This window comes from Heterocephalus glaber, unplaced genomic scaffold, assembly GCF_053883595.1.
Source record: "Heterocephalus glaber isolate CG9 unplaced genomic scaffold, H.glaber_assembly_v1.0 deba00000546, whole genome shotgun sequence".
NCBI classification, from domain to species: domain Eukaryota; kingdom Metazoa; phylum Chordata; class Mammalia; order Rodentia; family Bathyergidae; genus Heterocephalus; species Heterocephalus glaber.
Window position 1 is genome coordinate 6,057,546 of NW_028258147.1, and position 71,464 is coordinate 6,129,009.

General features: G+C 41.2%; 2 protein-coding genes across 5 annotated transcripts; one reads left to right on the forward strand and one right to left on the reverse strand.

The window, feature by feature from the left end:
- Positions 1–1,317: 1,317 nt before the first annotated feature.
- On the reverse strand, positions 1,318–24,971 carry Ssmem1 (serine rich single-pass membrane protein 1). 2 transcript variants are annotated; one of them, XR_015448690.1, is made up of 4 exons: positions 23,296–24,971; positions 18,082–18,136; positions 14,856–15,398; positions 1,318–1,411 (listed from the first exon to the last, which is right to left on the reverse strand). XR_015448690.1 is itself a non-coding variant. In XM_004856334.3 (3 exons), exons 1-3 carry the CDS (start codon positions 23,476–23,478, stop codon positions 14,932–14,934), a joined length of 705 nt encoding a protein of 234 aa, XP_004856391.1. In that variant the 5' UTR covers positions 23,479–24,971; the 3' UTR covers positions 12,712–14,931. The 2 variants fall into 2 exon arrangements, 1 of the variants encoding a protein (XP_004856391.1); XM_004856334.3 differs by lacking the exon at positions 1,318–1,411 and having other exon boundaries at positions 12,712–15,398.
- A 1,043-nt stretch (positions 24,972–26,014) lies between these two features.
- Positions 26,015–55,141, forward strand: Tmem209 (transmembrane protein 209). 3 transcript variants are annotated; one of them, XM_021237602.2, is made up of 15 exons: positions 26,015–26,186; positions 27,058–27,194; positions 27,300–27,358; positions 28,455–28,586; positions 29,349–29,590; positions 32,514–32,715; positions 37,634–37,809; positions 38,375–38,446; positions 41,710–41,806; positions 43,611–43,790; positions 45,886–45,983; positions 48,755–48,869; positions 48,961–49,058; positions 50,709–50,782; positions 53,876–55,141. In XM_021237602.2, the coding sequence occupies exons 1-15, from the start codon at positions 26,184–26,186 to the stop codon at positions 53,928–53,930; spliced, it is 1,740 nt and encodes a 579-aa protein (XP_021093261.1). In that variant the 5' UTR covers positions 26,015–26,183; the 3' UTR covers positions 53,931–55,141. The 3 variants fall into 3 exon arrangements, with proteins under 3 accessions (XP_021093261.1, XP_004856392.1, XP_087060660.1); XM_004856335.3 differs by having other exon boundaries at positions 43,611–43,736; XM_087204534.1 differs by lacking the exon at positions 26,015–26,186.
- The last annotated feature ends 16,323 nt before the right edge of the window (positions 55,142–71,464 follow it).

Sequence of the window (71,464 nt, forward strand, 5' to 3'; positions counted from 1 at the left end):
AGATGACTGAATCTCTAGGGGAAAAAAAAATCAGAAATAATTACTCAGATAACTAAAGAGATGATGACCATAATGACAGACATGGTTAGTGAATATAAAGTAGATACAGATAAAAAAAAATAGAGGAGCATAGGAAAGTGATGGAAATCATGAATGCCCAAAGTAGGAAAGAACTGGACTCCATAAAACAGATTCAAACAGATATCCAGGAGATTAAAAATTATATTGAAAGTATATGCAGCAAAATCAACCAATGTGAGGATAAAATATCAGATCTAGAAGACAGGTTTGTGGATAGCAATCATCAAACAAAAGACTTCTTAAAAATAGCAAGAGATCATGAAAAATTAATCCAACAGTTGCTAGATAATGCAAAGAAGAATAATATAAGATTGATCAGAATCAATGAAAAAATCAAAAGATAGCACAAAGGACATAAAAAACCTGTTCACAGAAGTAATGGCAGAAAATTTACCAACATGAAAAAAGAATTTGACACACAGATAAATAAGGCATACAGAACTCAAATTAACCATGATCAGGAAAAAAAAACTACACCAATGTATATAATAGTCAAGATGCCAGAAATTCAACACAAGAACAGAATATTAAATGCTGTTAGAGGAAGAAAATGAGTCACCTATAAGGGAAAGGCCATCAGAATCACAGCAAACTTCTCAACCCAAACTCTTTTTTTAAAATTAATTTTATTTGTATATTTAAGGTATATAATATAATGACATTCATCATTGGAAATTTGCACCTTTACATAATCCATCTTGGTTCTTATTTCTTCCTCATTCCCTGCCTCCCTTCAATCCCTCCACTCCCCCATCTACAAAGACTTTGTTTCCATTTTTTCTTTTTCTCATATTAATTCCACTCCCTTCTTTCTTTTCCCCTACCCTTTCCACTTCCCCTTTCCCTTTGCACTTTTCTTCCTATTTCACATTCTCTATTATACCTTTTAGTCCTTATTTACACTTTAAGTTTCTCACGCTAGAGAAAATATTTGGTATTTATACGTGTGTCCTATTTATTTCACTTAGGAATATTGCCTCAATGTGCATCCATTTAGCTATAACTGTCTCTAGTTTCTTGTTATTTATGGCTAATACTCCATTTTATAAACAAAAAAACAAAAAAACACATTTTCTTTATCCAGTCTCCAGCTGATGGGCAATTGGATTGCTTCCAAGTTTTAGCTATCACAAATTGTGCTGCTATGAACCCAAACTCTTTTTTTTTTTCAGTTGTTAAGAGTCACATTTATTATAGAAAACTTCAGAAATCTGAAATAAAGCAAAAAAAAAATCCTACCTGTAGTCCAGAGGATATCCACAGTAAACATTTTGACATAATCTTTCTCTCTGTACATGTGAAAGTTTGGTGGAAAATACATGTCATGTGCCTGTTGAAAAAATAAATTTTTGTTTTCAGAAAAACTGAAAATTTGTTAATTTTACTTGAATTTTAAATCTCTGGCAGCACTGCTTTATTTTCTTCTAAACAGGAAGAAAGCCTATTTCATTTGCAAAGCTGCCTTTTTTTAGATTCCCCTTTATATAACATTAAGTAGCATAATACTTAAGATAAATCACTGTATTTGGGAGGACTAGGTAGAATATATCATCTAGGTTGGCACTTTAGATTTTGCTTTGTACTCTTCTGTGATTATTGGCTTTCTTAAGTGTTGATCTAGACCACTGCACTAATACTGTAGCTGTGAACCCCCACTACAGTTGCTCAAAACCTATATTGCTAGTTATGAACCCAAACTCTTGAGGGAGAGGTTGTACTGAAATGTTTCAAGCCCTAAAAAAATCAACCTCCAACCCACATTGGTGTACTCTGAAAAATTATCTTTCAAAATTGAGGGAGAAATTAGATACTTCCACAATAAAGGACACCTGAAGAAATTAATGAAAAATATTCCAGAAAAAGACAATGAAGACAACAATTCCATAAATCCCAATACAATGAATCTGCTGGTTAGGCAAGCATTTAAACAGAGGGGAAAGAAAGGAAACCAACAAGAGGAAAATAATATGACAAGGATAAGTCAATACATGTCAATTATAACTATCAATGTAAATGGTCTCAATTCACCAATCAAAAGAAACAGATTAGCAGAATGGATCAAGAAACAAGATCTAACAATATGATGCACATAAGACAGCTGGATCATATGGAATTTCTAATTTCAGTTCTTTGAGAAATCTCCATACTGATTTCCATAATGGTTGTACTAGTTTGTATTCCCATCAACAATGTAGGAGAGTTCCTTTCCCACCACAGCCATGATGGCAATTCTTATTGTTTGATTTCCTAATGATCGCCATTCTTCCTGGAGTAAGATGGAAACTTAGTGTTGTTTTTATTTGCATTTCTCTAATGGCCAGAGATGTTGAACATTTTTTCACATACTTGTTGATCATCTGTATTTCTTCCTCTGTGAAGTGTCTGTTCATTTCTCTTTCCCATTTCTTGAGAGGGTCTTTAATTTTAGGTGATTTTAATTTTTCTGAGTTCTTTGTATATTCTAATTATTAATTCTATGAGGAATAGGTGGCAAGTTTTTTCCATTCTGTAGGTTGTCTCTTCACTCTACAGATTGATTCTTTTGCTGTACAGAAGCTTTTTGGTCTGATATAATTTCATTTGTTGACTCTTGTTGCTATTTCTTGTTTGAGTGAGGTTCTATTTATGAAATCCTTTCCTGTACCTATGTCTTCAAATGTTGTGGGGTTTTTGCTTTTTTTGTCTTGTTTTGCTTTGTTTTGTTTTTGGTACCCTAGATCGAACTCAGGACCTTATCCTTTCAAGGCAGGCAGCGGAACCACTGAGTTAAATCCCTGGCCCTTCAAGTGTTTTATCTATTTTATCTTCCAGAAAGTCTAATATTTTTGTGTTAACATTTAGATGTTTGATCCATTTTTATTTTAATTTAGAATATTGTGAGAGATAAGGGCCTAGTTTCATTCTTCTGCAAAGACATAACCAGTTTTCCCAACACCATTTGTTGAATAGGCTATCCTTATTCCAACATATGCTTTTGGCCCCTGTGTCAAAGATCAAATAGTTGAATATGTCTGAGGAGGTATCTGTAACCTCAGTTCTGTTCCATTGAACATGTGTCTATTTTTGTTCCAGTACCATGCCATTTTTAATCACTATGGCTTTGTATTATAGGTTGAAGTCAATTACTGAGACGTGTTAGTTATTGCCTTCTTTATCTGTTGGTGTGTTGTTTCTTTTTCTTTTCCTCATGTTTTTTGTTGCTGTTTATTTATCCACTAACCTCACTAGTTTCCTATGTTTTTGTGTCCAACTCATTGCTTCTGCTGAGAATATTCTTGAGTATTTTCTTTAGAGCTGGTTTAGCACTTATTTATCTTCTGAGCTGGTCCTCTTCTCCACTACTTCTCCTCCTCCTCCTCCTCCTCCTCCTCCTCTTCCTCCTCTCCTTCTCCTCCTCCTCCTCCATCTCCGTCTGCTTCTCCTCCTCCTCCTTCTCCTTCTCCTTCTTCTTCTTCATGGAAATGTCTTACTTCTCCATCTATTTTGAAAGATAGTTGGTGGGTAAATTAATCTGGATTGGAAGTTGTCAGGAGAAATTCTACATAATTTTGGGGAAAAATCATTTCACAATTATGATTAGGCCTAGTTATCCTGCCTATAGGCCGGCTATGGCATGTTGAGACATAACTCCATTTTTGCCTCCAGTCACAGCTAAAACCTCAATGGTCCAGTGATACTGTGATGCTCCGGGACAGGATTACACCAGCTGAAGACATCCTGGGGAGGAACAAAATCTTCATCTACGTAGTTCCTCATAGTTCTAGGATTATCACCTATGCCACCCTGAGTCATCTGTTACATTTATTACTCCAGACTACAAAATAGAGGTGTGGCAAGATCAGGGTCTTTCATCTTTGCTGCCCAGAGCAGCATTGATCAGGCCCAAAGGTCAGCTTCTTCTCTAAGTCTCATTTCTGTCTTTATTAATTAATTCGCCTTGTGCTGTCATGGCTCACAGGAGACTAAGACTCAGTGTAAGAGTTCTAGTAATGTCCCCTTTCCCTGTTCCCTACAGGAAGTTACTTGCTCTTAGAACTTAAAATAACTCACTCAAAGCTCTTCTGCCCTTCAAGGTTTGTGCTGAGAAGTCAGCTGTGATTCTAACTGATTGATCTTTATGTGTGATTTTTTGTTTTTCTTTGGCTCCCTTTATTTTATTTATTTATTTATTTATTTTTGGTACCGGGGATCGAACTCAGGTCCTTGCGCTTGCACAGCAGGCGATGAAACCACTGAGCTAAATCCCTGGCCCGGGCTGCCTTTAAATTCTGGTTTTTGGGAGCCAGGGATATACCTCAGTGGTACCACCACCTGCCTTGTAAGCATAAGGTCCTGAGTTCAATCCCCTGTACCAAAAAAATAAATAAATAAAATAAAATTCTGGTTTTTGTTTGTTTTCTTTTGTTTTGTATTTTGCTGAATATATGTGAATTTAACAAGGATATGCCTTGGTGAGCTTCTCCTTTCATCAGAATTGCTTGGTGTACTATATTTCTATTTTAAACTCTTTTCTTATGTTTGGGAAATTTGCTTCCGTATATTCTATAAGCATTTCAGTGAACCCATCTGTGCTATCATCTAGTTTTTCTCTAACTCTAATTAACCTTTGGTTGGTCTTCTTGTTGTCATCTAGCAGTTGCTGGATAGTCTTTCTTGTTCTTTTTTTTTTTTGGCTCGAGTTCTTTATCATAATTCACTATTTTGTCCTCAGTATCACACACTGCCTTCTCATTGTGATTTCTTTTTTTTTTTTTTTTTTTTGAGAGTGGGTGAATCACTTTTAATGTTAGCATAGAAGTAAAAAAGACACAATTATTTAAATAACTGTATAAAATATATTAAAAGGTATACATCTAAATTACACTGTTAACAAAATGAGGGAGTAAAAGTGTAGATTTTTTGTGTACAGTTGAAGTTATTATTAGCTTAAAGTAAACTGTTACAAGATATTTTCTATTTTCAAAATAAATTTTATTTTATTTTATCCCATTTTCCCCTTCAATCCCCCTCCCCTCCCTATGTACAAAAGCTTTGTTTCTATTTTTTCCTTCTATTTTCACTTTTTTTCTTGTCCCTTCCTTCCTTTCTCCCTCCCTCCCTCCTCCCTTGTTCCCCTTCCCATTTGAACACTTTCTTCCCATTTCCCAACATCCCATTATACATCTCAGTCCTTATTTCCACATTCAGTTTCTCACACCAGAGAAGCAATGGAGTATTTAAACATGTGCATCTGATTTATTTCACTTAAGAGTATAGTCTCAAGGTCCATCCATTTAGTTATAAATGTCTGAAACTCATTCTTATTTATGGCAGAGTAGTACTCCATTGTATAAAAAAAACCAAAACTATATCTTCTTTATCCACTAGTCAGTTGATAGACATTTGGGCTGTTTCCAAGATTTAGCTACTACAAACTGCTGCTATAAACATGGGTGCACATATATTGCTGTGATATGATCTTTTTAATTCTTTCAGGAAGATACCAAGAAGAGGTCAAATGGAACTTCTAGTTTTTTGAGAAATCTCCACGCTGATTTCCATAGTGGTTGCACCAGTCTACACTCCCACCAGGAGTGGAGGAGGGTCATTTTTCCCCAGAGGCCCCCCAGCATTTGTTATTGGTTGATTTCTTTTTTCTTTTCTTTTTTTGGTACCGGTGATAGAACTCGGGTCCTTGCGCCTGCGCAGCAGGTGCCAAAACCACTGAGCTAAATCCCCGGCCCCTGGTTGATTTCTTGAGAGCAGCCATTCTTTCAGGAGTGAGATGAAATCTCAGCATTGTTTTAATTTGCATCTCTCAAATGGCCAGTGATGTTGAACATTTTTTCATATATTTATTTGCCATTTCTAATTCTTTATCTGAGAAGTGTCTTTTATTTCAGATGCCCATTTTTGCAATGGATCTTTAAATTTGAGGGATCTGAATTTTTTTTTTTACTTCTTTATATATTCTAGATAATAGTCCTTTATCTGAATAGCTAGTAAAAAAATTTTTCCCTTTCTGTGGGTTATCTCTTCACTCTGTTGGTGCTTTCACCTGCTGTGCAAAAGCTTTTTAATAAGATGAGGTCAAACACTGTGACTTCTGCAATGTATGACTTCTATATTGTTTTTTATTTTAGGCATTTTTGCTTGACATCTTTTCTATTCCATATCTTTGTTGATTCTGTCATTCAAATTTTGATCTGTTTTGGCTATCTCATCCAGTTTTTTATCTATTTCCCCAAAATTCACCACGGGCATATTGACTGTAATTGGTGTGAACTTTTGGTTCATTTCCTCTTTGAATTCATCTATTTTCTTCATCCTCTCTAAGAACTTTTCATAGATTTCTGCTACCTGGTATTTCTTTTTTTCTCCCTTTATGATCCCTTACTCTGCCTTAAGAGAGCTGGAGTGTGTTCAGAAAGCTATTTCCTTGTTTCCCATTCTCTTACATGTATCTGTGTATCTTACTTGTATCCTTTTTAAAAATTATATATGACCCCCTCTTTGTTTCTCTTCCCTTTTTTGTGGGGGAATGTTTCTGCAGGTTGGGGTCTAGAGAAGCGAGGAGAGTTTGTGGCTTATATGGAGATCTTTTAGGAGGATATTGCCTCCCTGTAAATAATTTTCAGCTTTGTACGTCCAGTTCTAGTTCAGTTTTAAATGATTTAAATGCCAAAAGAATTGCTTGTATTTATAACAGCATCCACAGATTCAGTGTTATAGCACTTCTATGTGGTAGTCCTTGTAGTTATTCTTTCCCCCTTTGTCTATTTTCTTTGCATATTATGACAGTTTATTATTTCTGGTTGCTCCTCAGTGAGGTAGGTGAGGTGGGGAGGGGAGAATAGGAGGTGGTTGGAGTAGATGTTTGAAGGGGAGAATAGTGGTGGATGAGAAGAAAAATTGATGAGGTTCTGATTTTGAGTACTTTTAGTTGAGTTGAAGGTTTAGTTTTGAGGGTTTTCGGAGGCTATTTTGTGGGAGCAAGGGCAAGATATGGGAGAAAGGGGGTTTATTTTGTGGTTAAGGAAAGCTATGTGGTTATCAGAACTTGTTTATTGGGAGGACAGTAAGATAAGTAAGATATGGAAGGGTCAAAGACTTAGGGCAGGGAGGATTGAGCTATTATACTAGTGAAGATAGGAGTGATTGTGAGACAGGTAAGTATGGGGAATTTTAAAACTTGGGAGAAGGAGTTTAAATTTATGGGTTTGGAAAAAGAATAAAGAAATATGTTAATAATATTGCTTCAAGGGTATGAGGAGAGGAAACTTGATAAAGAGCTGAGTTGAGAGAACCTAGACACCTGTCAAATCAGACAAATATACAAGAAAAACAACCTAGTAAACACATAAAATCATAAAAGAACATAGCATAACCCCACATAACTAAATAAACCAAGAAATATACAAAAATTTAAACCAATAAGATGTCCGATGGGAACACAGGTTAGATATTCCAATGAGACAATGCATCTATGATTCCCAAGTGGCTTCTTTGCCAGAAAGACTGAGTGCTCACACTCCAGGAACTCCTAAGATTCCTCCACTGCAATACTGAAGTAAACTCAAGACTCTGGACCTCTTTCTGGCTGGTTGCAGTATCCTTGAAAAGTCTGATCAAGTCCGAGTTCTTGGGTTAGGAACTCTTGCTGCCACTCTCCTTGGGTGTGATGGTGGATTTGGCAGGGAAGTTCACTGGCAAAAACTTGTTCACTGAGTCAGGATTTTTCCTATGGAATCTGTGATGGTTGATTGGTCATGTCAATAAATAATGTCCAACTAAATTGGCAGAGCCCTAGGGAGGATTGTTACCAAAATGCTATAAAAGGGAAACGAAGAAGAAGGAAGGATTGCTGCTGTTTCCTTCAGCTCCAGTTTTCGCTTTCTCCTTCGACATCATCTTCTTGCTTTCAGTGCAGACTCCAGCTTCCAAGCATCAATCCTTCAGCCTTCCAGCACAGGCCCTTCCGCCTCCTGATTTAGCTCCCTGACACTACAGGGAGCTCCAGAACTTGGACTGGATCCTTCAGATCCCCAGTGTGCAGACTCACCTTTTGCACTCTTCCACACCCAACTCTGTGGACAGCCATCGTAAGCCAATCTGTACATTCTTATGTATTTGTATACCCTGTGTTGTATCTGTTTCTTTAGTAAATACAGAATCAGTTCAACTATAGCAGTAACAGGCTAATCCATTGCAGTAGAACCTTTCCGGGCTAGTTGAGAAATAACATACCATAAGACCCTGTTTGGGGTCTCCACTCATCGTACAGAAGAAATCCACAGCTATAGTGCAAATATTATAATAACCCAAGTCTTGACCCACAGTTAGTGTACATGAAATGCAATGGCTGTGTCTCCCCTACTGGTGAAAAACAGCATTCAACAGTAACTTTATAGAATCAGTTATCTGAAGCCTTGGGGACTGGGAAATGCCAGAGGGAGGAAGAGAAGAGAAAAGGAATAAAAGGGAGAAAAATGTTAAGTTCTCTGCTCTGTGGTATAGGAAGGAGGAAATAGGAGGGGGGAAAGGGTCTTATTGCTGTTAAGGGGATGTTGTTATATATGTAGAAAGGGGTAACAGGGGAAACTCTATACAAAATTGGTAGTGGGAAAAGAGGATGGGAAAAAAGTTCTATGATTGATATAAATATTAGAGAAAAACTTTAAAGGAGGCAAGTGAAAAGGTAGAGAGGAGAGAAAAGCAAAATTGAAAATGAATAAAACACAGGAGAAAGAGGTCAGGAGAAGAGATATGGGTAAAAGTAGGAAGGGATATAAATGAACTAGAGAGAATACCCTTTCCCTCTATGAACTGTATTGGGTGGGGAGCAAGAGTAGCCAAAGCACACATACACAGACATGTTCATAAAAGAAAAAAAACTGTAAAGCTATGGGATAAAAGTGTGGGAGGAATGTACAGAAGGAGGAAAACAGCAAAGAGTAAAAAAAAATTAAAACAAAATAAAATAAAAATGTAATAAAATCAAATAAAGAGCAGTAAGAATTTTTTTTCTATTATTTTGGATATATGGCTCCTTTCCTCAGGCTCATATTAAAGATCAGAGCTCAAGGCAGGACTTGTCTTTATTCACCCTGGAAGTCTAAGGTGGCAGTCTGAGCCCAGAACAGTGAGTGGGGGGGAGATCTGCTTACAGTGAGAACACGGTGCCAATGTGAGCTTCCAGTCTTGTGCAACTCAGGCTGAAACAGGCTTCTGACCACAGGAGCCTGGCCTGTGAACCCCAGCCCTTCTGCTCAGTGGCTCTCTCAGTCTGCTCTCTAACTGCCGGCAGTTCCCCGTGACTGTCCTTCTCTCACTGTTCTGGGACCCAGGTTCAAACACCCAGCCCTTCTATACAACAGTGTCCCTGCCAGCCTCTGCTCTGCACGACTGTATCCTCGGGCGCTTGTACTGCAGTCACTCACCAATTGTTGACTCTGGAGAGCCACTCTGGAAGCAGTGTCTTACGTTCTTACTGCCATCTCCATCTGCATAAGATTGCCCTGGTTCCAGTGCAGGTCTCCATTCCTCCATCTCTGTCAGTTCCCCTGTGGTTCCCATGTACCCTCCACTCACTTCACTTCCTCTCCAAAGTGTTGTTTGTTTTCCAGACTCTAGACACTTTGTCCTGGAGAACCTGAGTTGCTGGCACTCACTGCTCAGCCATTTTTCCCTCCATAGCTAAATCTTGGAAACAGCCAACATATTTATCAATGGATGAACGGATAAAGAAAATGTGGTTTTTATATACAATGGAGTATTATGCTACCATAAAGAAGGATAAAATTGAGACATTTTTAGGTAAATGGATGCACCTTGAGAACATAATTTTAAGTGAAATAAATTGGACACACGTGTTTAAATATCACATTGTTTCTCTTGTATGAGAAACCAAAAGGGTAAATAAGGACCCAAATGGATGATGGATATTGGGAAGTGGGATGAAAATGTTCAAATGGGAAAAAGAACAGGGAGGGGAGGAAAAAAAGAGAACAGAAGGGGAAAAATGGAAACAAAGCTTTTGTAAATGGGGAGGGGAAGAAGGGTTGAAGGAAGGGGAGTGGAATAAAGGGGAAAAAAGATATATTATATACAAGTTCATACTCCGTATGATGAATGTAACCATTATATATATAGAGAGAGAGAGAGAGAGATAGATAGAGATAGAGATATATATATCTCAATACCGAGGACCCCAACTGAGAGTCTCAATCTCCTGCTAGGCAATATAACACAAGATGAAAGGAAAGACACAGAAACAAGACTTAAACAGAAAGCGGGGAACTGGGATGGGCCATGCCAAGCATGTGTCAAGGACCCCAAGCATCCAGGACTACCAGTATTTATTGATTACACAGGCATGGGTAAGAATAGGGTAGGGGGATACTTATGGCATCCTGTGATATCAGCTGACACAGGCAAGGCTTGTAGAAAGGAGAGGCATTCTTCCAAAAGGAGCAGGACAGACAAAGATAGGTTGTGGTTAACTACTAAGTTACTGAAACGAGAGAGGTAGCTCTAGGAATGGAATGTGGTCTGGAACCATAAAGTCCTCAGACACAGTTATCTCACTTAGGAGCCCTGCAGCTTCACAGATCAGGACTTAGATCTCCTGGGCAGCCATTGACAAGGAAACTATTCTAGCCTGTGGCATATCTGACATGCTCCTATGAGTCACGTAGGCTTCTGTCTGGCTCTGAGTGCAATGTGGCCAATTATAAGGAAAGAATGCCTCCTCCTTATTACAGCCTGCTCTAAGCCTGGCCAGGGGGGTCTGCCACATATCAAATTGTACCAATAAAATTAATTTCAAAAAGATAACAGCCAGCCATCACCAGTATTTGCAGCCCTGGTTTCCTGAGCCATCTCCTACCCCACTGGTTCTGTACCTCACTCATTCATCCAGTCCCAACCTACCTGCCCATGCTTCTGCTTTGCATCTTACCATGTCTTTGTCTCTCTTTTTTTTTTTTTTGGTTCGATGCAATTCTCTTCTTGGCTTGAGTATTCTCCCACCTATTTTTAGCCTCTGTGTGCTTGCTTTGGCAGCACATACACTAAAAATATTTTTAGCCTCTGTTTTTAGTTCATTGTTTTCACAGCTTTCCTCATTAATTCTTTCATATTAATGAGGTTAATGGTCCCACCCATACTGAACCAACCTTAATTTCTTCGCTCTGTAGACAGCCATCTCCTGCCCCCTGGCTATGGTCTCTTCTAGCCCCATGAATGAAACCAGAAAAAGTAACAGCTTTTGATATAAATGATTTGTTAATAGTGTCATTGGTGCATATTCTAGATCTGTTATCTGGGAAATAGTCATTGTCTTCCTTTTCCAAAAGACCCTGGTGAAGTTTTATTTGCTTGGGGATCATTAATGACTGTGTGGGAAGTGATGATTAACTTACCTGGAAATCAATATCTTCATCTTCAGAGAATAATGATTAAGATCACTATAATTAAGACCCTGAATTCTGAAGCCAGATGTCCTGGGTCTAAATCCTGCCTGTGCAATTTTCTACTATATTTTGAACTTGGTCCTTTTGTATGTTTGTTGGGGGAGTGCTACATAGATAAAGAAAATTAAGCTTTTTATCATATCAAACTGGAAATACAGTATTAACATTATTCATTTATTAGTCAATAATCATCATTATTGTGGATATTGGCCCCTGCCTCAATTCATCTGTTTCCCCAGATCCTCCCCTTTCATTCATGAATCCTCTTGTGTATTGTTTCAACTACATTATTTGTCTACCATATGGTCTATCACTGTGCTACAAAGATGACAAATCCTGGATTCTATGTTTAAGGATGGATATATAGATATATGCAGATATATAGATATAAATATAGATAGATAGATAACAGAGACATGCAATCAATACATTGATCAAAATATTAAAGCCACTGGAAGAATTTCCAGGGCACACTGGCACATAAGGGAAGTCATGGTGAGTTCTGCCTGGGGGAACCAGAGGAGACAGACAGAGAGGGACAAGGAGTAGGGAAAGTCACTGTGGAAAAGGCTGGTGCTTGAGCTGAATCTTAAGGTACCCTGCTTCCCACCTGTGCCTTCAGAGCCAATCCAAGACCATCTCCATAAAATAAAGACTCCACAAATGGTCTCAGAAACATCATCCACATCCTAGATTCAAGTGGCCTAGTGAATGATTTGGGTTCTCACATTGCTGCCAAGTTCTCACTATCACCATCAGTTAAGGAATCTGTCTTGTCAGGAACGACTCCTGTGCCCAGAGTCACAGCTCTCTGGTCTCTATGCCTGTCCTGTTCCTGCCCTGACCCCCACCAAAGGCTCAGTTCATAGAATTAGGCGGTATTCTTGACTATATACCACACCCAAATCCTTCCTTAAGACTTAAAGTATTTTTGAACTCTAACCCCATGGCCTTAGTCCCTGCCTTATTATAGTATTTTGCTCTTGCCAGCCCCTTCCTCTGGGACCTGGGTTTTACTTTATATGCCAGCTGGGGTTCCTGCCATCCAAATGGAGAATGATCTCCAGAATGGCCACACATTTATCTAGGCCCACTTAAATTCCTCGCAGCAAGGGTCCCATATAATGGAAAACTTGGCCCCAACCATATCTGAATGCCAGCCAGTTTGTGATCAAAGTTCTTTGACCACCTTTTATTTTATTATGTTTTGGTTTTTCTTCCTTTTTTTTGGTTTTGTTTTGTTGTTGTTGTTGTTGTTGTTGCTGTTGTTTTGGTACTGGGGATTGAACTTGGGTCCTTGCACTTGCGCAGCAGGTGGCGAAACCACTGAGCTAAATCCCTGGCCCACCTTCCTTTTTTTTGGTGCTGGGGATCGAACCTGGGTCCTTGCGCTTGCGCAGCAGGTGGCGAAACCACTGAGCTAAATCCCTGGCCCACCTTCCTTTTTTTTGGTACTGGGGATTGAACTTGGGTCCTTGCACTTGCGCAGCAGGTGGCAGAATCACTGAGCTAAATCCCCGGCCCTGTTTTGTTTTGTTTTTTGAGACAGTGCCTCACTGTGAAGTTCAGGGGAGCCTTGTACTCACTAGTAGCCTGAACTGACCTTGAACTTGCAGCAATCTTCCTACCTCAGCTTCCCAAGGGATGCGATTATAGATAGACATGCACTACCACACTTGGCTTGACTAAATTTTTTTTTGGACCAAATTTTAATCAGAATCCTCTGAGCCATCTTCTAGGCCTCAACTGTACTGAATGCTTCTTCTTCTTCTTCTTCTTTTTTTTTAAATAAGATGATATTTATTGATAGGAAAGCTCCTGAGAGCCAGGAGGGGTCCCAAGTGGGTAGCCAAAGACCCCACTTTACAGAGAAGTTTTACAGGGTGAAACCCACATGGGTACAACGTGGGCCACAGCTATGAACATCCAATAAAGTTACAAGTATAGCCACTTAGGTAATGGTGGTTCAATTGGGAAGCAAGTCACGTAGCAAGTGTACAAGGACTTTCAGTAAGGGTGGGAGTCAGGGATATTTCCTGGAGAGGCTGGGTTAAGATCTTGACCCCCCAGCCAGGTGACTGATACCTATTTAGAATATCAATCACTGCTATTTATCTCCAGGGGAAGCACAAGGGTGTGCAGTTTCTCTCCTTTTACAATTCTGGCCTTCAGTGAATGTGCCTTGGGCCACGGCTGTCCTCCGTGGGGAAGGCCCAGCCCTGTATAACTGGCTGTAATATTTATAACTTAGCTATCTACAATACCAGGAGCACCCAGCAAATCCCCTTGGCTTTGGTTGGTCTGTCCCTTTCTGTGCGTACAGTCAGGAAGTCTAATTGATGTGGTGCTGTCGTGTTCTGAATGCTTCTAAGAACTAAGTTTAGCAAGAGTCCCCCAACCTTTGATACCTGAAAATCCTTGCTATCTGATCTACTCTGTCATCTCCCACCTTTGTTGTAAAAGTCTTTGACCTGCCTTTAGCAAGAGTCTTGTTAGTCAATTTAGCAGGAATTTATTCCTACTTTTAGTAATTTTCCATCCCCCTTCTCATCCTCCTCTTTGGCTATAAATCTCCACTTGTCTTTGTTGTATTAGGAGTTGAGCTCAACTTATCTCCCCTATTGACCTTCATTACAACAGTCTTCAAAGAAGTCTTCTTTACCATTTTAACAAGTATCAGAAAATATTTTTCTTTAGTATTTTCCATGCCTCTGAGACAAGAACTGTGGACAGTCTATGGTCCAGCTGTCCTTTTGGGTCATGCTGCCTCCACTGCTTGTAAGAGTCAGGTCTTATTCTAGGCCCTTAAACCCCTCTTCAATAGTCCCATGTAGGACATAGGTAGCAACATAGCTCTGGTAGAATCACCTGAAATTATAACCCTAGTTCATTCAAATAATCAAATTCAGTCAAACAATCAAATCGTATGAATAAACATAAATAATTTCTAGGACTGGGGATTTAGCTCAGTGGTTCTGCTGCCTGCCTCGCAAGCACAAGGTCCCAAGTTCTATCCCCAGTACCAAAAAAACCAAAACAAAACCCATAAATGATTTCTCAACATAAAGATGTTCTCATAGAACTCTCTCATTGAATTATAGACTTAAATAAAATACATACACTCAAGACCTGATGTAGCTGTCCTGTGCTCTTTTGAGTAAAAAAAAAAAATCATAATGGATCCAGAGCTTCAGTGTTCCCATGGTGCCATGCACATATTCACTGGCCTTTTTTGGAACAAAGAATTGTCTGAAATTTTACCTCTTGGATTCCAAGTATGTTTTTGTTAGTAGAGAGATTTTATTATGAAAGTCTCCTCACCTAGGACTCTGGTGATTTTTCATATTTTATTCATCTCTTCCATTTGGCTTCAAATAAGGTAAAGGCTCGACAAAATTCAAATTTTACTGAACTTTGTGTTGATCTCAGGTATGGAACTTTCCTCTTGAGTACCTTCTTTTGTGGGAACCCTTCCAGAAGCTCTTTGTAGGAAATGACGTGTCAACCATTCATTGGTTCTCATGGCTTTGCAGTGGAGGCAAGACTTTTCTCGGGCTTGGTGACTTCCCAGAGTCTGGTGCCTCTGAGCTACTTTTCTCTTCTGAATGCTGACTGGTGAGGGGTGGTATTCACTTTCACTCTCCTTCCACGAAGAGGCTCCCGAGTTGGATTCTTCACTGTCACCCTCGGTGGTTTCACTGTCTTGAATCTGATTCGCCTTGTGGCCTTCAAAATGGCACCTGACCAAAGCTACTTCTGAGTCAGTGATGGGGGCAAGTTGACTCTGCTTTTGTTTCTTCATCACTTGTGAAGAGTCCCAGCAACCACCTTTGCTTTGCCGCTGATAGGAATTTTCTCTGCTTGCTAACCAACAAAGGAAATCAACAAGTTAGGTTCACTGTTTGTTACTAGAATTATACATCACCCATGAAGCCTGACACAAGTGGGCTCACTCTTACTGATTGGTTGTCAAGTCATTTGCAAATACCAGACACTGACTACATTTCTGGTATCATACTCCAATCTCGTAAAGGCCAGAAGGGTCAGGCAGTCAGAAGGATCAGATAGATGCTTGACATATCAGATGTTTGTTTGTTTGTTTGTTTGTTTGTTTGTTGAGACAGGGTCTCTCTATGTAGTACAAAAGCTGGGCTTGAACTCACTATATAGCCAAGGCTGGCTCCAAACTTGCAGTGATCCTCTTACCTAGCCTCCCAAGTGCTGGGATGACAGGCGTGAGCCACCACACACAATTTAACTTTTGAAATTTTGTGACACTAAAATATAAACTCAAAGAGAAAGACCTCCAAACTTTTCCAAAGAAGGGACTTTTTTTTCCTTTGCCTTGAGGTCTCAAAAATTCAAGGGCATACATGAATGTGATTTGAGTAGCAATCCTAAGAAGGATTTTTTTTTTCTTTAAGCAATGGTATGTTGGAGTTGGCTCAGACAAACTCAGAAGAACTGATCAATTTTCAGGAATTTTGTGAGATGTTTAAAACAGTAATAACTAAAATTTAGCCAGGTTTGGTGGAGGATGCCTGTAATCCCAGCACTCAAGAGGCTGAGGCAGGAGGACTGCTGCCAGTTTGATAGAGGTGAGTTCAAGGCCAGCCTGAACTACACAGTGAGATGCTGTCTCAAAAAACAAAAACAAACAAGAAAAAGTGATAGTGAATATGTCATGCCTCTAACTACTACATTGTGAATAGCCCCCCAAAATGAAAGATACTCTTCCAGTACTATAAAGCTATTATCTCTTTCTGCAAAGACAACCAAGTTAAGTTCTAACATACATCTTCTGTTTCACTGTCATCTTATTCCTCAACTTTAAGGAAGATAACATTTGTGCTGGAACTACATCTTTTCATCAGATGCAGACATGGGATGGCTGAGGGTGTGAGGGCCTGCCAAAACTCAAGGAGAACATCTTGTGTGTCTCAGCTGTCTACGTGGAATTTATCATAAGGAGTACTGTAAGGTCCTGGGACTCAGCTGTGGCTCTGCTGCCTGCCTCACAAGCACAAGGTCCCAAGTTCCATCCCAGGTACCAAAAGAAAGAAAAAAGATTTTGGGCAGGGGATTTAGCTCAGTGGTGCCACCACCTGCCTTGAAAGCGCTAGGTCCTGAGTTCAATCCCCGGTACAAAAAAAGAGTACTGCATATTTTATTACTTATAAATTCTGTGATATATATCCTTTATGTCACTAAAAACATTTTTTTTGTTTTGTTTTGTTTTGGTACCAGGGATCAAACTTGGGTCCTTGAGCTTGCGAGGCAGGTGGCGGAACCACTGAGCTAAATCCTTGGCCCACTAAAAACATTATTTTATTTTATTTATTTTTGGGGGGGTACCGGGGATCAAACTCGGTTCTTGCGCTTGCAAGGCAAGCGGTAGAACCACTGAGCTAAATCCCTGACCCCATAAAAACATTTTTTAAAAAAAAAATTTTTTTCAAGATAAGGTCTTGCTATGAAGTTCAGGCTGGATTTGAACTCACTACTTAGCTCAGGTTGCCCTCAAATTGGTTGTAATACTACTGACTCTGCCTCCTGCATGCTGGAATTACAGGAATGTGCCACCATGCCCAGTGCATATATCAGTAATTTAAAAAATAAATACATGTATCCATACAAATATTTTGAAGAGTCAAATGTTAAACATTCACCAGCACAGTGTACTTTATAAGTTATTTTTAAAAGATATTGGGCCGGGGATTTAGCTCAGTGGTTCTGCCACTTGCCTCGCAAGCACAAGGACCCGAGTTTGATCCCCAGTACCAAAAAAAAAAAAAAAGTTATCAAGTGATACATACATAACCATGCTTATAGCAGCACAATTCATTAATAGCTAAAACAGATGAAAGGATAAAGAAAATGTGATATTTACACACAATGGAGTACTACTCTGCCATGAAGAAGGATAAATCTGAGACATTTTTAGGAAAATGGATGCAACTTGAGACTACAATGTTAAGTAAAATATATCAGACATACAAGCTTAAATATTTCATGGTTTCTCTTTTATGAGAAATTCAGTGTATAAAAAATTAAAGAGCAAAATAAAAGATAGATAATGGGAAATAGGAAGATAGATATTTTGTAAATGGGAAAAGGACAAAGAGGGAAGGGGGGGGACAAGGGAGAGGAAGTAAAAAGAATTAAGATGTGTTATGTACATGACCACAAGAATGTGATCATTATGAACTGTAAGTAGTACTAATAAAAATTTTAAAATAAATAGCATGTCAGAACAAAAAAAGATGTCATATGCAGTTCATTCTCTTTAATAGCACCAAAAATGAAAACGTGTGAAGGGAATGTGCTGAGGAATGGCAGGCAAGCCTGGGCTCTATAACTCAGCTTGTGGTGCTCTCCAGAAGCAGCTCCCTTCTGCACTGGGAAGGAGAGAAACGAGGGCTCACACTGGGCCTCACTGCTGGGCAGAGGCCTCCCAGCACACCTGGCTTCCCCACTGCTGCCTGCTGTCCACACTCAGCACATCGTTCTCTCGTCAAACCCCATCCCAAGCATGGATGGCTCTCACCTTTACTCACTGATGCACTCGTCCCAATGTCTCCATCCAGTTTATTCTCAGATATCTGTTTCAGAAATGTCAGTTAGTAAGTGTGGCCTCAGTTTGTTTTCCATTTATATTTACTTGTTATGGAGCAGTATTGCTTGAGGCCTTTTGATAATGACTAATTTAAACATTCAGTGCTGTTATAGATAAGTACTTGCTATCTAGATAAGTTCCTGTGTTGCTGAGATCCTGCTTCTGTCTGTTCAGGAGACCATACTTTGATAGCAGAATCTCCCAAACTCTTGAACCAAGCAAAAGGGCACAAAGGCAAGAGGGGAAATAATATTGATGAAGAGTTATAGGTTATAAAGTTTTCCTGTACCCATTTCCATACAAGGAGTTTTTATTTAAAAGCAGATTTGAGCCTGAAGTGATGGCACACACCAATACCAGTACCCTCGGAAGTTGAGGCACAAAGATTGCAAGTTTGAGCCCAGTGTGGACAATTTAACAAATGAGTGAGTTGCTGTCTCAAAATGAAAACTAAAAAAGAACTGGAGATGTAGCTCAATGCAAAGGCCCTGGGTTCAATTTCCACTGCCACACACAGACACACACAAAAAAAAATAGAAAAAGAGAGAAAAAATAGATTTGACAGTACACACATTAGTTTACAAAAAATTTTAAGACCATTTTATCAGCCCATGCTGTTGATGGTTCTTTTTTTTTTTCTTTTTTTTCTTGGTTGCAGGGGCAGGGGGCAGGGATCAAACTCAGGTCCTTGTGCTTTTGAGGCAGGCAGCAGAACCACTGAGCTAAATCACCCAGTGTTGATGGTTCTTGGGCTGGGGATTTAGCTCAGTGGTTCCACCGCCTGCCTCACAAGCGCAAAGTCCTGAGTTCAATCCCCAGTACAAAACAAAAAGAATCACCAATGTTGATGGTTCTTTAAATAAGATGTCTGATATGGGACATCTATATATACAGAGCTCTTTACTGGAATTAATAGACTTATTATCTCCTTACTCTTTCAGATATTTTCCTCCAAATGCTGTCCACACTCAGCACATCGTTCTCTCATCAAACTGCATCCCAAGCATGGATGGCTTCAGAAATCAGAAGAAATAGATTTCCTTGAATAGATCCAATTTCAAACATTCTGCCCAATGCTCCATTAGTATATTTGTCCCATTTTTCAAATTAATATCCCTCTTTGATGCTGAAAATGATTGTGCCAAAAGATACAAATATAAGGCAACTCTTTCAGACTGTATCAAAAAGTTTAGAAATATTCATTAATACCTTTGACCTATAATTCTTTCTCTGGGAATCTGTCATCAGAAATAATACCCACACACACAAAGACAAAGTTTGTATACAGAAATAGTCATCAGTATAATTAGGATGATATAAAACCCAAAAGTCCAAAACTTAAAATAGACCATATTTAAAGCTAATTATGACAATCACATAAGATATAGCTAAAAAAAATTATAATAAAAGTAGGCTATAACATAAGGAAGTATGTTCCAATATTGAGCTAAAAATGAAGATGCAAAATTTTTTTTTAGTTTTATTTTTTTATTAGCACCAGGGATCGAACTTGGGTTCTTGTGCTTGCACAGCAGGCAGCGAAACCACTGAGCTAAATCCCTGGCCCAAAGATGCAAATTTGTATATAACAGTATGATCATGAGTTAGCTAAAAATATTTTAAAAAGACTTTAAGGAATACATGTATACAAGTGGTCCAATGGTTGGCTTTACACTGTGAAACAGTGACTTTTTCCCTTCTATTTATTTCAATTGTCTACAATTAGGAAAAATGAATTCATATAGACGGTCAAATTTCCTTTGGGTTGAAAAGTAGCATTGGATATTTGTAACACCAATCCAAGATCCTTGGCCCATTGCTTTATTTGTATCTCTAATGAGAAACTATTTTACTTTTTGGATTATAATAACCATTTTTTGAAAATCTTACAGTTGAAGTCCTCTTTTAAAATCTTTTGTTGTTGTTGTTGTTGTTGTTGTTATCTTGGTGGTAGTGGTTGTTTGACACTGGGTCTCTATGCAGTTCAGGCTGGCCTTGAACTCACTCACTATGTAGTTCAGATTGGCCTTGAACTCACAGTGATCCTCCTGCCTCAGCCTCCTGAGTACAGAAGGATTGCCACGAGTTAGAGGCCAGCCTGAATTACAGACTGAGATCCTGTCACAAAAACAGAAAGATATCTTTTTTGTCTCCATCCCAAAAGATCTTTTTTAAAAAAATGTTTTGAGCCTCCGTAGATAGGAAGTTTAGGAACCTAAAAGTTATACTTGTTTATTTCTACATCATTAGGAGGGCTTTTTGTTTCATTTTGTGTGTTTTTCTATAATCTCCACATTTTCTGTAATGCGTACTTTTGTAATGAAGGGGAAAGATGTTTAATAAATTTTATTTTATTTTATCCCATTCCCTCCCTCAAGTTGCTCCCCTCTGTGTACAAAAACTTTGTTTCCATTTTTTCCTTCTATTTTCATTTTTTTTCTTGTCCCTTCCTTGAGGCAAAGGTGTTTTAAAACACTTATTGGGCTTATATCATTTCCACAGAAAGCTTCCTTATTTGATGTCAAGTCAAAAAAAACCCCATAAAATCAAAAGAAAGATTTTGCATTAAGTTAAGTGGAATCATATGAATTGTGGTTACGAAAAGCATTTTATAAGCTGTCTCTGTGTGTGACTTAGTGAGTGAAAACAGCAGCCATCCCTGCCGGAGGGGCTGGGCAGAAAATGTGGGCTGTGCTCTGTCTCCCTACCAGGACTCAACTCTGCGATCTTACCAAGCCACTTAACACCTCTCAGCTCCATTTCCACACAAGCAAAATACAGATTTTGGACTAACACTGCCCAGAAAAATAATAGCACAGCAATCTGAAGAAATATTAAACAAATCTATAAACTAAACAGAGTATTTGTGGTCTCTGAAAGCAAAAGGATAAATGCATCTTCAAAAGTGGCAAATCCAGAGGAAAGCAGCCCACTTCATGTTGGAGGATAATTACCACCACATTTCCATTGTGCTTCCACCATTACCTCAAGGTTTGTAAATAAAGGCTCATAATTTAACAGAAAAAATGAAGAAGTTCAAAGAGAAGGAAAAATTCCATCCTCTTTGACTAACTCTCCTATAGTTCTCAGATTTCCAATCTGGGACCCTTCAGAAGAAGCAGTCCAACCAATTGTAGCTGCCACAAGGGTACAAAATGAAAGAGGAAACCCCTAAAATAATTAAGGTTTTAATCAGCACTGAATAGATTTAATTCAACATTTAAAACTGTGCTTTGAAGTTAACAAATAACATGACAGGAAATCTAGGTCTATTCCCCCTTCATCATTCTGTCACTAACCACTTGTGTGACAGGACAAGTCACTTAATTTCCTTGGGCTTTATCAAACTTAACAATTTAACAAAACCTTATGAATTTAACAAAAGTTGCTGGGTGTGGTAGCACATGCCTCAGGAGGCTGAGGCAAGAGGATGTCATGAGTTCAAGGGCAATCTGGGCTACATAGTGAGTTCAAGGCCATCCTGAACTACACAGCAAGACTGTCTCAAAAAAAAAAAAAAGCAAATAATATCTTACTTGCCTACAGAGGGCTGGACCAATGGTGCTCAGGACCTGATGACCATAAAGAGTTGACCCAAGCAAGAGAGCAAGGGAACAGCTTAGACCTCTGAAGTAGTCTTCATAATAAAATGGCCAGTGAGCAATTTCAATTTTTCCTTAATTTTCTAAAGTAGCTTTTCTTGCCAGGCCAGACTTCAATATACTCAGCTAGGAAGTCTAAGATACATATGGCTGGAGATTTACCTCTGGTTCTGCCGCCTACCTCTCAAGCGCAAGGTCCCAAGCTCGATCCCCAGTACCAAAAAATAAAAAAGAACTTTCATCTAAATGCTTCTTAAGGTAAACACTTCTCCAAAAGGAGATTTAGAATAGTGGTAGTTTATATGTATCTTACTTTTTTTTTTTGGTACCGGGGATCAAACTCGGGACCTTGGGCTTGAGAGGTAGCCAGCAGAACCACTGAGCTAAATCTCCTAGATGAAAACTTGTGGCTCAGAGGGGCAGGGGGTTTTTGGTGATTATAACGGAGCCCAGCTGACAAAGACACAACACACCTTCTCCTCTCCGCCCAGAGCTGATATAGCACTCAGTCTAGCCGACCCTTGCCAATCCAGACCTCTGGCTATACTGTGAAATGATGGTGGCTTGATTAATAATCACCAACCTGGTATTAATGGCCAGCAAGGATTCCATGTCAGCAATATATGTTGGGGGACTGCTGTCCTATAAAATGGGCTATATCATTCCCATGATGTCATTTTCTTCTGCTAATAGGTAATCAAAAATGGTGATTCTATGCTGGGTGTGATGGCTCACACCTGCCACCACGCCTGTAATTCCAGCACTTTGGAGGCTGAGGCAGGAAGATTGTCGTGAGTTCAATGCCAGCCTGAACTATATAGTGAGACCCTGTCTCAAAAAAAAAAAACCCAAAAAAACAGAGAATGGTGACTTCAGTTCTGTTTATCATATCCTCTGCAGAAAGAATGTATTGCCTTACTCTAAAAACCCCAAATCCTACAATATGTGTCCTTTTGATAATGACAAACTTTTGTAACTTTCATTAGCATTATATGGCTACAAAGGAGGTTAGAAGTCCTTAACCTGTAGAAAATTTTATCCCTGGATCATATGGCATATGAACAATTTGCAAACAACCTAAATGTCTCAAAATTGCAGCGTTTTTATTGTGCAAGCATAAGACTAAAAAATTAAGCAATCATTAAAAATGCGACTGAGTGACTATAACTTTGGTGAAGTGTTTACAATATATTATTAAGCTTAAAAAGCAGGTATGAAAATATATGCAATATAATGCCAACCATGTAAAAGCAAAGATGGAGAGACAGATATACTGGGATAGAAAAGAAGGAGCTGGGGATTTAGCTCAGTGGTTCTGCTGCCTGCCTTGCAAGCACAAGGATCCGAGTTTGACCCCTGGTACCAAAACAAAACAAAAAAAACTTTTAAAGAATAGTTTCATGAACAAAGTCAAGTGAATTTATTTAGTGAAAAAATCCCCTAGTATATACTAATATATATATTTTGGTACCGGGGATCGAACTTGGGTCCTTGCGCAGCCGGCCCTCTAATATATTATTTAAAATGAAAAAAGATATCCTACCCAGACAGAAGCCCGACAGAGGAACACCAGGACTGATAAAATGATAAAGTACCAAAGCAGGAAGCTCCCAATCACCCAGCAAGAGTCATCCTTCTGGCATTCATAATCTTGAATTGGGTTATAATGACTTAAAGGTACAGGGGGAGGATCCACCTCCCAAAATAAGGACAAAAGGGCTCCCATGATGGCTTCTTGCTTAGAAAAGAAAACATGCTCAAAGGTGAATGGGAACTATTTCACTCTGTAACATACAACAGCTTCCATGGCAACTGATTATGACATATACTTAAGTAACCGTTACCGGAACTGACTTCTTGGATTTCCAAGATTTGGGAAGATTTCTCCAAATTACTTCTATAAAACTTTATGGTATCTTTCCTCCATGCCTCAATATCATTCATTCTGTTTCAATCCTTTTTTTTCTGGTAGTCAGGGCCTCACACATGGTAGGCAAGGGCTTTATCATTGAGCTACAACCCCAGCCCTACTTCAATCTATTTTTCCCATAAAGTTGTACATATGCCACATGAAAACATGAGATCAGGTGGCTACTTGTAAACTAAAGAGACAGGTCTCAGAAAAAGCTAACCCTGGTGACAATGATGTGTTAGTCTTGGGCTCCCAGCCTCCCACATTGTGAAAAAATAAATATCTGTTGTTTAGAATACCCTGTCTGTGGTTTGTGGGGGGAGATGCACCTCATAGTCTGTGATATTTTGTTATGTGGCCTTAATATATAACAGCAAATGTCTATCAAATTTGTTTAGTAGTATTCTTTTTTATTTTATTATTTATTTATGCATTTCTTTACTTATTGTGGTACTGTGGATTGAACCCAGGACCTTCACACTGAGCTCCCAGTCCTTTTTAAATTTTTTATTTTGAGACATTGTCTTGCTAAATTGTCCTGGCTGGGCTGATACAATCCTCCTTCCTCAGCCCCCCAGAATGCTGGGATTACAGGTATGTGCCATCATGCCTGATCAGTAGTGTTCTTTCTTTAAGCCCTGAATAAATACACAATAGCTCATAGGGTACATTAGGAAAATATGTATGGGTGTCTTAGTTACTCTCTCTTTGTTGGGACAAAATACTCAACACTTACAACTTAAGAAAGGAAAGGTTTATTTTAGCTCACAGTTTGTAGAGGTTTCAGTCCATAGTCAGTTGGCTCCATGGCAGGGCGGCATGGCAGAGAGGTATGGTGGAGGAGAAATAGTCCATGGCATGGCAGGCAGAAAGCAGAGAGAGATCAAGGAGGAGGAAGGATATATACTGTTCTAGGCCATGCCCACAGTGACCCATCTCCTCCCATCAGGCTTCACCGGGCTACAAAATCAGTATAATCCACTGCTGAGTACCATACCCCCATGAGTTAATCACCTCCTCAAAGTCCCACCAATGAGCGCATGAAACTTTGGGGTGACATCTAAATACAATACATAACAATGGGCCTGTTGCTGAATTACATCAAATGTATACAATTTTTTCTTATGAAAGAGTCAGATATGGGGTAGGTGAGAACCTGACATTTTAATTTTGATTTGTACACTGAATTGAATCCTTTCGGTTTGTTCGAAAAATTTTCAAGTTAGTTCATCTTTAAATATACAACTAAAGCCAAACAACATTGCTGCTAAGGCAATATAAAACTGATAAAAAGCTCACTTAATCTGTTAGATCTTTAAGAACTTACCATACCTGCAGATTTATGTATGCAATACAACAATGAAAATTTCCCTTTTTCCTATTTAACCTTGGGCTCAATTTAGGAAAAAATTAGTCATTGAACATAAGTGATGCAACAATCCATTGGTCTACTGTGAAATGGCTTAATTTACTATGGAGCACACTTCTCCATATTTGGAATGAGTCCCTGCGCTGGCGGGTGGTCATTGGCCCCCTCTACCTCAGGCTGCCATCAACACCTCCAGGAAACTCATAGGGACCCGGGCTGAGCTGGCTGCATCTTCCAGGGGCTCGCTGTATCCACCTCACTTATTCTCTATGGCACCTGAGAGTCTACACGGGCTGAGTTCTTGGTCCTGTACCCAGGAAGCCAGTGTGCCTGCCTCAGTGGCACACTGCAGGTGCATTTGTTAAATAAAACCAAACAACTCCCTGATAAAACCTTTCCTCAAAATTGGAAGTCCTGCTGGGCATGGTGGGGTGGCACACGCTGGGAAGCAGAGGCAGGAGGAGCTTTCAAATTTGGCAACTTACTAAGACCTTATCCAAAGTAAAATTTAAAGGGCTGGAGATGTAGTTCAGTGGGAAGGTTGTGTGTTCAATCCCCACTACGGGGCGGGGAGGGGGCCCTTTCAAAGAGTTTTCAGAGGGAAAAAGAGTTTTGTTTTTAATGTCAAAATTACTACTTCAATAAAATAAATTTTGGTTTTTCTTGTTACTGCTGCACCCTCATCCCATGGATATTTAAGAATTTACACCGAGTCAGAACAATTGGAGGGAAGTACATATTTTAAGAACAGCAAGAAATGCTTTGTCTGGACACATTGCCATGAATGCTGCAGCTATCCCTCAAATCAACCACCCTGCTAAATAAACTCTGCTTTAAAATGTGAGTCCATAAGGATCCTAAGGAAGCTAAAATTATATTAACATAAACAAAATTCGGTTTATTTTTAATAATTTTTACTGAGGGCTCAAAATCTGGCCCAAATACTGAGTTTCATGTTTCTCCTGGCAGCTGAGGAGGAGGCACAAATCCAAAAGCTGTTTCTCTAGTAACGCTCCTAGCCCCCGCCCCTGTGCGCACCTCATTCTCGCGAGAAGAGACCGCCCAGTTCTTCCGGTACCTGTGGCCCTACCAGCTAGCTTTCGCGCACGTGCAGTAGGGAGTGGCGCGAGTCTGCTTCCGGCCAAAGATCATGGTGGGTTTTGGGGGATCGTCTTTGTGTTTCTTGGACGTGGATTCCACGCGGGCCTTGAGATTGCCTCGCATGCTAATTTACCTGGGGTTCAGCCAAAGGCGAATGTGGCTTGTGACCCGTCACTTGTAGTGGAAGGGAGGAAAGAAGCCGTAGGGTGACAGTTTGTACTGAGGAACCCAGGAGGGAATCCCTCAGGACTTGGGCTGGGTGGCGGGATGGGAATGCCTTTGTGCTCTGGCTGCAATTCCGGGTAGCTAGAACAGGTTTCCTAGTTGTCCGTAAGTTAGGTCTGGCGAAAGAACGAAAAATATGAATCTCAATGTAGTACCAGGCGGAAAGCAACTTTCCCCACTCTTAACTCTGTTCCTTCACACCATGGGTACCCGCCTGTCTTTTTTTTCATCAACACACAAAATGGAACTCCCGGGCTGGGACAGCCCGAGTGAAGAGTTATGAGGGTCAGGCACAGTAACGGCTTCTGCGTGGGGCTGTCAGAACAACTTGTATCTTTTATAGAATATAGCAGATATTTCCCCTAAAACAGTACTTTGAGTTTTATAAATCAATCCTCTATCTAGCCGTTATACTCCAAAGACTCCAAAACAGTATTTACAGACATAATAACCCTTAAATTACAAAATATGACATTTTAATTTATTGTTAGTATTAAATTGCCTGAAATATGACTAGCTGGTTCTCTGAGAAGTGTAACTTGGTTCCTTTTTCATATACTGTTAAATAAGGGGGGCGGGCCTGATAGGACGTTTAAAGATGAGGGAAAGTATATGCAGTTTTTCTTTATAAAGGAAACACGTTTTCTTAAGTGGAGTAGTTTCTTTTGATTAATTCCTGTGCTTTTACTTTTGAATAGTTGCAAGGCGAGGCAAGCCCTAATGATTCCCTTATTGACAGAACCATCAAGATGAGAAAAGAAACAGAAGCTAGGAAAGTGGTTTTAGCCTGGGGCCTCTTAAATGTATCCATGGCTGGAATGATATATACTGAAATGTAAGTTCATCAGCCCAAAAAGGGAAAATCTAAGTAGCCTGTGGCTAGTTCCAGAATTTTTTGTTTTGATTTAAGTTAATTGAAAAGCCTTTCTTGTTTTTTCAGGACTGGAAAATTGATTAGTTCATATTATAATGTGACATACTGGCCCCTTTGGTATATTGGTAAGTAATTTACTAAAATTTAGATTTTTTTTTAAATTTAGATTTATTACCAACAGAGAAACTTGCTGGCAGGTTTAATTCAGCTTAATATTCATCCCTACATTCAACAAACCCTGATTACCTAACCATGTTCCCAATCTGGGAGTTCAGTAGGAAGAAAACAAATGGAAACCCTCTTGTGGAAGAAACATTCTAGTAGAGGAGACAATCAAATTAAAAATATAATTACAGATAATTATGAGTTCTGTGAAAAATAACATATGAGGGTAATAAGATTTATATTTGTTACTCTCCTGAAGTACTCTCTCCATGTTTTCACCTTTCAAAACCAGCCCAGTTTTCTACTCCATGGGTGCCTTCCTCAGTGTACTCATTCCTTCCACTTCTCCATCTGCTCTTCCATAATCCTTGGGTATGAAAAGTTCTTAAGGATGTTGAATTTCATAGTCTGTACACATTAATGCAAACTCTGTTGTGGGAACTAGCGTGGCAAGTGGTAGGGATTTGGAATCTGCAGACCTGAGTCAGAATCATGTCTTACTACCTAGCTGTATACCTGTAAAAAGTCATTTAAAGCCAGATGTGATGCACATCTATAAACTTAGCACTCTGGGAGGCTAAGTCAGGTGCATTGCGAGTTTGACCCTCACCTGGACAACTCAGCAATTTAATGAGGCCCTGTTTTGAAAAAAGGGGGTAGGGGTTGGGACTATAGCTCAGTGCCCAATCCCCAGTTCCAAAAAAAGATCACTTGGCTTCTCCCTGACTGTTGATTCATTATTAAAATGAAGTTGAAAATAAGGTGGTACGGGTTAGTGATAGTTGGAAACTTATTAGTAAATGCCCTGCACCTAATATACATTTATTAAATGTTAGCTGTTAAGAGGAATAAGAAGGTAGTTTTCAATTTTGTTAATTTTCTAAAGCACGGAGAGTTTTTGTTTCACCACCAGTACATGCCCCTCACCACCACCTTTTTAAAAATAAATTGTTCTAGGGCCGGGGATTTAGCTCAATGGTTCCAGTGCCTGCCTCGAAAGCACAAGGTCCTGAGTTCGATCCCCGGTACAAAAAAAAAAAAATTGTTCTCTTCCAGAGCTTGCCCTTGCCTCTCTCTTCAGCCTTAATGCCTTGTTTGATTTTTGGAGATATTTCAAATATACTATGGCACCAACAAGTCTCGTTGTTAGCCCTGGACAACAAATACTTTTAGGGTTGAAAACAACTGGTAAGTGTTTTATATACTGTAACTCTTGCAAAGGTAAGGAGAAGGTTGGCAATAAATAGTTTTTAATTTAGTTTTCCCTTTTCATAGACTCAGAGCTGGAAGGGATTTCTTTTTAATTTTATCCCGTTCCTCCCCTCCCTATGTACAAAAGCTTTGTTTCCATTTTTTCCTTCTATTTTCATTTTTTCTTGTCTGGAAGGGATTTCTAACACTGGTTCAACTATATTAAACAGATCGATAGTAAATTTTTTTAAGACCAGTGATTATCTTTCTTATTGGTATAAACTGAATGAAACTTAACATTCAGTAAACTAATGGAAGTTTATTCCATTGGTTCCTTAAAATTAAATGAGTAACTCTTGCTGCATTGAAGCCAGTTTCTTATTTTGAACCCTGTGGAAATGGTAAATGACTAATTATTGTCCTTTAGTAATATATTAATTTGAAAATCAAATCTTTCTGTTACTTTGTTTTTTTCCTGAGGGGAAAAAAAAACAGTTCCAGCTGAGTGTGGCAGCACAAGCCTGTAATTCCAGCACTTTGAGAGGCTGAGATAGGAGGATTGCAAGTTCAAGCCAGTGTGGGCAACTCAGCAGACTCTGTTTCAAAGAAAGTCCCGGAATGTAGCTCAGTGCAAAGGTCCTAGGTTCAGTTTCCAGTACAAACAACAAAAAAAGACTGTTCCTTAAATCTGTTTGCATGGAAGTTTATTTAAACATATATGTGTGTGTATAGTTATTTTCTTTTCTCTTTTCCTTCTAGTTGTACAGACTACCCCTCCACTTGATCTAACAGCCACCCAGATCCCTCCCTCTCCACCTTCCCCTTCAATTCAGGGGCAGAGCGTGTTGAGTTACAGTCCATCTCGCTCACCAAGTGCCAGTCCCAAGTTCACCACCAGCTGTATGACTGGATACAGCCCTCAGCTGCAAAGCATGTCCTCAGGTGGCAGTAGTTCTTTCAGCCCTGGAGTAACCTACTCACCAGTCGGTGGTTATAATAAGGTAACAACTCTTTTAGCCAATCACATTAATTTAGACTTGAGAGGTGCACTGAAAATCATCAAGTGAGTTGGAACTTATTTTATTGCCATATGGTGGTGTACATCTGTAATTCCAGCACTGTGGAGGCTGAGACAGGAGGATCACTGTGAGTTTCAGGCTAGCCTGAACTACATAGTGAGAGACCCTTTCCAAAAAAAAAAAAACTTCATTTTATTCATGAGGAAACTGTAACAGTGGGTAATTAACTTACCTGAGTCACCCAGGTAAGAGCCAAGAATAGAACCCCAAATTTCCTGACACCTAGTCAGAAGTTCTTTAAATAGCATCTTAAAATGAAAGAAACATTAGCTTTTGCTAAGATAATAAAATGTGAGGTTCACCATCTAGAATCTTTCAGCAGTTTTGAAAACATTAAAATAATTTTTTTACTCTAGTTTCCTTTACTCATGTTTTTCCCTCTTTGCTACTCGATGTGAAACCTGTGTTTACTCTTAGAGAATTGCAATGCTTTTTATCATGTTGGAGATTATCTGCCTAGGGAAAACCTGGGTTGTCATATATATATAGTTTGACACTAGACTATGGACCCTTTCCATTGATGAATAGAAACCTTTTCAAATCCCAAGGAAGTATGGAGTTTTGCCTTCCTGAGGGGTTTTTTTTTTTTTTTGGTACTGGGGATTGAACTCAGGACCTTGTCCTTGGAAGGCAGGAGGCAGAACCACTGAGCTAAATCCCCAGCCCAGTATGGAGTTTTGCTCTGACTTTTAGGGTTATTAAAGCAGAATTTATAGATTGAAGTTTTGGCTTCTTCCTGAGGCATAAGACTCTAAGAGAGTATGAGGTCGCATCATTTCAGATGTTTTCATTATTGTGCATCTCCTCTTACCCTTTTTTTCTTTTTGGTTTTTTGATACAGGGTCTCACTATGTAGTTTAGGCTGGCCTTGAACTCACTTGTGTAGTCCAGGCTGCCCTCAAACTCACAGCAGTCCTCTCAGCCTCCCAAGTGTTGGGTTTACAGGCATGCACCATCATCACCCCAGTTTCTTTTGAAGCATAATATCTCTTTGTAAAGAAATTCCATGCTCCTGGTTATCCATTTTCGCATGTAATAGAATTTAAACTTTTTGGTGGTTTTTTGGGGGAGTTTTTTGTTTGTTTGTTTTTTTGAGACAAGGTCTCAACGTGTACTTCAGACTGGCCTTGAACTCACTATACAGTCCAGGCTGGTCTCAAACTCACTGGGATCCTCCTGCCTCAGCCTCCAGAGAGCTGGGATTAGAGGGTGTACCACCACACAGGGATTGGTTTAATAGAATTTAGAAAACTTTACCTGGTGCTCGCCTGTTAATTCCAGCATTAAGACCTGCCTAGGCAATTTAGCAAGACCTTGCCTCAAAATAAAAAATAAAAGAGCTGGGACCTGGGGATTTAGCTCAGTGGTTCTGCCGCCTGCCTTGCAAACACAAGGTTCTGAGTTCGATCTCCGGTACCAAAAAAATAAAAGAGCTGGGGATGTAGCTCAGTTGCAAAGACCCTAGGTTCAATCTTCATTACCACAAAAAAAAAAATGAATTTAGAAAAGTTTGTGTAAGTTAAATGTTATGAGAAAGTTTGTGTATACAGTGATAATTACTAACCCAAAGGTGAATATGACTTTTTAAAATAATATTTTTATAAGAAAAGCACTTTATGATCATTATAGAAAATTAGAAAAATAAAATAGAAGGAAAACTATTCAAAGTTCTACCATCCTAAAATCTGTTCAAGATACCATAGTTTACTCTTGAGTATTTTATTTTTAAAAAACTGTTGCTAATTCGCACTGAATAGCTCAATACATAGTTTTTGATAATTTGGAGGAGACAGGTAACTACCCAAAAGAATTTTTCCAGTTCACATTATCACAGAAATGTCTGAGAGTATTTATTGAGCTTTAGAAATTATATACAGTGAATGGTTGAATGAATGAATAATCCTAAGAAGTACAAAAGATGCTAAGTGAAGAGAGAACGTTTTCTTGGGTTAAAAGATACTATTATAAATCAAAATTTAGAAGAAAATACAGAGATTTCCCATAATCCCCTGATCCACACATATACAGCCTCCTCCATTATCAATATATCCCATCAGAGTGGTACATTTATTATAATTGATGAACCTGCATTGACGCATTATTACACCCAAAGTCCAAATTTACATTGGAGTTCACTCTGGGTCTGTGCAGTCTGTGAGCCTGAACAGATGTATAATAACATATATCCACCATCACACCATTGGAAAAAAATCCCCTGTGCTTCATTTATTCATCCCTTTTTTTCCCCTCCAGATTCCTTGCAGACAACTGATTTTTTTTAATTCCTCCATATTTTTGCCTCATTCATAATATATACTTGGGAGTCATACATGTGTAGCCTTTCACATTGGGTTCTTCCACTGAGCGATATGCATTTAAGGTTCCTCCACGTCTTTTCATAGCTTGATAGCTTGTTTCTTTTTAGCACTGAATAATACTCCATTGTCTGAATGTATCAGGTTTTTTTTTTAATCCAGTTATCTTCTGAAGGACATCGTGGTTTCAAGTTTTAGAAATTAGGAATAAAGCTATTAAAACATCCATGTCCAAGTTTTTGTGTTTTCAGCACCCTTTGGGTAAATAACAAAGCACAATTGCTAGATGGTATGGTGAGAGGTTTCACTTTGTAAGGAACCATCCGACTGTTACAAAATAGCAGTACCATTATTCATTTCCACCAGGAATGAATGACAGTTCCCATTGTTCTGCAGCCTCACCGGCATTTGGTGTTGTAGGTTTTCTTAGATTTGACCATTATAGTAGGTTGTTGATTTTTAAAATTCAAAAAATCAAAAATAAAATTCAATTAAAGAAAACTAAAATCAAGTTCTCTTGTCTTGTGTAGTTGGCAAGCTTTAGCTCCTCTCCTCCTTCTCCGTACACTACCACCGTTGGCCCAGTGGAGAGCAGTGGGTTGAGATCCCGCTACCGTTCTTCACCCACCGTCTATAACTCACCTACTGATAAGGAGGACTACATGACAGACCTGCGCACTCTGGACACTTTTCTCCGAAGTGAGGAAGAGAAACAGCACAGAGTTAATCTGGGTACACATTTTATTTATATCTAATCCATTTGACATAATTCTTTTTTTGTTTCCTTTTTTTTGGTATTGGGGATCGAACTCAGGACCTTATGCTTGCAAAGCAGGCAGTGGAACCACTGAGCTAAATCCCCAGCCCGATTTGACATAATTCTTAACCTGTCATTTTGATCATATTGATACCTGTGCATAAATTTGTATGTCCCTTCTACCAGTATACCTTAGGAGACAAACACATTTTGTATTACTTTAATAATTTTAGCGGTTAGAATTGACTATCAAATCTAAGAAGTAAAATATGGCTGAACTGAAAAATCTTCACCCCTTCATCCACAGTAAGATTAAAAGCTTTTTCATATAAAAGAAGTTATAATTACTGTTTCAAGTTGAGGCTGTAAAATGCTTTTGAAGTGGCACATAGCAAATCTCATTCAGATGATAGCTGTCTTTTTAGATGGTCTTTTGGGAGGCTGGTGTGCAGGATAGGGTGAGGAGAAAGCAGTATTTACCCTGAAAGTGCTGCTCTTTTTCAGAACATTTTTTAATTTGCCTTTAGTATTTTCTTTAAGCCCATAGTTTACCATAGGAAACAATGTTAGCAAATTGTAATCTGTTGGTGGATCTGATTATTACGAAGTCAATTATTTGAAACCAAATTAGGTTATTGAACCAAGTAATGATTTTTTCCCCTCAGGAATTTTCATAGAAAACACTTTAGGTGCTAAAGCTTGGCCGTGTTGAGAAAGCCAAGTTATTGGACCATGGCTCTTTGTGTTGCTTGAACTCTCTAGGGATTTTTAATTTAATTCTGCCTGAAAGTGCCACAGATGTCAAAGAAACAAATCAATATTATCTTGTTATTTTATATACATTTTTTCATTTTAAAATTTTGAAATATTTCAAGCCTACTGAAAATTAGAGTATAAGACAATGATCTCTATACATCTTTGTGATTTTCAGACATATTTTTCTTTGACCCATAGAAGTTATTTAGATGTATCACTGTTTGGAAGTGTTTTTGGTGTTGCTTTTAATTTTCAAGGCTATAGCGGCCTAGTTAGCTTTATTTCCCCCAAAGTTAATTGTACTGTGCTTAGAGATTCTGATCTGTAAATGGTTTTCTCTCCTCTTTCTTTTTGTAGAACACAGCAAGCGGTTGGTTGGTTGGTTGGTTGGTTGGTTAGCTGTTTGAAATTGCTTTAAGGTTTACTCTGGTCTCTTTTTTGAAAGTGATTTTTGGTATATTGGAAAGAATGCATAGTATCTTAAGTTTTGGTCTTTGTATTTGTTCATTGACTTAAGATTCTTGATTACTAACAACTGACATTTAAATTCTTTATCTTTCTAATTTTTATCTGCTTGATCTACCATTTATTAAGAAAGTTTATCAAAAGCACCTGATTGTCTGTGTTTTTTTGTTTGTTTTGTTCTTGAGAAATGGTCTGTGTAATACAGGCTGCCTCAAACTCACAGAGATCCTCCCATCTCAGCCTCCCCAGTGCTGGGATTATAGGTGTGCTTTACCACACCCCATTGATGGTCTTTTATTAAATATTTCCTCATAAGTCTATCAAATTGCTAAATACATGTAAGATTTTAGGTGCATATAAATTCAGAATAGTTATATCATTCTGGTAAATTATCTTTTATCTCTTTTTGCTTCAAGTCTGTTTTGTCTGACATTAACATAATACTGCTATACTAATGTCTTTTGGCCAGTATATCTCCCATCCAACCACTAACCAGGCCCAAGTCTACCTAGCTTCTGAGATCAGACAAGATCGGGCACATTCAGGATGGTATGCCCGTAGACTGGCCAGTGTATCTATGTCCATCCTGTTCCTTTTGGTGGAGATGCTATTTAGAAATTAATATCTTAGGCCCGGGGATTTAGCTCAGTGGTTCCGCCGCCTGCCTTGCAAATACAAGGTCCTGAGTTCGATCCCTGGTACCAAAAAAAAAAGAAAAGAAAAGAAATGAGTATCTGGTCAGTTATACTGGCACACACTTGTAATCCCAGCACTTGGGAGGCTGAAGGGGGAAGCCGAGGCAGGAGGATTGTTGCAAGTTTGAGGCCAGCCTGTGCTGGAAGCCTGAACTACATGGCAAGACCGTGTCTCAAAAAACAATCTCAGGAGAAAGAAAATATATAAAATAAAATCTCAGGGATGTTTTTATTTTATTTATTTATTTATTTATTTATTCCCAGTACTGAGGATCGAACTCAGGACCTTGTGCTTCCCAGGCAGGCACGATGCCACTGAGCTACATCCAGCCCCCCCTTCAGGGATGTTTTTATTTATTTATTTTTATTTTTTGGTACTGGGGATCAAACTCGGGACCTTGCGCTTGTGAGGCAGGCGCCAGAACTACTGAACTAAATCCTTGGCTCAGGGATGTTTTTTAAAATCTCAACAATTTAAAACAGATAAGCTTCTTTTATCCCTTGGTACCAGTGACAGGTACTTTTTTCTTACCCATTGAGGATATGGCCCTTTGTGATATGGCCCTGTGCTGAACACTGGGAATAATACAATTAGGATAAATGTCTCAGTTCAGCTCTCTACCTCTTTCTGGCCCAAATCCTCATCTCTAGTTTCCTCTTGAGCATTGTAAGACAAGCCGGTAGATTTCTCAAGGCCAACACAGTCGTCTAGAGCAGCCACCCTGTCAACTCACTAATTAATATTCCTTCTGATTTTCAGTTCCCTCTTCATTTTTAGCCACTGGCTTTTCATACCTTGCTTTTTTTTTTTTTTTCAAGATCCCTCATTCATTCATTTAAATAATGTGTTTTACTTAATAAACATTTTTAGATATTCTTTGTAGGTGTTTTACATTATCTGGTTTGCTCCATTGCCAGATTTCCAAACCTCTTTGTGCTTTGGTTCTTATGAGTTTGAGGCTCTTTGCTGTCTTAGAGGTGGTAGTGGTGGTGGTGGTGGTGGTGGTGGTAATCATTGTAGAAAGCCCCTATTTTGTGGCTGCTTGCTAGATGTACAGTATTTACTTAGGCTAATGCACAACCAGTGTTGAACTTCCTGCGTCTATTCATTATGTATCTCAATCTTTACTGAAATTTTTCTTAAAGTTTCTTTCACAGAAAGATTAATTATCTTTAACTTAATAGTCAAAATGATTAATCAAAATAAAAAACCTGTGCTTTATCATGACCATGTTTCTTTCTGATTTTGTTGTCTGTGTATTAAATCATTTGAGTTGGTTTACAACCTCTTTTCTTGACATTAATTCAGTCCTAGAAGTCAATTTTATCAGAAGTCCTACTTGGAAATTTAGCTTCACATGATGTGTGACGTTTCTTTATTGTAAATAACTGTATTTTTTGCCTTCATGAAACATACCCAAGGACAAGATTGGTAACCTTCAAGGTTTTGGTGAATTGAAATGTTCTCCCATAATCCCTCTCATGATTTCTCATCCTTTATGGCTATGAACATCACAAGAAAGCAAATTTTATTATAGTCACTTCTTTTAGAATTCTTGCTAAGGTTAAAAAACAAAAAACAAAAAAACTTATTTCCTATTTGTGATTTTTATTGTGGATATAAAGTATCAGTTGATATTTCTGATGTCTGTTAAACCCTGGAAAAATAAGCCCAATTGTAATTGTCATTGAAAACTTATTTATTCAGGCCCTGTACTAGGAGAAAAAATACTCCATGCCCTGAGGGAGCTCAGATTCTCTTTGGGAAAGCAGACCAAAACTGCAACCCTCAAGTGTGATAAGTACTCTGGCAAGAGGCCTCTATAGGAGGAAGTTCCAGAATGTCAGTTTTTTACATTTCCTAAAAGTAAATTTATAATTATAATTGATAGGTAGTTAGGTAGTCTGTTTTGTTTTGTTTTTACTTTTTTGGTACTGGGGATTGAACCTAGGACATTCTAACTGAGCTAAATTCCCAGCCCTTTTTTTTTTTTCATTTTCATTATTTTGAGCTCTCAGTTGCTAAGTTACTCAGGCTTGGCTTGAACTCGTGATCTTCCTGCCTTAGCCTCCCAGAGTGGTGAGATTACAGGTGCACACCACAACACCTGGCTCACGGAGTCATTTAGTCCATAAAGAAATACTACAGATTAACAAATAAAACATAATCAGTGCAGGGACATAGCCCATAGAACAGTTTATTAATAGGAAGCTATAGTCACTCCATTCAGAAGGCCCTTCTTGGGCTGGGGATTTAGCTCAGTGGTTCTGGCACTGCCCTCGCAAGCACAGGTCCCGAGTTCAATCCCCGTACCAAAAAAAAAAAAAAGCCGAAGGCCCTTCTAACAAGTCAAAGTTTTAGGAAACTATTGAAACAAACATGTGTTTGTGTGTATGTGTTGTGGTGCTGGGAACTGAACTCACGGCCCCACACATGCTAAGCAAGCACTCTACCACTGAGCCATATCCACAGTCCTTTTTACTTTTCTCTTTTTCCTGGGCTGACCTCAAACTTGTGATCCTCCTGCCTCATCCTCAAGGAACTGCGATGACAGGCATGTATCACCATACCCAGCTGAAACAAGTTTAATATCACAACAGAAATAAACACACTTTCAACCACTAGTGATTCTTATGTTTCTTCAGTTGATACTGCTCAGAAAATATTCTTTTAATTTTTATTTATTTTTTTGTTGCCAGAGATCAAACTCGGGATCTTGCACTTGCGAGGCAGGCAATGGAACCACTGAGCTAAATCCCCAGCCCTATTCTTTTAATTTTTTTTTTTCTTTTTTTTTTCAGTACTGAGCCCTTTTAATTTTTAACAGAAGGAATCCATGCTCTCTAAAGAAGATGGGGAGGGGGTGTCTTCTGATGCCTTGATTGCCATTGCCTGGGAATCTACACACCCATTGTTCATGGGTTAACACTAGATGGGAAAGTTACCACAACTGACTGAACTCTTTCATCATTTTAGGAAGCCCAGATTCTACCTCTCCTTCCAATAGCCCTACTTTTTGGAACTACAATCGTTCTATGGGAGATTATGCACAGACTTTAAAGAAGTTTCAGTATCAGCTTGCCTGTCGGTCTCAAGCCCCCTCTGCTAACAAAGATGAGGCTGATCTCAGTTCTAAGCAAGCTGCAGAAGAGGTAAATGAAAAATAAAAATGACTTAATATTTATAATTTTTCAGATTGCTAGAGAGTCTTCTAGAACAATTTTTCTTTTATCTCCACTTTTACTGGACAGAAATATAAATCTGGCACTCATTAAACAGTGGAAAGCCTTCTGTCTTGTGTTCCTAACACTAAATTATATCATACATTTTACTGTGTGACACATAGGTGACATAAATGTCCTGCCTAAAATATTTTTCTGCATTCATTACAGAAAGGCTCTCGGATATCTAATTGTATTTAGCATATACCAGGCTCTTGGTTTTTAAACATTTGGATTAAAACATTTGGCAATCTGTAACTTTATCATTTTAGTACCAAATATGGGATTTTTATTTTATTAAAACCAAGTGAAATATTTGTGTATGAACAGCTCATTAATAGGTAATAGAGAAAATTACTGAATATTAATTACATGAATATTGATATTTCTGAAGATTGTTTTCAAAATTCATCAAATATTTTTGAGTGCAGGAAAGAATGATGATTTCTGGCAAGACTTTTCCTCATTGATTATTCATCTTAAACATTTTTAATAGGTTTGGGCAAGAGTGACAATGAATAGACAACTTCTTGATCATATGGATTCATGGACAGCTAAGTTTAGAAATGTAAGTTCCTGCGTGTGTGTTTGTCCGCCCTTGGCTCCTTCAAGAATAGTGTTGAGTGATGTGAGGATTAAGATCAAGAGCATAATTAAACTTGGCCTTCCCTCCAGCTGGTTCCTTGAAACTCCCTGCCCCCACCCTTTGTGCTGCTTTCTTCCATAGTGGATAGAGAAATTATTCCCCAAAGTCCTCATACAGACCGAAGGTTCTCTTTCCTCTGCCCTCATCCGTGAAGAGGGCAGCACCTCAGTGTGAATGCCTAGGAGCTCAGAGTAGGGACAGGGACAGGGACAGGAAGATCCCCCTCAGGGAAAGGCACTAAGGTGTACAGCACAGTGAAGAGGCCTTCTTCCCTTTCCCAGTTTTTCAGTTTTCTTTCCAAAAAGCTTTTCTATCATTGTCTGTTGTGTACCTAGAATTGTGAAGGAAACAAAAAGGGGATCTGTGCCCTCTGAAAACTAAACAGAAAAAAGGTGATACTGTATAACTTGAAGCTACTTCAGAATATATATACTTTCAGTTTCTCTAGGGAAGAGCCTTCTGTTTGACCTGGAATTCAGCTCTTCCACATTCAACTGTGGGTTTCTGGGTTTTCACCACCTGGCATCCTCCTATTGTCTGTAGCACCTGTGTGTCCCAGGGCTCTGTAGGCAGATTAGCGGCACTTCCCTCTGTAGAGGCTGCCACTGCTTCACCCTTCAGCATTCATCATCCATTCTGCATCTTCTAGAACTATATTGAAATCACTTATGCTAATTTAAATAAAGTATCAGGGAAGGTTATAAAGTGGTAGAAACCAGGACAGCATTTTATTTTATTTATTTATTTTTTTTTTTTTTGGTACCGAGGATCGAACTCAGGTCCTTGAGCTTGTGAGGCAGGCAGCGAAACCACTGAGCTAAATCCCCGGCCCCAGGACAGCATTTTAACAATGAAATTTTCACCTGTGGTTCTAGCTACTCCAGAGGCTGGAGCAGGATTCCTAAGCCCAAGAGTTCAAGACCATCCTGGGCAATGTTGTGAGGCCCCACCTCAAAAAATGTAAATAGATAAAAGGTTTTAAAAAATTAAGCTGGGTGTGGTGGCTCATGCCTGTAATCCCAGCATTTAGGAGGCTGAGGCCGGAGGATTGCCATGAGTTCAAGGCCAGCCTAAACTGCATAGCAAAACCCTGTCTCAAAAAACAAAAAAGAATCTATCACTTTTGTTTAAAATTATAATAAGCCAAAAACTAAACTGAAATAGAGAAAAATTACAATAGGCCAGGCACTTTGGCATATGGCTGAAATCCCACCTACTCAAGAGGCTAAAGTAGAAGGATCACAAGTTTGAGGCCAACCTGACAACTTAGTGAGGCAGGGTGGAATACAACTCCACGCTAGAGCACTTGTCTAACATGTACAGGCCCCTGCGTTCAATCCCCAGTACTACAAAAAATAACAGGAAGCATATAAAAATTTCTGAGCCAGTTCCAGAACTACTCAGATTTCTGGGAGTGAGGCCTAGATCTCTTTCCTGGACAGCTTAGATGATTTTGTTGCAGCCAAAGTGTAGCTGGCAAGTAGGTTGCGTGTAATAAATGTTAGAAGAATGAGGGAGATGATGACCAGCAACTATTTGCTGTTGTCTTTTCTATTATATACTGGTCTAAAAATGCTAAAAATTTAAAAATATAAAGTTTTATCAAGATACTAGCTACTTAAAAACATGGTTCTTCATCTGAATTTTTTTTTTTTTCATCTGAATTTCTTAGGCTACTGTGTTCTGAAGTTGAGAGATCTTTGGGGTTTTTTAAAGCATTATGCATAGATCATAGTTTTCAGCACCTAGTAATCAACCACATTAATATTTCTGCAGCAAAGAATATGGATAGTCAAATAAATGAAATAAAATCTATAAAAAGCTTCATGTGGGGCCGGGGATTTAGCTCAATGGTTCTGCTGCCTACCTCACCAGCACAAAGTCCCAAGTTTGATCCCTGGTACCAAAAAAAAAAAAGCTTCATGTGAATTTAGTTTGAGTCTTTTACTATATTGAATTTTGCTTGGTGTATGCATTACAAAGAAACTTTTAGTTTTCAGAGGTTCTGAATTGAAACTTGTGTCTACGGCCATACCACCCTGAACACGCCTGATCTCGTCTGAATTGAAACTTGTTCATAAGGAATTGTGGACTTCATCAGAAACATTTTCTCATTTCCCTTTTATGGTTAACAGCATGAAAATAAAAGTGTTGGTTGAAGTTGCTACATAAACACACAAAAAACAGTAATACACAAACATACTGAACAGACTTTATTTGGATGGTCTTTTTCACATCCAAGATTAGTCTGATACTGTAGAACATGGCATTTGAAATTCCTAGTCTGCTGCTCCCCCACCACCACCACCACCACCCCCAGTGCTGGTGATTGAACATTCCTTTATGTCCCCTGCCCTTTTTTTATTTTTTATTTTGGGACAGGATCTTGCTAAAATATGCTGGCTAGGCTTGAACTTGTGATCTTCCACCTCAGCCTCCCCAGACTACTTTATTACTGGCGTGTGCCACTATGCCTGACTCCCAGTCTTAAAGTAGTACTGTATTGTAATATTCACAAACTGATTCCGTTATCTGCTTTTCCACATGTTTAGCAAGTGGAGGAGCCTGTTGTGAGTTAATCAGTTGTGTTTGAAAAACTGTCTTATTGATTATAAACCAGTATAAACTCTACTCCAATAAATTTAAAATTATAGTACTCTTGAAATGTAAACTGAAGATTATCCTTTTTGCTAAGGAGAATAATCATTGAAGGAAAAAAATTTTTAATTCAACATTTAGGAAGTTATTTTCTTTAGAAGGAAGGATACATATGATTGAGAACATAATTTAGTTCATTACCTCCAGTCAGGTTAAGTGGCACATGCCTATAATCCCAGCACTCTGGGAGACAGAGGCATGAGGATCACAAGGTAGAGCCCCACTTGGGCCACTTAGTGACCTAGATCCTGTTTCCAAAAAAGGGCAGACCAGGGTGTGTAGCTCTGTGAAGGCCCAGGGCTCAATCCTCAGTACCCAAAACAAAACATTATTCCAATAGCATATTTATTTAATTCTCTGGAGCCTTCAGTTAGCTGCTACTTCCATTCTCTTTCACTATACTTTACAGTTCTGTTAACATTCAAATACAAGACCAAAAAAGTTCTTAGAGTTTCTTCTAGAATGAAAATTATTTGAGAAATACTTTGGAATTACGTATACAAAATCTATACCTCATTTCTTCCTAGTGGATCAATGAGACAATATTAGTGCCACTTGTACAAGAGATTGAGTCTGTCAGCACCCAGATGAGACGAATGGGTTGTCCAGAGCTACAAATAGGAGGTATGTGAGCTAGAGCCTAGCATGTGATTTACTTTTTTTTTTCCAGTACCGGGGATCAAACTCAGGACCTTGCACTTGCCAGACAGGCACAGCGCTGCTTAGCTACATCCTTAGCCCTGATTTACTTTTAATAAACCAGCCAAATAGAAAATATCCTTTTGTAATGGGCTATTTAACAACTTCCTTTGTTACCGCTAGGTGAGGGGAGCAGATCTAAATGTCCATAATAGTGGGTTTTTAATGTCACAGCTTTATTGAGATATAATTTACTATTTCACTTACTCTTTTAAAGTGTTCAATTCAAAGGTTTGGGTTATGCACCCATCATAATTTTAGAACACTTTATCACTGAAAAAAAGCTCCATGCCCTGTATCATGTCCATCTCTCTTCCATACCTTCCCTCCATCCCTGTGCACATACCTGTGTGTTTTCTGTTTCTGTATATGGGCCTGTTTTGGGTATTTCATATAAATGTTTTTGTAGTCCTTTGTAACTGGCTTCTTTCATTTAACATAATGTTTTTAAGGTTCATCCTTGTGGTAGATTTTTCACAGTACTTTGTTTCTTTTTGTTGTTTCGCAAGACAGCATATTGTTATGTAGTCCAGGCTGGCCTTGAACTCAAACCAATCCTCCTGCCTCAGCCTCCCAAGTGCTGGGATTATAGGCATGCACCACCATGCCCACCTACTCATTTCTTTTTGTGTCCAAATTTTCAAAATGTTTCTTCCACAGTTTTTTTTTTCATGATGAAGCTTACATTACATCCTAAGGGTCTCAGTGAGTCAAAATCAGCTCTTTATTTTTTTTAAATAAATTTTATTTTATTTTATCCCATTCCCCCTCCTTAAGCATCTTCCCCTCCCTATGTACAAAAGCTTTGTTTCCATTTTTTCCTTCTATTTTCACTTTTTTTCTTGGCCCTTTCTCCCTCCCTTCTCCCTTGTTCCCCTTCCCATTTGAACACTTTCTTTCCATTTCCCAACATCCATTATACATTTCAGTCCTTCTTTCCACTTCCGGTTTCTCACACCAGAGAAACAATGCAATATTTAAACATGCTTCCATATTTGTTTATCCGTTCATGAATTAACTACCATTTGGCTTATTTCCACTTTTTGACTACAATGAATAATGCTGCTATGAACACTCTTGTACAAGTGTTTATGCAGACTAACATTTTAATTTCTCTTGGGTACATAACTAGGATTGAAGTTGCTGGGTCATATGGTAACTCTGTGTGTAACCTTTTGAAGCACTGCCAGACTGTTCTAAAGCAACTATACCACTTTATATTCCCACTAGCAGGGTGTGAGGGTTCCAGGTTCTCCACATCCTCCCCAGCAACTGTGTGTCTCATGTAGTCATTTTAGTTGGTGTGATAAATTGTAGGTAAAGTAGTAATAATGCAAATTAAGGTAAACTATTATTGCTTTCATTTATTCCTTCAACATCTATTGAGTACCTACTGTGTACTAGGTACTCTAGGCATCGGGAGTACAGCAGTGAGAAAAAATGACACCTATCCATGCCCTCATTGCCGTTTTTAATCTGATAATGAGACAGATAGTAAAGATACAGCAGTTAATGCTGAGGAAGAACAACAACGTGGGAGAGTGTTGTTACTAATGTTTCCAGAAGAAGGTTGAAATCTGAGTTTGTCTGGGAAGATCACTGGCTCGTGTAAGGACTGAAGCCAGGGAGAAGCCCGCTGTTTGAACACAAGAGAAAGAGCATGTTAAATTCTCTCCGAGACCCTCATGAAGAATCATCTGTGTTCTGTTTTTTGTTTTGTTTTGAACAGACGCTAGTATTACTAGCTTGAAACAAGCTGCCCTGGTCAAAGCCCCTCTCATTCCGACTTTGAATGCAATTGTGCAGTATCTAGACCTCACACCGAATCAGGAGTATTTGTTTGAAAGGATCAAAGGTAACTATCTAGACCTCACACCGAATCAGGAGTATTTGTTTGAAAGGATCAAAGGTAACTACTGATTTGAGGAATCAATGTGAGAAGAATGTGAGAATGTTTTCATGACATTTGGATTTTATAAATGAAAGCTAACAAGAGAAAAAAACTTCTGAAAACTTTAAAAGTACAACTGTGGGCCACACATGGTGGCGCATGCCTGTAATCCCAGCACTCTCAGAGGCTGAGGCAGGTGGATTGCAAGTTGGAAGCCCAGTTTGGGCATCTTAGCAACTTACTAAGACCCTGTTTGAAAAATAAAAAAGGCTGGGGATGTAGCTCAAGTGCAAAGGCCCAGTTCAGGGGGAAAATATAACTATGGTCATATTTTATAAATGTATATTTAATTATGTTTTATTGAAGGCTTATACTTGAGCAACTTTTGGATCATCTATTTTACATGCTAAGAATTGTCAGAATAACACCCCAGAATATGTTAAATTAATAATTTAATTCTGTGTTAGAACTTAAATATGAGTTATATAGACTCAAGTGAATATTTTTACTCATTTTGACTTTCAGACCACCAAGAATGGGTACCACTATGACATTCTTATATCAGCATGCTGCTCTTTATTTCTTTTAATATTTGTAATTCCTATTTAGTATGTAGCTTCCTTATATTCCCGTATATTCTTATGGTGTGGGAGAAATGTAGTCATCTGAAGAGATTGACTTGGAATCAGGAAGTTCAGCCTCTGTGACTCTTGTTCACTCTTCATGTCTCTGTACTTAGAGAACAGTTCATAACATTAAAATTCTTTTTAATTTGGGTAAACTTTGTAAAATGATCTCATCCCTAAAACAGGTTTTAAAAATAGTATTTCAGGCTAGGCATAGTGGCACTCACCTGTAATCCCAGCACTTGGGAGGGTGAGGCAGGAAGATCACCCAAGAGTGCAAGGCCCACCAGGGATACATAGTGAGTTTAAGGCCAAACTGAACTACACAAGAGCCTGGATCAATCAATCAATCGATCAATAGATTAGATAGATTGATTGATTTAAAAGTTTAAAAAAAGATAAAGCCTTTAAAAATACCACCATATAGCTTCACGTGCTCTCCCACCGCAAGTGCTAGGTTTTGAACCCAGGGAGTGAATGCCAAACTACATACATCCCCAACTCTTCTTTTTTTTTTTTTTTTTTTTAAGTTTTGAGACAGGGTCTTGCCAAATTGCCCAACCTGACCTTAAACTTGTGATCCTCCTGCCTCAGCCTCCCAAGTTGCTAGGATTATAGATATGCACCACCATGCCTCATTTACCCCTAATATTTTAAATGCTTTGTTTCATGAAATACCCAGTCTGTGTTAAAACAGCCAACCTTCTCATAAAATGTTACCACTGTTGTTGGCATTGCTTAAATTGGGATTCAAATAAGTTGATGTATATTAAGTTTAAGCATAGGCTTCCTGGCCACCCCTCCCCCCACCTTTGCAATATATTTGTCAGAGAAATCAGATTGTTTGTCCCATAGTTTCCCACAGTCTGGGTTTTGCTAAGTGTATCCACTGTGTAGTTTTACACACCCTTCTGTCTTATGTAAGAATAGGTTCAGATATTTTGGCAAGATTGCCTGTAGCAAGGTTTTGCTCATCCAAAAAAAATGTATTTATACACACAATTTTTAAAATATAATTATCATATATCAGATAGACAAAAAGTTAATACAGTGAACATCATACCACCATATCTGACTGTCCCTGTGTGTGTGCACATGCCTCTTTGCTGTGCTGTTTGAACATGCTTTGGAAACATTGCTTTTCGGTATGCATTTTATCTGAAAGGGAAGAACGTGCTTGTATATTACTGTAATCCAGTTACCGTCCCTTAAAACTTAGCAGCTCTGTAATACTATTGAATAGATAATCCCTACTCAGATTTCCCAATCCAGTGACTTTTTGAAAATCCATAATGATAGATTTGTCCCACTTCTGGCTTTATATGATTCTTCATAATGGTATTTAACTTGATCTTTATATTTTGTTTTTCTTTATTTTGGGTATTTTGACCAGGTTTTTAAGATGATGTGCTTTCCTTTATTGGAATTCCTTATCCTTTCTTCTTTTACAGATCTTTAGCTTTTTAAATTTTACTTTTGTTGCACAGAACTTTCTCAGGGAGGGTGCATGAGCTCATTTCGATGGAACAGAGGTGGAGACTTCAAAGGACGGAAGTGGGATACTGACCTGGCCACCGATTCTGCTGTAAGTCCCTATGTGTATTTTTTTAGGTTATTATTATTGCTGTTAGAGTCATGTGTTTTAATTTTTCCATTATAAAAATAAGTATGAAAAATAATTTCAAACCAAGATATAAATAGTGAGTCATGGTAGTACAGTACCAACATCTTAACCCAACCACTGCTAGCTAATATTTGTGTGTAGTTTTTCCCTTTGCATAGATGAAGCTACTTTTTTTTTTTTGGTACTGGGGATCGAACTCGGGTCCTTGCGCTTGCGCAGCAGGCAGCGGAACCACTGAGCCAAATCCCCGGCCCGATGAAGCTACTTTTCAATGCTTTTATCACAATTGTAATCATCCTGTCTGTAAAATTATGTATTCTGCCCCCCTTTTTTTTCACTTTTGCAATTCTTCAGTATTATTTTCTTTATTACATACTGTCACATAACTGTTCTATATTAGACTTAAAGATTGGGAAACTTGAAAGGGGAAGGGGTTTTTATTTTTCTATCCTAAATAATATGGCAAGGAATATCACAATGTATATTTCTTTCTTATTTGGGATTATCTCTTTTAAAAAAAAATTCTAGTGTCAGATTTACCAAATAAAAGAACATAAGAGTTTTTGTACATTTAAGTTTTTCAAAATTGTGATGTCTCCAGCCTTGCTTTTCTTGCTTAGGATTGCTTTGGCTGTTCCAGGTCTTTTGTGCTTTTGTATGAATCTTAAGATTTTTTTTTCTAGTTTTATGACGCATGTCTTGGAATTTTAATTGATAATGCATCAAAACTTTAGATTGCTTTTGGTAATATGGCCATTTTAATATTAATTCTGCAAATCTATGCACATAGGCGGTCTTTCTCTCTTCTCTTTATGCCTTTTTTTTGGTACCGGGGATTGAACTCGGGGCCTTGTGCTTGTGAGGCAGTCGGCGGAGCCACTGAACTAAATCCCAGCTCTATCTTCTAAGTCTTCAATTTTTCTTTAGTGTTCTATAATTTTCTTTTTTCTCCTTCCTTCCTTCCTTCCCCTCTCTCTCTCTTTCGTATTTTTGAGACAGGGTCTCACTTTGTAGTTTAGGCTGGCCTGGAGCCCACAGTAATCTTCCCACCTCAGCCTCTCCTGAGTGCTGGGATTATAGATGTCCACCACCACACCCAGCTTATTCTACAATTTTCTTTGTAGACATCTTTGACCTCCTTGGTAAAGTTAACACACATATAGGTATGTATTTCTTTAAGCTCTTGCAAATGGAATTGTTTTCTTAATTTCTGTTTTTGCTAGTCCATTATTGGTGTAAAGAAAAGATGATTTTTAAATGTGGATTTTTTAATATCCTATATAGTAACTATAATTAAGATGGTTTTTGGGGGGGGTACTGGGGATCGAACTCGGGTCCTTGCGCTTGTGCAAGAGACAGCAAAAACCACAGAGCTAAATCCCTGGCCCTATAATTAAGTTTTAAATGGTTTTCTTTTTTTTTTTTTTTTTTTTTTTTCTTTTGGTACCAGTGATTGAACTCAGGTCCTTGCGCTTGCACAGCAGGTGGCCAAACCACTGAGCTAAATCCCCAGCCCCAAGTTTTAAATGTTGACATTCAAACTGAGAATTGGATATGTGCATTTTATCTTGATTTTGCTGTTAATTAGCTGTATGGGTGGCATGAATGATCCCCTTACCAGAAAACAGAAACCTGCTCTTCTAGGGTTGCTATAAAAACCAAAAATGAAGATAAAATATTTAGGGAATAGAAGTTTGGTGTTTAAACTGCCCCACCCCACGGATCCCCTTCTCCCACACACAGATAATTGGTTATTTTGTAGGCTGGCATATTGCATTTTTCTTTCTGCATGTAGAAAAGTAAACTTTCCCATCAAAATACAGACTGATTTAGCAGGTGTGGTGGTGCATGCCCTTTGTCTCTGCTGCTTGCAAGGCTGAGGCAGGAGGATCACAAATTTGAGGCCAGCCTTGGCAATTAAAAAATAAAAGGTCCGAAGATATAGCTATATAATAAAGCGCTTGCTTAGTATGTGCAAGTCATGGATTCAATCCCCAGTAAGCAAAAAAAGATGGATGGATGGACAGATGGACAGATGGTTGGGTGGGCAGGCAGGAGGGTGGCCAGGTAGGTTATTTTGATGGCAAATAAATTTTTCAGTTCAAATTTTGAGTTAATTATGTGAAGTAGGCCTAGCCTCACCTGTTAAACACACTGAATTCCTTATGATTTGAAAGGAAAAGATTATATTTGTGAATACCTTATTGAAAATAATAATTTTGGGCTGGCGATTTAGCTCAGTGGCACCGTACCTGCCTTGTAAGTGCAAGGTCCTGAGTTTGATCTCCGGTACCAAAAAAAAAAAAAGAGAGAGAGAGAAAATAATAATTTTGATGAAAAGAATAGGCATGTTATCTGCATTATGTGCCCCCCCTTCCCCCAGTACTGGAGATTAAACCCAGGCCTTGCAATGCAGTCACTCTACCACTGAGCCAACTTCTCCAGCCCCTGAATTATGTGATTTTATCTTTCATTCCATAGATTTTATCTTAACCTCTTGAAAGGATTTTTATTAATTCCCTCTTTAAGAAAAAATGTTAAAATTAGAATCTTTATAGTTGCTTTTTTTTGTTGTTGTTGTTACTGGTGATAGAACTCAGGTCCTTGTGCTTGCGAGGCAGGTGGCAGAACCACTGAGCTAAATCCCTGGCCTGAAATCTTTATAGATGTTTAAAGGGTTGCACCCATGCTAGATTCCTGCTAACTTTGCACAACTGTTTCCTCACCTTCAGATCATCATGCATGTATTTTGCACTTACCTGGATTCCAGATTACCTCCACACCCTAAGTACCCTGATGGAAAAACATTTACGTCTCAGCATTTTGTGCAGACACCAAATAAGCCAGGTATAAACCTCTTCTGAAAGATCATGTTGAGTTTTTCACATGAAATCTCTCCAGCAGTTCCATTTTTTAATATAAAATATCTTCTTTACAGATGTTACAAATGAGAATGTTTTTTGCATTTATCAGAGTGCTATCAACCCCCCACATTATGAGCTCATCTACCAGCGTCATGTGTACAATCTTCCAAAGGTATTTCTATATATAGAAGTTGCTGTTAGAGAATGTCATGGATGACTCACTTTGATGATTTTTTCAAATTAGGAAAAATGTGTTTCTTTTACATTCCTTTCTTTTTACTATAAAAGTAATGTTTTAGGGCTGGGGATTTAACTCAGTGGTTTTGCTGCCTGCTGCACAAGCGCAAGGACCCAAGTTTGATCCCCGGTACCAAAAAAAAAAAAAAGTAATGTTTTAGTTTGGGATAGTATGAAGAAAAAAGACGGGTGTGGTGGCATGCACCTGTAATTCCGCTATGCCAGGAGGCTGAGGCAGGAGAATCACAAGTTCTAGCCCCGCCTGAATAATTTTGTGAGATGCTGTCTTAAAATGAAAAGTAAAATTAAATAAATAAAAGACTAGGGATGTACCTCAGTGCAGCCAAAAACCAAAAAAAAATGTGAAGAAAAATCACTTATTCAGAGGTAGCCATGGTTAACATTTGGATGTATTGGGCAGGAGATTTAGCTCAGTGGTTTCGCTACCTGCTGCACAAGCTCAAGGACCCGAGTTCGATTCCTGGTACCAAAAAAAAAAAAACATTTGGATGTATTTATTATTATATAGAAAATTTCATTTTGATCTTTCTCTGGCCTTTTATGGATTGATATTATTTATGTGGTCGTATACCCTCTTTTAAAAAGTAACTATAATGTTTATAGCACCACAACTTACAATAGCTAAATCTTGGAAGTTAATTGGTAAATTGAAAGTGTAAATTAGCTATTTTTATAGACCAATAATTATATATAGTAGAGTAGCTCTCCTCTATGCCTTATTAGATGCTGTTCCCAGTTGTGAGACCTACCCAGTATGTTAGCTTTTTGTTTGTTTCAGGTCTCGACTTTATTTGTTTTTGTTTTTTTTGGTACCGGGGATCGAACTGGGGACCTTGCGCTTGTGCGACAGGCACCGGAACCACTGAGCTAAATCCCCGGCCCTCAGGTCTCGACTTTAAAGTCTTGTACCAGGTGTGGTGCACACCTGTAACCTCAGCACTTGGGAGGCTGAGACAGGAGGATTACTTGGGAGTTCAAGGCCAGTCTGGTCTACATAGTGAGTTCAACTCTGGCCTGAACATAGTGAGACCCTGTCTCAAAAAGTCAAAACAGTAGCTGGATGGATGGGAAAGAAAGGAAGGGAGAGAGAGAGGAAAGAGAAAGAAGAGAAGAGAAGAAGTGATGCATTCCCTGCCTCAGCATCTAGAGAAGATGCCTTCCTTTGCTCCCATGGCATCCCACACCCCTGTCACAAGATTCCTCACGCTCTGTTGGACCCCTTAGTTTACTCTCTGCCTTTTCTACTTGATGTTAAATTCCTTGATTACATGAATCTTTTCTTTCTGTGTGTGTGTGTGTGTGTTAAGAAATATTAGTTTATTTAACCAGTTTTCACAGCTGAATATTTATTCTATAAAAACTTTACAGATCATGAATCATTTCTTATTTGCTGTGATGTTCTTGCTTCCTAGCCCAAAGGATAGCTACTTTGTTAGTGAGTGAAAATCTGAATTATATGGAAATCTTGAGGTGTGGGATGTGAATTGTTTAAATCTGCATTTACCTACCTGGTTGAATCTTTTCAGTTTAGTTTTAAGTCTTGTCTTTTTTGTCTTGGTTCTAGGGCAGAAATAATATGTTTCATACATTATTAATGTTCCTCTACATTATAAAGACAAAAGAGTCAGGAATGCTTGGGTAAGTATGCTTTAAAAACATGTACTTGAGAAAAAATATTTTTAATTTTTTAAAAAATGTATGTACTAACAAGCATATTGGTACACAGCTGTCCCAGCACTCAGGAGGCCAAGGCATTAGAACACCTCAAGTTTGAGCCCTCTTGGGCTACATAATGAATTTAAGACTATAGTAAGACCTTGTCTCAAAAAAGTATATATGTGTGTGTGTGTGTGTACAAGTACTTTATTTACTGTTGTTCTTCCTACATTAAGATTCTGTGAAAGGTAGCATCATATAACCAGATTTGTGGACTGAACGCTGGATATGGCTTCTGGTACTACCTCAGCCCTGTCAGTAGTGGGCTCTTCTATCTTGGGCAAGTTCCTTAACTCCTCAGAACCTCCATTTCCTAATGATAAAAGGCAGTTGGACCATATCATTGACTTTATAGTTGCATCTCCTAGAGGAACAACTCTTGAGAGAGGACTAGGCTTGGTGGGCACACCTGTAACCCCAGCATTTGAGAAGCTGAGACAATATCCCAAGAGTTCGAGGCCAGCCTGAAGTACATAACAAGACTCTGTCTCAAAAAAATCAAGCTCATGGGGCTGGGGATTTAGCTCAGTGGTTCCGCCACGTGCCTCGAAAGTGCGAGGACCCGAGTTTGATCCCCAGTACCAAAAAAATAAAAATCAAGCTCTTGCCTGATTGCAAATTAAAATACAAAACATTGAATCTGTTTTGTTCTGAGCTATTCCATTTCAGACAGAGTATTCTGAAAATTGTTTATACTTCTGGAGAGAAGGGTACCCATCCCAAAATACTTTAAGGTAGAAAAATAGTCTGCTGAAGTCACTTACATATTTAGTAACAAAACTCACGTAACAGGCTCAAACTTTCAGTATTATCATTTTGATGATTCAGAATTTTAGTGCATCAAATATTTGAAGTAGCTGGATCCCTGCTGAAGCTGGGGAAATCTGGTAATGCATAATCAGGAGTCTCTGAAGACCTTTGTTCTGGGTTTGGCTCTGCTGTACTAAGCACTTAAGTCTGACAGAATGTTGGAGAGGGCTCAGAGCAGAGGACATCTGGATCTGTGGTCACTTCTACTTCTGACAAGAATCTCTATATTAAAAGGTTTTGAGGGCCGAGGATTTAGCTCAGTGGTTCCGCCACCTGCCCCACAAGCGTAAGGACCTGAGTTCGATCCCTGGTACCAAAAAAAAAAAAAGGTTTTGAGTGTCTTGTGTTTTGTCTGTCTGTCTGTTTGTTTTTGGACACAGTGCCTCATTATATAGTTCAGGCTGCCCTCAAACTCACAGTGATCCTTCTGCCTCAGCCTCCCAAGTGCTGGGTTTGCAGGTATGCATCACCACACTGACCATCTCGTTCATAATTTAGAGGTGTGTGTTCTAGAACTGCGATGTCCACTACAGTAGTCATTGAGCACTTGAAACATGGCAAGCCTGAATTGAGACGCCTCCAATGTAAAAAATGTACCACATTTCACAGACACAATACTAAAGTATTTTCATAATAATTTTGTATATTAGACACCTAAATACTATTTTGGATGTATCAGGTTAAGCATAGTCTTAAAATTAATTTCATCTGTTTCTTCTTCCTTAAATGTCTATTAGAAAATTCAATATTATGTATGTGATTTGCATTTGAGGCCCGCATCATATTATGTTTCTGTTGGACAGTACTGTTCTAGAAAAACAAAAGCTCCTGTCCTTAAATATATTAGATACAAAAGGTGTAAAACAGCCCAGGTGTAGTGGCACAGGCCTGTAATCCCAGCACTTCGGAGGCTGAACCAGGAGGATCACTGAGAGTTCAAAGCCTGGCCTTGAACTCCCCCGGTCCATCCCCACCAACAAAAAGGTGTAAAATAGACATGAACAGAAATTGATGACCATTTACTAGCCTCTTTTATCATACATACTTTTAATACAAGAAAGATTAAATAGGAAAGTCACTTTTGTGAGCCATTTAACCTAACAAACATGATTCGTCATGCATTTTTTTATTACAAAAATATGTGTTTGGTAGAGAAATATTTAAGCTGTAAAGCAGGGTACACAGTAGAAAGTGAAGATGCCCCTCTACTCGTCCTCTGCTTACCTCCCACATGGTACATGGGGTTAACAGTGCTGGGTTTACGTCTCCAGACAGCTTTCTGAGCAAATTGCTTGTGTTTTTCTTTGCTTAAAAATGTATTATTCCCTAACTTACTACTCTGAGACCTGATGTTTTGGGGGTTTTTTGTTTTGTTTTTTGGGTACAGGGGATTGAACTCAGGACTTTGCGGTTGTGAGGCAGGCAGCGGCAGCACTGAGCTAATCCCCAGCCCTGAGACCTGATGGGGTTTTTTTGTTTTTGTTTTTGTTTTTGGTACCAGGGATCGAACTTTGGGACCTTGTGCTTGCGAGGCAGGCGCCAGAACCACTGAGCTAAATCCCCGGCCCCTTGGTTTTTGATTTTTTGAAACAGGGTCTCATTATGTAGTTTAGACTGGCCTTGGACGCCCAGCGATCCTCCTGCCTCACCTTCCAAAATGCTGTGATTATAGGTGTGCTCCACCAGGCCCAGCCATTTTTAAAATTTAAAGGATATTCTAATCTTACTAAAACTGTTCCATTGCTTCTGTTATCTGATATGATAGTTCTTAAAGTTAATTTTCAGCATTCCATAAACCTAAACCTGGATTTTAACCAGTTAAGAAAGTAATTGGGGGCCAGGGATTTAGCTCAGTTGTTTCGCTGTCTGCTGTGCAAGCGCAAGGACCCAAATTCGATCCCCGGTACCAAAAAACAAAAACAAAAAAATTTGCTGGGGATTTAGCTCAGTGGTTTCACCACCTGCTGTGCAAGTGCAAGGACCCAAGATCCATCCCTGGTACCAAAAACAAAAAAAAGAAAGTAATTGGTATTACTGCAATTCATCTGATAAACCATGTATATAACATAATTTATTGCATAATTGTTTTAAATGTTATCAATTAAACATACATTTCTTATAAAGATTATTCTTGTTTTCATTATTAGAAAAAGACGTTACACACTTGGCAAGCAATTTTACTAAAACTATTTTTTCACTTTACAGGAGAGTTAATCTTGGTCTGTCTGGTGTGAATATTTTATGGATTTTTGGCGAGTAATGGGTCATTTAATTCCAAATGTTTAGACCTTTATTAAACCAGAAGAAGTTGGATCTAAGCGTCTCTTCTGAAATAAGCTACATATGTGTGTGTGTGAGATTTAACAAAAAATGAGCTAGTATACCATTTTCTTGTGAAAATAAGTCCTGTATCTTCCACTCCAAGAAATACTACCTTTCAGAAATTTCAGTTGATACAAAATCGCAACACTCTGGACCTTTCTTTTTAATACAAACCTTGCAGTTCCTCTTGGTTAAATAAATGTAATAGCTCTTTTTCATTGTAACCCCCAAATAAGCATTATCCACCTGATTCTTCCACTCAGAAATGGATTTTAGCCGGGGATTTAGCTCAGTGGTTCTGCCGCCTGCCTCGCAAGTGAAAGGTCCAGAGTTCAATCCCCGGTATGAAAAAAAAAAATGGATTTTAGTTGTGTTGTTTAGTAGTGCAAGTACTTAAAATGAAAGAAAATGTGTTAATTTTATCTCTAATCCTCCAGTGTTCTGCAAATCAGTATAAAGCCTGTATTTAAACAAATGAAATTAATTTCTAAGTTATGTATTAATATATCTAAAACATAGATGTGTGTTTTAAAGATTATCAAAAAAGACTTGACAGTATTGGCATTTTAAAAAGTCAACTCTTGAGCTGGGCATGGTGATGCACACCTGCAATCCCAGCAGTCAGGAGGCTGAAGCAGGAGGATCACTGTGAGTTCAAGGCCACCCTGAACTACACAGCGAGACCCTGTCTCAAAAAATTCAACTTTTGGGTTAAATTGAGTTAGCAGAATTAACTGGGTTTTAGTTAAGAATATGTAGACATCAAGAACACTCCCACCTCTTTGGTTTTAGCAGCTCTGTTTCATTGTTCTGTACTACTATGTTATTTTTAGACTTCCTTTCTTTAAGATCCTACTATGTCCTATTCATGTAAAGTTTTTAGATACAGTATTTTCAAAATATCTAGAGAGTGAAAAGATACCAAGTTATGAGAAGTAGCTGCTAGTAGTTGCATGTATTTTCTGGACTAATGTATTATAGAGATTGCTTCCATCACATTGACATTAACCTGGCAGTAGCTAAAACCATTGTCTTCTCGAGTATTGTATATGCACCCATTTTGTATAGTTTGTAAATTTTTCAAGAAGTTTTCAAAAAGTTCCTGTATTTTAAAAGTTGATGTCCAAATGAAAAGAGCTTTTAATTGCTTTTGCTGTGTGTTAAATCTGTTTGCTATGATATTTTAAAAGACAGTATCACTGAAACATGCTAAATATAGGCCCATACTACCAGTTGTTATGCTTTTAAACTGTACAGTTGCATATACTTTATTAAAAGCATTAAGAAAAATTTTGGTACTACATAAAGACAAAAGGTCTTTTTTTCTTTATAGGGCTGAAGGTAGCTTTTGGTCCAAATATTCAGATTTCTTTTTTTTCAGTGCTAGGGATCCATGGGCCACCATGGGCATCTCTCTGTACACTCTTTTCCTTTACCATCTCTCATCCCGACTTCCTTTCCCCTCCTCTGTGCTTATCACCTAGCACCTGTCACTTCTCTCCTGAGCCCGGTGATCATTTCCAGTCCAGCAACTGTACACCTGAAACTGAGGCCGCATCTGCTGAGACACATTCCATCCTCTTAAGATCCCTCTGATCATCATCCTACCAGGCCCACGCTCAGAACTCTGGAGTCTTTGATTCCTTGAGCTCCCTGGGTCCCCAATCCAATCAGACAGCAACCCTCATCCATTCTTTCTTAACAATGTCTCTCACAGCTGTCCCTTTTCCTTTCCTGCCTCCGCTCTGCTCATTTACACCCTTATCAACTCACACAGGACTCTTCCAAAGGCCTAATTAATCTCACAGCCTCCTAATTGTTGCCATGCTTCCAGATTTTCCAATTCATCCTGCACATTCTCTTCAAATTTATCTTCCTGAAACACCTGTTTGATCATTTCACTGCCCCTGATAAATCCCACAGCGTGACAGTTAAAGCCTTCCACAATCTGGCCCCAACCTGGCCTTCTGCACCCACTCCTGGGTGCTGGCCAGCACAGCCTTCGGGGTTGGCTGTTGGGTTCTCTGCGCTCCCCACCGTGTATCCTCGACCCTCCACGGAGGCCCCTTCCAGTGCGCCGGCTCCCTGGCCCTGAGATTCTGATTAAGCCTGCTGTTTGGACCTGGTCCTGACCATGCCAGCTGGCAGGTGCTCTCCCTGAGGGTGATGAGATCTGCACCCCTTCCTTGGCACTCAGCAGCCATACGGATGGAGTCAAAAATGGCTGTTAGTCTTAACAGTGGCATGGTGTCTTGTCTCGTTCACACAAGAACTGAGTTTCTTACTAGTCTTAGTTATAAGAGCTGCCATTCAGGAATACAGTACCTGCTGATGACTGAAGCTACCTTTTGGGAAAGGCTGCATTCTCTCCAAAGCACATTTTGTGAACCAGCCAAGCACACGGGCTTTGCCTGTGGCCAGGCCAGGCCTAAGAGGAGGAAGCAGTCCAGGCCCTACACCTGTGCAGAGGAAAATGACACAGCTGATTCCATGTGCTCCTGGGGACTCTTCCTTAGTGACCTGAGGGTGAAGCCACTAGAAATTTTCCCAGAGAGCACTGGGATCCCTCGCAGGACCAGCTCCTGCCCCTGGACTGTAGGTCAGGGCAATGTCTTCAAGCGTAACCAGCAGGAGGGCTTCTGGGAGCAACCTAGGTGAGGCCATCTCCGCTTACCTAGAATGAGGGGAGTTTGCACAACCCACAACTGGGCTTCTTGAGCCCCAGTGCCACGGCCAAAGTCACTGGGTACACCAGCAGCTTTCTGCATGTCTGCAGGATTGCTAGGCGCCATCTCTGAGCCACATCTCACTTGATCCCTGCATGGCCATCACAGTTCTGTTCCCACACTGACTGAAGTGCGCTGATCTGGGATAGCATGGATGGGAAGGCTGTGGCTTCCACAGAGTGGCACTTCCAAAAATACCAGGAAGAGGCCCAATGCAGCAGGGTGGGATGGTGCAGGTCACCACCAAGGAGAATAGTGACCTTGAAAGAATAGTATTTCTCAGCAGCTCACAATCCTAGATACTGCCATGGATGAAATAAAGATAAAAGTAAATCCCTTCCTAGCAAGGCATGGTGGTGCACACCATAATCCCAGCACTCTGGGAAGCTGAGGCAGGAGAATCACAAGGTCAAGTCCAGCTTGGGCAACTTAGTGAGACCCTGTCTCAAAAAATAAAAGGGCTGGGGATGCAGCTCAGCACGAAGGTCCTCAACACAACCAATCTCTAGCACTCCCAAAAAACTCCCTCCCTGCCCCCAAAGTCAATATTCCAATCATTTTGGCTAGAAAAGCCACCGGCCGGATGGGCTCTATCACTTAGCAAGCAGGGCAATTAATCTTTCATGTGGGGATTCAATTATAAGATATATAACTCTTCACACCTCAGAGATAATTGAGAAGCTAAAAGTGAAAATAATGACAGTGCTTTTAGATGAAGAAAATGGCTTTTAAAGGTCTTTTATAATAAATCAAAGTAGAGCTAGGCAGTACCCCTTTGGCATTGGAAAGCAACACTCATTTTCAGATTGTGCCCAGATGTGTGTAGATCTTCAAGGCCCTGACAACTCGCACCCCACCCACCAGCTGGCCCTCTAGATTTGCCTCCCGTCCCCCTTGCCTTCACCCCACACACCTGGCCAGTCCCCAGTTCTGGACAGTACTGGCCTTATGTCCTGGAGGCTGGGCTTTCTGGCATACCAAGGAAACGCTGCCTCCTTTCCCACTTCTAAACCGGCAGGAAAAAAATAACAACCCTGAATCAGACTCTGCTTTCATGAACTGCATCCCGCAGGAGGAAAGTCAGAGGGTGGCGATCTGCTCTGCGGGGGGCAAAACTTGTTTTTCAGGAGGAGCCACAGGCCTGACTAGCACATGGCGTGTAGATGGATTGGGCAGCTCTGTGATACTTTTGGCTCAGACTGCAGGCACCAGTTTACTGAGCTCCAGCTCCAAAGAAAGACTGCTGTGTCTCTTTAGGGGAGGGAAACCATCTTCGGGGAGCCTGGGCCCGAGGGGTTCCCTAACTCATGAGACAGATCCGCAGAGGGACCCCTGCCCTGAAGCCGGCAGCTGCAGAACCTGCTGGCTTGAGGTGTTACATGGCTTTCATCTCAAGATAGCTGACCAGCCCTAAAAATAAGCCCAGTTGCCTCCAGTTCAGTGTTCTGCATGAGTTCTTTAAACCTTTCTCTTTTAATGCTGTCTTGGAAATTCCTCAAGGAGTTAAAGTAGTGGTTAGGCTCCACTTAGACCAAGTGGCTTGGATCATACTTGGGGACAAATCCACATCCTACAATATGCTCTCCTATGACGCTAGACATTTTCCATGCTGTAGCCAGAGAAATTTTCTTTGAACTGCTTGCTACACCTGAGTAAGTTGCTTGCCTCTACTCATATCTCCATTTCCCTACATACAGTCCCTTTCCACTCACCCATCCCAGTAGTGAGTAGTGTTGGTGAGAGAACTCCACGTCACTGATGTCCCTTCCTCTCTCTCTCTTTTTTTTTTTTTTTGTAATTCAGGCTGCCCTTGAACTCATGGCAATCCTCCTGCCTCAGTCTCCCAAGTACTGGGGTTACAGGCATGCACAACCACACTTGGCTGGTATTCCCTCCTGACCCTGTCCTGGTGAACACAGTGGCTGGGCACTGCTAGAACAAATGCCAGAGAAAAACTCCAGATTTCTCCTGCTGCAGCATCTGCTAGATTTGGGTTCCATGAGGTCTAAGGACAAGTTCATGTAAGGTGCTCAGTAAATATTTGCCAAGGAAACTGGGTTAAGTAAACAAGGGTCACTTGAAAAGCAGCCCTTTGCTTTCCATGAACTGAAATTTGCAGTAAATGTGACTTCTACGCTGAAGATCATGAGAGCTCTCCAGCTGGTGGGTAGAGGGGGCAGAGAAGGAAAAAAGCAAGGAGCTGGCAGTCAGTGGCTGAATCTAAGCTTGTAGAAGGGAAGCCCAAAGAGTCCCATGTAAGTTCCACACCCCCTCCACTGGGCTCGTTGAAAAATGATTCATGGCAGGTACAGTGGTGCACATCTGTAATCCCAACACTTCAGGAGACCGAGGCAAGTTCAAATCTCACCAGAGCAATTAAGTGAGATCCTGTCTGAAAAAACTTTAAAGAAGGATAGAGATGTCAGCGTGAAGGCCCTGGATCAATTCCTAGTATTGCAAAGAGAGAGGGGAAAGGAAGAGGGAGGTGGGGAGAGAAAGAGAAAATAAAAGAGAGAGGAGGGAAGGAAGGAAGGAAAGAAGGAAAACGAAAGATTGACTCAGTAGTACAGGGTCTCTAAATGGTGGCTGGGAAGGGAAAGCCAGCAGTCTCACCTACCAGGGCCCTCAGCAGGATGCGGAGCTGGCGCCACCTCTCCAACCCTCCTAGCTGAGCTGCACAGGGGCGCATGCAGCAGGAGGCCACAGCACTTTGCTGCTGTATCCAGGCAGCTGCAGAGAGCTGCCCAGCTCCGATGGGGACAATCCCTATCACCACATAACCATCCCATGGGGCATACATATAATGGTGTGGCTAGTTTTGGAGAACATAATCTGCCATAATGTACAATGCCAAAAATAATGTGCTTAGACTTACTGGTCACAGGAAAAATTATTCAGGAAATTATTCAACAGAAAAGGAAAGTTATAGGGCTAGGAATGTAGCTCAGTGGTGCAGTGTCTGCCTGGCAAGCGCGAGTCCCTGAGTTTGATTCCCAGTAACCCCCCCCAAAAGAAAAAATAAAAGGAAAGTTACGCTTGCCTAAAGGTGTTCATTATCTGTCCATCTAATAAATATTGATTGAATCACTTTGCTAGGGACTAGGAATATAAAAGAGTCTTAAGATATCCTTTCCTTCAGATAATTTCCAATGTATAACTATTGACAAAACCCGTACTAATGTCCAGTGTGCGATGGTTTAATAAATTGCAGCACTACAATTGCGAGATACGACATTGAGATGCCACAAGAAGATGCTAATAGACTTTTGTTCTGACCACTATTTAAAATTCCTACAACTTGGAAAAGACTGTGTAGGATGAGGGGAGAAATGTTGGATAGAAGTGAAAACAAATCAAAGTTGTGGGTCTACCATGATTACAATTATGTAAAAATTTGTGTGTTTATCACCAATGCCTAGAAGAGAAAATCCAAACGTAAACTCACTTGTTGGAGTGAATACAGAAGATCATCTTTCTGTTTTCAATTTTTTTGGAGCACTTTTCAATTGTGTGTGTGTGTGTGTGTTTGTGTATGTGTGTGTGTGTGTATATATATATATATATATATATATATATTTTTTTTTTTTTTTTTTTTTTTGGTACCGGGGATCGAACTCAGGACCTTACACTTGAGAGGCAGGTGCTGGAACCACTGAGCTAAATCCCCAGCCCCAGTGTTATATATTTTTAATGTAAAGATTAGGGAGAAAGAAGTGTAAATAAAAATTTTATACCTCAGGGCTGGGGATTTAGCTCAGTGGTTTCACCGCCTGCTGCGCAAGTGCAAGGACCCGAGTTCAATCCCCAGTACCAAAAAACAAAACAACAAAAAAAATTTTATACCTCAAAGGAAGAGAAAGCTCTGTAGAGTGAGAAATTGATGGGAGAGACTCCTTTAGTCCAGTGGTTTAAAATGATGGTGCAGGCCTGTAATCCCACCACTCTGGGAGGCTGAGGCAGGAGGATCACAAGTTTGAGCCCAGCATGGGCAATTCAGCAACTTAGCAAGATCCTGTCTCAAAGAGTAAAAAAGACTGGGGAGGTAGGTAGCTCAGTGTGAAGGCCCTGGGTTCCAACCCCAACACCATAAAAGGAGGAAAAGAAGGAAGAGGAAGAAGAAGAGGAGAAAAGGGAAAGGAAGGAGGAGGAGGTGAAGAGGAAGGAGAAGAAGAGGAAGAAGAGGAAGAAGAGGAGAAGGCCAGGCACAGTGGCACATGCCTATCATCCCACCAATCTGGGAGGTCAAAATTCTATTTTAGATCAAAATAAAAAAGGGCTGATATGTAGCTCAGTTCAAAGGCCCATGAGCATGCTAGGCAAGCACTAGGCCCTGCTCCAGCCCTTTTTATTTTCAATTTTGAGATGGTCTCACTAAATTTCCCAGGCTCACCTTGATCTTTGTGCATCTGCCTCCTGAGTACCTGTGGTTACAGGCTTGCACCACAGCACCTAGTCTACAATGCTGACTCTTAATGTGGCTGAAGGCATCTTGAAAGGATAGAGTATCGGTATCATTTGGGGGAACAAGGATAGGCTCCAGTGCCTCTGTAGGTGGTCTTGCTCTAAGACAGATATTTTACTTTGATAATTTGAAACAAAGGAACACCAGGAATAAACTGGCCATACGCCTATAGAACATGCAAGGCTGTGGAACTAGCTGGGCTCCTTTTCCTTTATCAAGCTGCTCCTCTACAGGAAAAAAAAGTCTGACTTTATAGCTTTTGTTTTGGTGTGTGGTACAACCTGAGTGAAACACCAGCTATTCTTCCCCAACTGTAAAGTCTAAGATCTGTTGGAATCTGCATTCCTTTATTGAATGCTTTCAGGTATATCTACTGTTTCTTTTCACTGACATTTGAGTGTATTGTTTTAGAAATGATGAGATTTCAGGATGGAAATAGAGCACATTTTTTAAAAAAATTATAGTTAGTAAAAATATATATATACTCCAGTGTTACGGTTTAGTGAACTTGCTCTGCTCTGTAGAGAACAGGGTTAAACCTGGTGTTTTGAAATATGTTTCTCCGAGGTAAAACATGATTTTCAGGTATTATTTTTAAGTTGTATTTTGCTTTTGGTACAGCCAAATATTCGGCTTGTCTTTCATAGTTCTTGATATCTTGAAAAATCAAAATAAATTTGTCCCTCACACACACAAAAAAAGGAGAGCAAGCTTAAATGGTAGTAGACACTTCCACACATGTCCTGTTGGCCAGCACTTCATCATATAGACACACGTAGCTGCAAGGGAGTCTGGCCAAGGCCATGTTCAGCGAATAATCCCAGCAGGAGAGGGCCAGGTATTAGACCAGCAGTCTGCCACTGGGGAGATGTCCTAATGTCCTAATGTCGCAGATCCTAGGCTGGGCCTGACTCCCAAAACAGTGACTGCTGTGGATGCACACTCATCAGTCCCCTTCCAAGCACTTCCTTAACTTACTCACTGTCTCCTTTCCATGGGGACTGGAACTAAGGAAATGTACAGCATTTCTGTAATCCTGAAGTCACAATCCTTTAGAGAAAACCACTGGAGATCAGGCAGTTGGACTGTCTCATTATACAAAAGGCTCCAGAGCCCAGGAGGCCCTGGAGCACTAGAGCCCTGATTGGTGTTGACATCAGATGCATCTCTGCCAGGAGCTCCCATTTCTCCTTTCTTTCTGCTGGGTCACCAGCCTCATGGGACACTTCAGGACCTCAAATTTACTACTTGAGTTAGACTGTTCTAGTTTTTGGTCAAAGTGGAAACAAGGCTGCCCTGTTGTTTCCTTCCTTGAGGGGAAGTCAGGGGAGTCCTTGGAGTGGCCTAAGAAGGGACAACTTGGCCACTTGCTCCCCTAGACACCTCCAGGCTGGGAGTGCTAGGGTGGCCAGAGAGGGCTGCTGACTGGGCACAGGCTGCCTGCCAGGTCCAGGGTTCTCCCGAGCGGTGGCCCTGGATGGAGGTGGGAACTGGAGGTGGCAGACTGAGGTGGTGGTGGGGTTTGCTAGAGCAGAGGCAGCAGCAAGGACAGACGAATGTGCCACAGGGAGCCAGGGGCAATGGGTGAGCTGTCAGATGGGCATGCTTTTCTCCAGGGGCAGCAGGCTATTCGACAATCCAGGTGGAGGAGAGGGAGCAATTGGCAAGTAGCAAGTAAGTCATGCAGCCTGTTCCTGGGCAGCCTTGAGCACTACAGGCCCTCCCGGGGCCAGCTCTATGCCAGGCCATGCAGCTGGGGCTGAGAATAGGTTCCCAAGGGGCCTCCCCAGGATGGGTCAGGATCCTGCCTTCTAACAGCCACTTGCTCCTAGCTGGCATCCAGAGCCTTCTGTCGCCTCCTGGGCAGCTGGGCTTAGCAAGGTGAGCAGCTCCCTGGACATCACCCTTCCACCCTGCAGTCTCCTGTGCCCACACACACTGGAGACCTCTGGACTCCAGGCAGCTCCCTGAAGGGGAAGGCACCTTTTTCTGACTCACCTGAGGAGTTTGACTCACAGTGGCCTAGGCTAGTGAAGCTTGGAAACAACCATGGCCACACCAACACGGCTGTCCCTGCCTCTCTGATGACATCCAGACTGATGAGCCCCAGCCTTCCATTACATGGGGAGGTATGGGCAAAAGAAATCCAGCTTTTTTAAAAATATATATTTATTTATGGTACTGGGATCGAACTTGGGATCTTGCGCTTGCGAGGCAGGCGCCGGAACCACCGAGCTAAATCCCCGACCCTTAAATTTTTTTATTAGAATATTACATGTTTGCAGTACATTCCTTGTGTGGAGTTGGTACACGTGCATAATACATCTTTCCTTTTTCATCCCCTTTCCCTCCCCTCCCTTTTGAGAAAGATCTTCCTATTATCTTTTATTTGGCTTTTATTTATATTTTGGGTTTCTCATATAAGAGAAACCATGCAATATTTACAATTTTGTCTCTGATTTTTTTCATTTAACATTACGGTCTCAAGGTGAATCCATTTTTCTATAAATGCCTCAAGTTTATCTTTCTTTATGGCAGAGTAGTGCTCCAAGTGTGTATAAATACCACATTTTCTCTATCATCTGTTGATGGACATAGGCTGCTTCCAAGATTTAGCTATTACGAGTTGTGCGGCTATAAACATGGGTATGCATGTATGTGTACTATGTTGTCTTTAACTCTTTCAGGAAGATACTGTACCTAGAAAGGGAATAGCTAGGTCAAGTGGAATGTCTAGTTTTAGTTTTTGAATCTCCATACTGGTTTTTGTACTAGTTTTACTAGTTTACATTCCCACCCACAATCTAGAGGGTTCCTCTTTCCTGGCAGCCTCACCAGATGCTTTTTATCCCCCATGATGGGCTCAAGAGCTGCCAGAAGTTTGCCAAGAGCCCACGGCCCCTCATCCTGAACTCTTGGCCCAATATTTTTGTTTTTGAGATAGGGTCTCACTGAGTTGCCCAGGCTGCACTTGAATTTGAGATCTTCCTGCCTCAGCCGCCCAGAGTGCTGGGATTACAGGCATGTGCCACCACATGCCGACTCTTGGCTCATTTTTCAGAGCTGATTGCACCTCTCCGTTCTGTCCTTGTGGGACCCACAGTGGCATTATGGGGTGGGTGGGGCGGGTATGGGTGGCCATGGCCGAGGGCGTCCACTATGAAGGGACACGCCAGTGCTTCCCGGAGGGTCCTCAAGGGGAGCGCATGTTCCTGCTTCTGCCCAGGAGGCCGTGGGTGCCCCTGCTAGGTGCAACCAGGCCAGTCCCACCCCTCTGGGCAGACACCTGCTGCGGTGCTCATCTAGTTTGTCCCTTTCCCGCCAGAAGCAGTTGGGGTGCACTGGGATGACGGGCTGTCAGGAGCTGGAGGCCAGCCCCACCTCGGCCGCCCCAGGAGAGGGATGAGCCAGGGCCGCCCTGCTGCAGCCTCTGTGCCAGAGGAGGAATGGGCTGGCCGGCAGCTCCAGCTCTGACCCCTTCCTGCCTCTGCCTCTGCAGGGGACTGATTGAACCCTCGGCTGCTGGTCCCTGGCTGCTTTCGCCTCTGGCTGACTCTGCCTCCCCACATATGTTTTCTCTGTCTGAAAATGAGATCAATCAATCTTGGTGCGGAGGCAGAGAAAGGCCTTCCACGGGGCCGGAGGCAGCAACAGCAGGGCCTTGGCTGTGCAAGGGAAGTGGGGCAAAGAGGGCGCCAACCGGCTCTGCCGGCCGTGTGGGTGGCAGACGTGGCCGCGCCACGATGAGCCAGCTCCGTCGTTGACTCAAGCCCAGGCCACGGAATGGGTTCCTGGGGTACCGGGTGTGTGGGGGGAGTGTGATGGTGTGGGTCTAATTTGTGGTATGTGGTACAGGTGGGTGCTGTGTGGAGCTGGGCGGTATATGGTGTGTATGGTGTGTGTATGGTATGTGGGGTGTGTTTGGGTGTGTGGTGTGCAGTTGAGGGAGGTGGTATGTGGTTTGTAGTATGCATAGTGTGGTGTGACCTGTTGTGTGGTTTGTGGGATGTGTCCGTGTGTGTGGCACGAGACATGCATGGGTGGTACTGGGTGCAGAGTGTGCTTTGTGTAGCAGGAATCTTAGGTGACGGGAAAGCTCTCCATTTATTTTACCTCCCTGAGTATGCTACAAAGAAGGGTCTTGGTTTGATTTCCTGTGTGATTTGCAGCCCCTCTTACTGTGGAACCAGCTGTGGGCCTGTGTGAGGGGCAGGTTCCCACAAGGTCCCAGAGTGCTCCAGGCATCAGGCCTGAGCACAGGGCAGCAGCCAGCTGCGGGCACAAGGACCAGCCTAATGTGTGCCTGCAGGGGTGGGGCTGCCTTCATAGCCTCGGAAGCAAACATTTCCCTGGGTCACTGTCCTCCTTGCAGGCAAAGGTTCTGCAGCTTTTACTGTTACCACTGATCACTCCGTCTGTCACACTGCCTCCTTTTGAAATGTTGAGGTTTAAGTCATGAATACTGCCATTGCTTTGTTTTGTTCTCAGCCATTTTGTGAGCAAATCTGTTTCCTAACAACTTCTGAAATATCCCTGGGAGCAGACAGGTTTCCTGTTTCCTTGTGTCTCCTTTTTGTTCCCCAGTGTCTAATGTGGGTTCTTGTTTGTTTTGGTGCTGGCCATGGAGCCCAGGACCTCTCTCCTATGCCCTCAGCCCCTAATGCAGGGTTCTATACAGCCTTTGCTAAACTGCTTGGTGAAACACCTTGGTGACAAGTTAGAACCTGGAGAGAGCCTCTGAGCTGGGGGGGGGAGGCTCTGGAGTTTCCGTGCAGCCCCTCTGCCATGGCCCACATCCCTGTGGCTGCCTGTTCTTCCCCTACCCCACAGGTCCAGGCTCAGAGCTTTCAGGTCAGCAACCCCAGTAACAAGAACCTGAGTCTTTCTTAATTCTTTAAGAAAAATATAAAGAGCAACACAGAGAGAATACTTTTGTGCCTACCACCCAGACTTGTATCTTTACATAAATTCTGCCCTGAGCCTGTGCTTACAAAATTTTTTAAACCTAGGGCCGGGGATTTAGCTCAGTGGTGCTGCCGCCTGCCTCAAAAGTGCAAGGTTCTGAGTTCGATCCCCAGTACCAAAAACAAAAACCTGGCATGGTGGCTCACACCTGTAATCCTAGCACTCAGAAGGCTGAGGCAGGAGGACTCCCTCGAGTTTAAGGCCAACCTGGGCTACATAGTGAATTCAAGGCCAGCCTGAACTACATAGCAAGACTCTGTCTCAAAAAAACTAAATAAATGTTTTTTAAAATTTATTATCAAAAAATTTAAAATGTAATTAAAGAACATTAAACATCAAGAATACCAGCACCCAAGACTTGGCTCTTTCTGTGATGGCCTACTGTATCAGTTTCCTATGGCTACAAACACAAAGTACCACAAGCTGGCCAGCTTAAACAATGGAAGCTCGAAGAGCTTGAAATCAAAGCATCAGCAGCATTGGTTTGTTGGGAGGAAGAATCTGTCCCATGCCTTTCTCCCAGCTTCCAGTGGCTTGTGGGCACTTGCTGCTTCTTAACTTGCAGATATATTCCCCAAACTCTGCCTACACCTACACAGTATTCTGTGTGTCCAAATCGCCCCTTTTATAAGGACATCAGTCATATTGGATTAGGGTTCATCCTAATGACTTTAACTTCCCTACCTCTGTAGCAATCCTATTTCCAAATAAGATCATTCTGAGGTGCTTAGGTCACCTTTTTTTTTTTAGGGGGGCCACTGTTCAGCCTATAACACCACCGAGGACATGGCCTGCTCCTGACACTTGGTGGCCAAGTCAGGGCTTTGTGGTTACAGAACCGAGCAGCATGTTAACAGCCAGAGGTGGGGACTGTGCCTTGTCAAGGAGCAGTCGCAGGTAACTTCCCGAGGGCCTGCAATCCGCACCTGGGTCCCTAGCGCAGCAGCCTGTCAACGTGCACACAGCTTGGTTATATGCATTTTCCAGGTGTCACAGGATAGTTCAACATGTGGCAGGTCAGCCTTCGCTCTGCAGGCACAGATGAGCAGCCACCAGTCACATCCGAAGGTTCTCAGGAGACTTGGGGGCTGCAGCAGCTTTTGAGCTCTTACTTTGTCCCTGTGCCAGTGAGCCCTGGCAAGACCCTCCACTGGGGTCATTCCAGCAAGAATTCTCTCAGGACCTATTGCCTAAAACATACTTACATCTCACACGGCCATTTGTATTCTTTCTAGAGTCCCTTTTTGCATTGCTGACTTCAAGAAAGCCAATTAATTATTTCAGACACCATGATTACATGGACACAGTGATTAATCTGATAATGATAATCCTTTTTATGAAATTACCTCAGAAATGCTAACTTTTCATCTTTTGAAGCCCACTGTGCAAATTACTCTTAAGATTACACTGTACCAAAAAAAATTACACTGTACCATCTTTTAGCTCTGTAAATTTTTTTTTTTTTTTTTTTTTTTTTAGCTCCGTAAATCTTAACAGCACCTCCCATCCCCAAAAGCAATAACCACTGTCCTGAATTTATCAGATAGGTCAATCAGGAAAGAGGTGGGAAGACAGGAAATTGCAGGTGACTTGCACTGCAAATGGGGGTTGGGCTGATGGAATTGTTAGAACCCACTGTTGCTGGTTAGATACAGCGGGGACAGCCACCGCCTCAGGAAGCAGAGGGGCACATGGAGAGACGAACCAGCATGGCCCTTGCATCCCCACCAATGCACAGGGCTGGGCCTCTCCCAGCACATCCCACTTGGCCTCAGAGCCCGGAGACCTGGTTCACTGCCACCAACAGCTCACAGTCCCTGGAAGTCCTTGGGCCAGGGTAGGAGTGGGGAACACATGTGAGCTATTGTCTTCCACGCTGCTGTATCCAACAGGCAAGGTACTGGACTGCAGGGTGGCTTTATAGATACTGTCACCTAGAAGGACTCTTAAAGCCTGGTGGGGCTACCAAGCCTGGAAGAAGTAGCAGCATCCACTTGCATTCTTTCTGTGAAAGCTACTGTCTTTTTCTATTTTGCAGTAACCCGGACACATGCTCATGTGCCCTATCAGAAGTGTGTTACATCTATGTGCAGCCAGTCTTAAGGTAACAGCACAGGTCTCGTGTTTGGAGAACTGCAGTTGTATGTACTGAGCACCTACTACGTGCCAGGCTCTGCGGAGTACAGAGGACACAAGAATAAGGGAGAGACCTCTTCAGCCCTCATGCGCTTCCATTCTGAGTCGGACAATAAACAAGATGAACACGAAGTGAGAAGGGAAGAAACAGTGCTAGTGCGTGTGTGTGGAGGGTGGGGGGTTATGCAGTTTTAAATCAAGGTATCAAGGAAGGCTGGGTGTCCTCAGAGTGACACTCTTGCTCTGGCTCAGCCTCACTGAGATGACAATGAATAAAGAACCAAAGGTGAGGGACACCATGTGGACATAGTAGGCCCATTCAGGGCAGAGGGAGGTGCCAGTGCAGAGGGCCAGGGCTGCCAAGCACGGAGCTGCAGGGAGGACACTGGCAGAGCCAGAGGCAGGCATTAGGTAGGGCAAGTGTGGAGTCTGCAGGCTGCAGAAAGAGCTGAAACGATGTGGCATTTTCCAGGTCTTCTCCAAGGGAAATTGTTCTGTTGGCCTTGTCCTTGCCCTTCTCCTCGGTTGTGGCCCCAAGGGGTACAGGTAGCCTGCAAGCATCTGAGAAAGCAGCACAGCCCCAGGAGCAGGACTGGCGTCAGCTGGGCAACTCAGCTACAGAGCATTCCCAGCCTGCTTCCCCCATGGTCCTTGCTGCTGTGAGCTCAAGCCATTCAAGTTCTCAGCTGTCCACCACCTCCCTCCCTGGTTCTCTCCCAGGCCTGGGTACTCTCCTGTGAGAGCTAAGGGACAAAACAAGCAGCCCACTCCCGAAAGGAGGAAGTGGGAGCCTATTTCAGACAGAACCTGTCACTGGGTCTGGGTCCCTGGGGCTGTCAGTCTCACCTCTGTGCCCGCCCCTTAGCTAAACTGCCATGGAAGTTTTCTGGAAAAAGCCAGCCAGGCTTGGGTTTGGGGGCCTCTGAGAGCTCTGGCGTCTACTTTCTGCTCCCTGGGTTGGTGTTTGCATTTTTGGTGAGACCTCTGCCACAGGAGTGCTCCTGTTCCCGGGGTTCATCCTCACTTCGTGGAGGGTGCCCAACTCCCCCAACTCGTGTTCCAAAACGACCCCTACTGGGTGGGGGTCCTTCCTCCCCACGGCTTCCCAGCCATTTCATCCCCACGAAGTCATACACAGCAGAGAGCCGCATCCTCCACCCTCTGGGTTTCCATGGAAACGGAGCGTTCTTTCCTCCTTCCCGCTCTGTTTACCTTGGTCAGGGACTGGCAGAAACCAGCTTGTTGGGGAAGGAGAGGTGGGCGGGGGCGAGCAGGAAGGAGGGAGCCAGCCCTAAACCTGATCATTCTGGTTCCATGTGTAGCCGCCCCCCCCCCCATCTCAGCCCTGGGCACCGCGGAGGAACCACTTGGGGCTGTGGAGGAAGAGGGGGCTCCTGAGAGTCCGAGCCTGAGTGCCAGCTCTAAGTGACTGGACCGAGTCTCAGGTCCTGCAGCCAGGGGAGCACTGACTAGGGCAGAGGGCAGGGTAGCACTGGAACACCTTCTAGGGTGCCACCCCAGGGTGCTGGACAGCTGCTATGACCTGTAGGTGTCACTATGCCATGAGCCCTGTGCAGGCCAGGCTAGGCCAGGGGGAGGGAGCTGAAAGCCCGCCCTTGCTCCATGCCTGCGGCACTGCTGTGTCTGGTGACCAGTCCTGTGACCCCACAAGGACCTTCGGTGCGGCCCTTGGTTTAAAGCTTCCCGCCGCGCTTAGGCTGTGAGCCAAGGATTAATCCAGCTGTCTGCAAGCCACTCACTGCCCTCCATCCTCGCTTCCCACGCCTCTTCCTGGGGTCCCCAGGGGCCCCCTCAGTAGGCGCCAGAAGTGAGGTTTTGTCTTAGGAAATGGGTGCAGCGCGCTTTCTCACCCCTTCCTAGCCCTCCCCCCATGCACACTGGCTTGGTTCTCGAGGCTCCTGGTTGCTCTCCTCTTCCTCAGTTGCTCAGTGTGAGCCATCGCACTGTCCCACATCCCCGGCACTGGACAGTTACTAGGTGCTGTTAGCAGGGCCCCGCCATCCCCAGGGGGCAGCAGAGAAGCCACACAGGTCTGCTTCTTGGCGATGCCTTAGCCGGAGCACCTTAGCTGGCCATCTTGCTACAACCTGAAAACCAGGCCTCTGATCCCCGGCGATGTGGTCAGTGGTCAGCGGGCATTGGGCAGCCGTGGTGCTTTGAGGACCCATCGCCCACTTCTAGAACACCCTCCCTACCCGGCCCGAGGATTCACCGCCCGCCCAAGCCCTGTCCCCATCACCACCACCCCAACCCCAGGTTCCCTTTAAGGGTCCTCAGCCAGGCAGCCGGTTAGGCGCAGGGGCTTGAGCGTTTTTTCAAGTCAGACCTCACAGGATCACAGGTGGGCACCTTCCTCCAGGATTGGAGGGTCTGGAAACCTCCTTGGCAAAGCACTTACCTTGGCTGGCCTTGGCCTACCAATCTATGAAATGGGGCTAAGATCTCCAGGCTTAGGTTGCAGTACAGGTTTGCTGAGGAGAAAATGCAGATGAAAATGCTGTGCTACATGGCAGGCCGACATGACAGGACAAAGGCTGGGCTCTCCAGTGTGATGGGGTTCAGGTCAGGGGGAAAGCTGGCAGTCTAGTCTTGGGCTCCCTAATTTGCAGGTAACTCTGAGCAGCCTCTGTGCCCATGATTCTTGGGGACCACATCTTTGTGTGCTGCTGAGGGTGGGAAGATGCTGACACCTGAACCATAACCTGAGTGTGGCCGTCTCGGGGTAAAGTTCTGGTAATAAGACCCTGGATGCACCAGGTGCCTGGATGGTCTGGGTGCAATTCCTTGGGGTTTAAAGTGTATGCTCCCTTAGAGGGGTCAGGGGAGATTTTGGACACATCCTTGCACTTCCTGAGCCCCTGAAGCCAGGAAGCTTTAGGTGGAAGATTCAAAAAGGATAAACTGACCAGTCTGTCCCCTCTGAGGACTAATGCCAGTAGCTTTCTCCTCCTGGCCATTTCTAGTACTGCTCTAAAGCTCCTGGCCTGGTGTGGGGGGTCCCCAAAATGTGCCCAGAGATCCTGGCTATCTCTGGCTTTTTCCCCAGGCCTGGTGCTGTGCTGGAGGGCCTACTGACCTTCCTTCCTGCAGGGGCTGTTGAGCTCCTGCAGAGGTACCCGCCAGAGGAGCTGAGAGAAGCAGCTCACTTGGCAGTCCCTGTGT

Excerpts from the sequence above, each read along its gene's own strand:
- Ssmem1 (XM_004856334.3), bottom strand. The coding sequence starts at position 23,478 with ATGGGAGCCCTTTTGTCCTTATTTTGGGAGGTGGATCCTCCCCCTGTA. Across the intron at positions 18,137-23,295 it reads TCTGTCGGGCTTCTGTCTGG|ATATCTGAGAATAAACTGGA; the intron begins GTAGGATATCTT and ends TTTCTGAAACAG. Across the intron at positions 15,399-18,081 it reads GAGTGCATCAGTGAGTAAAG|CAAGCAGAGAAAATTCCTAT; the intron begins GTGAGAGCCATC and ends TTTGTTGGTTAG.
- Tmem209 (XM_021237602.2), top strand. Across the intron at positions 28,587-29,348 it reads TTTAGGGTTGAAAACAACTG|TTGTACAGACTACCCCTCCA; the intron begins GTAAGTGTTTTA and ends TTTTCCTTCTAG. Across the intron at positions 41,807-43,610 it reads TCCAGAGCTACAAATAGGAG|ACGCTAGTATTACTAGCTTG; the intron begins GTATGTGAGCTA and ends TGTTTTGAACAG.